Source organism: Sarcophilus harrisii, chromosome 3 (assembly GCF_902635505.1).
Source record: "Sarcophilus harrisii chromosome 3, mSarHar1.11, whole genome shotgun sequence".
Taxonomy (NCBI): domain Eukaryota; kingdom Metazoa; phylum Chordata; class Mammalia; order Dasyuromorphia; family Dasyuridae; genus Sarcophilus; species Sarcophilus harrisii.
The window spans coordinates 74,369,406-74,441,494 of NC_045428.1; the positions used below are offsets into that span (position 1 = coordinate 74,369,406).

The 72,089-nt window shown below is 35.7% G+C and overlaps 1 protein-coding gene and 1 pseudogene across 1 annotated transcript; both read left to right on the forward strand.

Moving 5' to 3' along the window:
• The first annotated feature begins 23,269 nt into the window (after positions 1-23,269).
• LOC111720057 (zymogen granule protein 16 homolog B-like) lies at positions 23,270-27,162 on the forward strand. The gene is made up of 3 exons (XM_031961161.1): positions 23,270-23,327; positions 26,232-26,343; positions 26,841-27,162. Exons 1-3 carry the CDS (start codon positions 23,270-23,272, stop codon positions 27,160-27,162), a joined length of 492 nt encoding a protein of 163 aa, XP_031817021.1.
• Positions 27,163-47,168: 20,006 nt separating this feature from the next.
• On the forward strand, positions 47,169-49,341 carry LOC100915331 (annotated as a pseudogene).
• Positions 49,342-72,089: the final 22,748 nt, after the last annotated feature.

Here is a 72,089-nt window from a genome sequence, read left to right on the forward strand (position 1 = left end):
ATCATATAGTACTGTTGAAGTATATAATGATCTTCTGGTCCTACTCATTTCATTCAGCATCAGTTCATGTAAGTCTTAAAGAGCTTTAATTTTTAAAAATTTGATAAACAGGAAGAATGCAAAAACTCTAGACATCAAGACTTTTTGTAGCCACATCATGTAATGCCTGAGAAACTGAGGCAGATAGAGATTAGAGAGTTATAATAATTAATTTATTGGAGAGTTTGATTAAGTGACTGGATCGGACTTTAGTCTCCAGGTATTCAGTATCGAATGTGGGGTCCCAGAGATTCTTTATAGGGTATAGTGATTAGGAAGAACCATGACAGGATGGGGGAGGCAGAGTGAGCACCAGACATTCTGATAATTTGGGAAGGTCTGGAGTCAAGATGTCTAAAATAGGTCTTTCTCCTTATCTGGATTAAACATTCACAGTTTATAACCTCAGAGAATCTAGCCCTAAATTATATCAGTATTAATGGTTAGGAGTGGGGAGGTTGTAACCAGGCAGAACAATTTAGGGAAATTGAGGTAGAACAATTAGGGAAACTGAGGTAAAATAATCAAAGGAAATTGTGGCATAACAATCAAAGAGTCCTGAGATACTAGCCAGAAATGGCAAATTAAAGAATCACTTGACTTTCAGTAGGATTGAGAGATTGTCAGATAGAACAAGTCAAAATACATTAGCAATTAAAGCAGTGAATTATTTGAAAAAGAGTCAAATTCACATATAAGAATATTTCATGAAGCAATCTAAATGAATATGAAACATTCAAGGAAAAACACAAAAAACTGGATTGAAGTCAAACAAAATTTATCCCTTTGCTACGTGTTAATGCAAATTCTTCCTGGCTCCATTTTTAATGCTTGGTAAGTATAATTATATTTTATTTCTAGAATTAATTATACATCATAAGTATTAATAATCATCTCACATGTGATGATTTTTTTCTTAAAAATCTATTTCAATTAAAATTCACTAAAGTCGGAAACTTACATGTTACTTTATTTAGAAAAAAATTTGGAGAGCACTAATAATGAGCTCATGATTGAGAGTCGCATTCTCTACAGTTAACTCCAGTGAAGATGAAGTTAAAATATCTCCTTATTTGCAAGTTGCATTATAAGATGAACTGTTATTGAGATATCAGAGAAGCTACAGGAAATCAAAGAGATTCTTGACAGAATTGTTGGATGCCTCCAGTCTACTATACATTACAGTATCAACCATCAAATTACTTGATCAACAAGTCTTTACTGAGTGACTATTATATGTTTGTCAGATTTCAACATATCATGGGGGATACAGAAGAATTTAAGAACTACGAGATCTAACTGTCATGAAGTTACATTCTATGTGAGGAGAAAAAAATTAATACACAAGTGAAAGAATTAGAGGAATCAAGAAGATGAAATAGAAAGAACCCTGGATTTACTATGAGAGAAATAGACAGAGCGAGAGAGACAGAGACAGGCAAAAAATAAAGACAGAAACTGAGACAGATGTGGGGGGATAGAGGGAAAAAAAAGAGAGAGAGGAAAATGAAAAATTAGATTAAAATGTTTGAAATGTAAAAGTCTGTTTTTTGCTTTATAGTTCAGAGAGGTATGAAAATTTAAAAATAAAAATGCACATGAGATTAAATTATATCTAGAAAAAGAATCATTCATTATAGAAAATAAGGATTAAAGAACAAATCAGTTCTAAAAAATAAAAAATAGACACCAGAACTTGGTGTTTCCAGGGCTACATTTAATTATTTGAAATATAATTAAACAAAGTTTTAAGAGACAATAAAAGTCTGATCACTAGTCAAAGTAATGAGAACCACTTTTTTTTTTTCAATAAAATGTCATTCACTCACTGAGGGGAAAAAAATCAGCCCTGGGTCTCATGCAAGTAAACAGCAATAATCAAAAGTCAAGGACATTAGAAAATTAATTCCTGGTTGTCATGCCAACATGACACTGCACATCACCCACTCCACCATCAATGCACATTTTAAAAAGGAGTACTGGCAACAGATGACTAAAAATGCTATTTTTAAAAACAAAATGATTACAATTATTATTGTTTTTGGTCAATATTCTTGGAAATATTTCAAGTCATGAATTGTAAATCATTAGAGCTAGGAGAGAATGCCACAGGCAAAACACAATTAATTCTGGAATGTAGTTTCTCTACTGGAAACTTAATACTACTTTCAGGAATAAATGGGAGAGGGGAATCATAAATCACATACTAATGTAAAGGTACTTTATTAGTCTCTTCTATTCTTTTTATGTACATAGCAATGTTGCCCCTTTGATTTGTGTGTATAAATGTATGTGTTGGGAAGTGGGAGTAGGGAAGGCACCTACAGGATCACGAGATTGTCAGATAGAAAAGTCAAAGAAAATGTAAACCATATATTAGCAATTAAAAGAGTGAATTATTTGGAAAAGGGTCAAACTCACATATAAGAATAGTCCATGAAGCAATCTAAATAAACAGAGTCAAGGGTGAGGAGGAAAAAAATGAGTTTCCCTCAGACTTTGCTCCTAGAATCTTTAGGACAAGGGTTCCCAGTGATCTTAAATATATATATACACTCCTGATTGGTTAGGAATCGGCTCACAAAACTGAGTGGGTGGAGCACTCTTAGAGATTGGAGGTAGCAGAAGCTGCCATTCTCAATGGAAATTCAATAAATAAGGCACTTATATTCTTTCTTCTCTTCTACCTCCTGAAGAAGAGATATGACAATCTTGATTTCCAGTCCTCAGCTTGTCTGCTATTTGGCAATTCTTGTTATGAGCTGTCAGTATTGCCCTTATCTATTGTTAGAATTCAGATATCTTTTTTGTCAATAAAATCAGTTTAATTATAAATGGATCTTAAACAAGTTTAGGTAGTTATATAAATATTTAATATTAAATTTTCTTTTTTAGAATTTTAAAATAGCAAGTATCTATTCTCTCTCTCTCTCTCTCTCTCTCTCTCTCTCTCTCTCTCTCTCTCTCCTACCTCTCTACTCCACTCCCACAGGGGGGAAAATTGAGAAATGAAACCTCTGTGAAAAATAGGCAAAATGCAGGGAAATAAATTCATGCTTTGGCCTTAGAGGTACAAATTTGCTCTTTAATCATTACTTTTCAGAATTAACTATTTTCTTTTTTTCTTTTTCTTTTTGCCTTTTTTTTAATCATAGCTTTTTATTTACAAGTTATAAGCATGGGTATTTTACAGCATTGACAATTGCCAAACCTTTTGTTCCAATTTTTTCCCTCCTTCCCCCCATCCCCTCCCCAAGATGGAAGGTTGACTAATACATGTTAAATATGTTAAAGTATAAGTTAAATACAATATAAGTATACATGACCTAACAGTTATTTTGCTGTACAAAAAAAAAATCGGAGTTTGAAATAGTGTGATGGAAATCAACAGTGCAGGAGGACAAAAATATAGGGATTGGGAATTCTATGTAATGGTTCATAGTCGTCTCCCAGAGTTCTTTCGCTGAGTTTAGCTGGTTCAATTCATTACTGCTCTATTGGAGCTGCTTTGATTCATCTCATTGTTGAAGAGGGCCACATCCATCAGAATTGATCATCATATAGTATTGTTGTTGAAGTATATGATGATCTCCTGGTCCTGCTCATTTCACTCAGCATCAGTTCATGTAAATCTCTCCAGGCCTTTCTGAAATCATCCTGTTGGTCATTTCTTACTAAACAATAATATTCCATAATATTCATATACCACAATTTATTCAGCCATTCTCCAATTGATGGGCATCCACTCAGTTTCCAGTTTCTGGCCACTACAAAGAGGGCTGCCGCAAACATTTGTGCACATACAGGTCCCTTTGCCTTCTTTAAGATCAATTTCTTTGGGATATAAGCCCAGTAGAAACACTGCTGGATCAAGGGGTATGCACAGTTTAATAACTTTTTGAGCATAGTTCCAAATTGTTCTCCAGAATGGCTGGATGTATTCACAATTCCACCAACAATGTATTAGTATCCCTGTTTTCCCACATCCCCTCCAACATTTTGCATTATCTTTCCCTGTCATTCTAGCCAATCTGACAAGTGTGTAGTGTTATCTCAGAGTTGTCTTAATTTGCATTTCTCTGATTAATAATGACTTGGAGCATCTTTTCATATGGCTAGAAATAGTTTCAATTTCTTCATCTGAGAATTGTCTGTTCATATCCTTTGATCATTTATCAATTGGAGAATGGCTTGATTTCTTATAAATTTGAGTCAATTCTCTATATATTTTGGAAATGAGGCCTTTATAAGAACCTTTGATTGTAAAAATGTTTTCCCAGTTTATTGTTTCCCTTCTAATCTTGTCTGCATTAGTTTTGTTTGTACAAAAGCTTTTCAATTTGATATAATCAAAATTGTCTATTTTGTGATCAATAATGATCTCTAGTTTTTCTTTGGTCATAAATTCCTTCCTCTTCCACAGGTCTGAGAGGTAAACTATCCTATGCTCTTCCAATTTATTTATAATCTCATTCTTTATGCCTAGGTCATGAATCCATTTTGACCTTATCTTGTTGTACGGTGTTAAGTGTGGGTCAATGCCTAGTCAGAATTAACTATTTTCAATACAGAACACCATCTCCTATGTTTGATGTTTTAATTTTCATTTCTTTCAGACTGGCCAAGAATATTCTCCAATATTTACAATGGTAAAGAGACAGGTCATGATATCATGGCTGCTATTGTTTGATCATTCCAGTTGTGTTTGATTCTTTGTAAACATATTTTGGAGTTTTCTTGGCAAAGATAGTGGAGTGGTTTGTCATTTCCTTCTCTAGCTCATTTAAAATTACACACACACACACACACACACACACATATATATATATATATATATATATATATATATATATATTTGAGGTAAACAAGGAAAGCTATACTAATATTCTAGAACCAGAAGGTAAAATAGAAATTGAAAGAATTCACTAATCACTTCCTGAGATTCCAAGATGAAAACTCTCAAGACTATTGTAGGAAAATTCTGGAACTCCAAGATCAAGGAGAAAATATTGTAAGCATCCAAAAAGAAACAATCAAGCATAGTGGAGCCACAATCAGGATAACCCAAGATTTAGCATTATATTAAAGGATCAGAGAGCATGTAATATGATAATTCAGAAAGCAACCATGATTACAACTAAGGTTACAACCATGAATCACCTACCCAACAAAAATAAATATAATCCCTCAATGAAATAAAAGATTTTTAAAGATCCATAATGAAAAGACCAGAGCTGAATAAAAAATCTGATTTTCAAATACAAGTCTTAAGAGAAACATATAGAGGTAATCAGGAAAGAGAAATCATAAGGGACTTAACAAGGTTTTTCTGTTTACATTCCTACATAGAAGGATGATACTTGTAACTGATGAGAACTTTCTCATTATTATGGCAGTTAGAAGGAGTATATATAGAGGATACAGGTATGAACTGAATATAAAGGGATAATACCTTTAAAAAATAAATTAAGTGGTGAAAGAAGAATATATTGGGAGAAAAGGAAAGGGAGAGATGGAGTGGTGTACATTATCTGCAATAAAAGAGTCAAGAAAAAGCTTTTACAATTGAGGGAAACAGGGGGAATTGAAGGGGAGTGAGTGAACCTTAGTCTCATCAAAGAGGAAATAATGTACACACTCAATATGAGTATAGAAATCTATCATACACTACAAGAAAGTGTCATGTTCTTGTTTGGTTTTTCTGGAGGTCTCTGGGGCAGCCTTCTTTTCAGTAGAGTAATCACCATGAGAATAGCCAGGTGTTAAAGTCCAAAAGTCTTTATTGTCTCCTTTACCTGGTGCTCAGCTAGCTTTCTCATGGCCTTCAGAGGGGACTTGGTTTCAGTGAAGAAAATGCACAACAGGACAGCCACCACAAGGCTGATGAAGATGGAAATGAATCTCTCTCTCCTTGGCTCTAAGAGCTTGAGCTCCTGCCTCTAGTCCTCTCGTCTTCTCTGGCTCTCATTTTGAGTCTGAGGGCTTTTGCTTCAGTCTCCAGGCACCACAAAGGTGGAGAATGGAATCAATCTGTCTCTGCCTCCTTTGGCTGAGTGTGTATTACCTTATATGCTCTACACTGAGTATAAACCAATCATTATATGACTAGGAAACCATTATTTGTTGTAAGATTAAATCAATCATACTGAACTTGGAGAACTATTAAGCACCATCCTAAACTAGATAACCATTGTTTCATCAATTCCACTGACTTAATATCTTATGAGAATCCTTGTTTCAGAGTTCTGACCTATAACAGGAAATTAGGAGGGGAAGGGGATAGAAGAACAGGTAGGGTGATAGAAGAGAGGGCACATTGAGGGAGGGTTGGTCAGAAACAAAACATTTTAAAGGAAGGATAGGATAAAAGGAAAGAGAGAATAGAATAAACTGGGGGGGCATATAGTTGGCGATAGTAATTATGAAATGAATTTTGAAGCAAGTTTCTCTGATGAAGGCATCATTTCTCAAATGTATAAAGAACTGAGTCAAATTTATTTTAAAAATTCCCCAACTGATAAATGATCAAAAGACATGATCTATGTCTAAAGGATAGTAAAATCTGGCATATCCTTTGACCTAATAATGCTGCTACTACTAGACATGAATACCAAAGGAGATTTTTTTTTAAAGGGAAAAACCTACATGTATAAAAATATTTATAGCAGCTCTTTTCTCAAGGCAAAAAATTGGAAATTGAGAGCTTGCCTATCAATTGGGGAATCATTGAATATATTATGGCATGGGATTATGAAATAATACTTTGTTATAAAGAAAGTGACTTATCCAGGGTCACACAGTTAGGAAATGTTAACTGCTGAGATCACATTTGAACTCAGGTCCTCCTGGCTTCAGGGCTGGTGCTCTATCTACTGTTCCACCTAGCTACCCAGAATATAATTATTCTATAAGAAATGATCAGGATGCTATCAGGAAAGCCTGGAAAATCCTCCATGACCTCAAGCAAATTGAAATGTACTCTGTGTATAGTAATAAAAAAGTGGTGCAATGATCAGCTGCAAATGAATTGCTATTCTCAACAATACAATGATCCAAGACTATTCTGAAGGACTTATGATGAAAAATGCTGTCCATATTCAAAGAACTGATTGTATTTATATATAAACTGAAACATACTTTTTAAATTTTCTTTTTAACTTGAAAATTATTTGCGAGGGGGAAGATCTATGTTTTCTTTTGGAACATGATTTTTATGGAAATGTTTTGCCCAACTTCATATGGGCCTTTTCAATGGTGGGGGGAATGTGGGGAGGAAGAGGGAGAATCTGGAATTCAAAATTTTAAAAGCAACATGTTGTTTTTCATATACCTGAGGGAAATTTAAAACATGTAAATGATATTATAAATTTATTTCCAAGAGGTACGAAAATGTAAAAAGGAAGGAATAACAAAAGTTTGGAAAGCTTTATCCACAGAATTATGAGATCCCTCAATAAGAAAGCTGTTTCTACTTCCTTGCTCAAAGGAAAGGACAGAAAACCCTGTCGTATAAAGTTTTCACCATTATTTTGAAAATCAAAACATTTCTACCTGAAAGTCTGGGCAGGCCAAAAATACACAATAAATACAGCATTATCTTTTTATATTACCCTGCAAAGTAGAGTGAACTGATTTGGGAGCAAAGGCTGTGGTTGTATCTGTGTTAGACCCCATTCTGTTCAGTTGAAGTAATGATCTACCCTGGAAAAGTTCATAGATCTGTTTATTCCTGTAAACTCACCAAAAAAAGAGCTTCTAGGATATACCAAGACAAAATAAGCACCTCATTTTCGAGAGGGTTCCATGTATGGACATGACTGGAATCATTCAGGAAACTGGCCAAGGATGAAAGTATCACTGGAGGAGGAGCATTAGTATCTTTGCATCTTTTTAAGGAGAAGTTCTTGTCCCTTGCTGCAAGGGCTTAATTTACTCTCCAGTTACCTGCTGAAAGACAGTCTCTCTGATTTCTACACCAGAACCATGGGGCTGATTTGTATTTAGTAGTCTTGAAACATTATTGGGGGTAAGCATAGTCTGAATAAGATTTTGCTTTCTCTTATAGCATTCTATTCCTTTTTCTCTTTCAGAAAGTCAAAATCCAAGTATTACTGAACCAGCAGAAGGCTTAAGTTTTGTCATTTCTAAAGAGGGGCAGCTAATCAGTGGAATCCAGATCCATATTGTAATGTCAGGTTACCTGAGTAGGTGAGTAGGTGTGAAGGAGCAAATTATCTCTTTTTTATGATCACACATGACATGATTTACACACACACACACACACACACACACTTAAATAAGTATTAAAGTCCTAAGTACCCTATTTAACATGGCAAGTCATGTTACTTTGATCCTGCTGTCTGTCATTAACACATACATAGATTGCACATATAAGGAGATGGTGATGTTAGACTTTGGAAAGACTGAATAGGGAGACCTACGACATTCAGTTCTGCTATTATTCTTCAATGGTCTGCATTGGGATGGAGAATATTCTGCTAAGGCTAGGGGTTGCCATCTACATGACATCCCTGGAATGATAATAGAAAGGTCTTTGCTACTGAGAAACCATGGGAGGTAGTGAATGTTCTCTCACTGAAATGGGAATTATGAACTTCGGTGACTTTTGTTAAAGAGTAAAGGATGATGGATTAGAACTAATTCTCATATTCTAATGTTTTTTTTCTTCTAGCATCCAAGTACAATATGAGAATAATTGGAGCACAGAAGATAGTAGTACCAATAGGTCTCTCCAGGAAATCACCTCGAATTCAGATGAGTCCATCATCCAAGTGGATAGGAGTTATGGCAATACGAGGTGCCTCCAGCCTATCACCTTCAAGACTAGTCAGTCTATTAAGTTAATATATAAAAAGTTCTTTTGAAAATGCCAATAAATAAGGTAAAGTATTGATTAAAAAAAGAAAAAGGAAAGTCAAATTACTAATACCAAAAAAATGAAAAAGATGAATTCAAAACAGATGAATAAAAGAAATTATTAGAAGCAATCCTGCCCAATTTAATGTCAAAAAGCCTCTATCTTGATGAAATGGATACATAGTTACAAAAGTATAAATGCCCAGATTAACAAAGGAAAAATAGATGCCTTCAATAACTCAAACTCAAAAAACAAAAAAATGGAATGAGCCATGAATAAGCTATGAAAAGAAAAAAGAAGACACTTAGGATAGATAAAAGTAAATCTATCAAAATTTTTTAAAAATTAATTCCAATGTTACATAATCTATTTGAAAAAAATCAGAAAGGAAAGGGTTCTAATTTTTTTCCCTGTGAATCAAATATGGGCTTGATATCTTAAAAAAGAAAGAGTGAAATCTATAGACCAACATTCCTAACGTATATTGATACAACCATTTTAAATAAAATATGAGCAAGGAGACTAAAGTAGTATATACATGACCAGGTTAAATTAATAACAGGAATGTCAAGGAAAATGAATATAGAACAAGTATTCATATAACAGATTACATTAATGAGCAATAAAAATCATTATATTGTTAATAAATGCAGAATAACTTTTTGACAAAATAAAGCATTCCTATTTTTTTAAAAAGAAAATATAGGAACAAACACAATATTCCTTAACACAGTGTTAACTACCTGAAACCAACATTATATGTATAGAGACTTTTCCAATAAGATCAATAATGAAGCAAATATGTCTATTATCTCCGTTACTATTTGACCTAGCGCTAAGAATACTAGCCTTAGCAATGAGAGAAAAAATTTGAAGGAATTATAGTAGCCAAAGAGGAAACAATATCACCACTTTTTGTAAATGACATGATAGTTTACCTAGAGATTCAACTAAGATTAAACTGAAACAATAACTGCACAAACTTAACATGGCATAAAAATAAACTTGTAGAAATTTATCAGCATTTCTCTATATTAGCCACAAAACCCCAGCAGGAAGAAATTAAAAGAGTAGTTCCTTCAAAATAAGTACAGAATGTATAAAATACATGGAAGTTTGCCACCCAAGAAACATTGAAGAACTAAATTAAAACAACTTAAAAAAACATTCTTTATACAAATACAGATATAAGTAGTTGTAGAAATATTAATCACTTCTGAGAAAGCTGAGTCAACAAAATAAATATGATTAGCCTACCTAAATTTATTTATTTAGTCTGAGGCATACTAATCAAAGTATGAAAGATTTATTTTATGCAGTTACAACAAAGTGCTATGAAATACATGTCAAAGATGGTTCTCAGAAAGGGATCAGGGCTGGGCTACAGGAAGAATATGATGTTAAAGAAAAAAAAAAAACACTGAATTTTTTTTAAAAAGAACTGTATGCATCTAACAATTTAATATTTGAAAATCACATCACATGTATTATTTCATTTCATCTTCATGATACCCCTGTAGCACAGTTGTTATTGATACTCATTTTATAAATGTGGTTGCTAAAACCAAGAAAAGTCATAGTTTGTTCATTGTTCCACAGCTCAGAAATGTTTAAAACGGGATTTGAACTGAAGTCTTCCTGATCCCAAGTTGAGTACTCTATCCACTACATTGTCTAGCTGCTGGTTCCTATGAATTTAAAGTTGTTTATTTTCTTACAATCTTGTTATCTTATAAACTAATCCCCTGGTTCTGCTCAGTTCATCCTGTTTCAGTTTTTATGAGTCTCCCCAGATTTCTATGAAACCATTCCTATAATCATTTTTACATGTAAAAAAATTCAATTATATACATATCATAATTCATTCAGCAATTCCTCAATTACTTTATTTCTACTTCTTTGCCACTATTTTAAAAAGCCATAATAAGTATTTCCCTCTTTCTTTGATCACACTGGAATATGTCTAGTATACACAATTTAGTAACTTTGGAGGCATCATTCCAAATTGATTTACAGAATTCGCAGGTTCATCCACATTATATTAATATGTCTGTTTTTACCATAGCTTCTCCAAAAACTGACATGTTACAAATTTGTCATCTTTGCCAATCTAATGGGTAGAAAATAGAACCTCAGAATTGCTTAAATTTGGACTCCTAATTTTTAGTGATTTGGAGATTTTTTTTTTCCTAATGGCTATATATAACTTAATTTCTTTCTTCGAAAATTGCTTGTTCATACCTTTGAACTATTTGTCCACTGGGTAAGTCTAATTTGTTATAATTTGAATCAATTGCTTACACATTATGGAATTAAGACTTGTATCTGAAAAAAAATTGAGAGAGAGAATGTTTAAGAAAGTTAGCCTGGGCCCCAGGCAAGGAAACCTGATTGTGAAAGAGATAATAAAGGATTTGGACTTTAACATCTGGCTATTCTCATGGTGATTACTGAGCTGGAAGTCTGCTCTAAGTGCTCCAGAAAATCAAATAAGAACACTACAGTTTGTTTGCATTTTGTTTTTTTTCCCAGGTTTTTTTTCTCCTTGATCCTATTTTTCTTGTGCAACAACACAACTGTATAAATATGTACGCATATATTGGATTTAACATATATTTTAACATATTTAACTTGTATTGAACTACCTGCCATCTCAGGGAGGAGGTGGGGGGAAGGAGAGAAAAATTTGGAACAGAAAGTTTTGCAAAGGTCAGTGTTGAAAAATTACCCATGCCTATGTTTTGTAAATAAAAAGCTTTAATAAAATTTAAATATATATATATATATATATAATTATCTTTTTAAAAACAAAAAACCTTTTCTTTGCCTATAGTGTGTATTGCAAGATTAAAACTAATTTCTGTAGGACTGATTTTTAGTTTTTCAGAATAATGAGTCTTCATCCTAACAACTAAGATTTCAGTATTTGTTAATGTATTGATAATTGACACAAGCCTCACCTTAACTATAACAGAGGAGCTCAGATAACTAGTGTACCTTAGTACTAATCTACAAGTCATTGATATAAGGGATACTATAGGAGGTAAATTCCCTTTTACTGACATTTGGGGTTCTGTGCTTCAGTCCTTGTTCTGTTTGGTGAAGGAAGGAAAACCTGTCTGAGAAGACACAGTTGCTATGGGTCTTAGACCCAGCTCTGGTCAGTAATTTGCAGACCCAGGGGAAAGAGTGGAGTTCCCTGTTGCTAAGGCACAGAGTTTGAACTCAGTCCTTCCCTTTTTTTGATGAAGGCAGGAAATCCTATTCACAAGATGCAGTTGCCAAGAGTTTTAGTCCTAATACTAGTCTATGGACATAAAGGGAAATGGATTCCTTATCAATGAAGCATAAAGCTCAGTGGCCTGCCCTTTGTTTTTTCCTCTTTTCTGGAGATTACTGAGGGTAATAGAGAGGTTGTCTATTTCATTCTCTGTGGATCTGTGACTATCAGAAAGATATCTTAGCTTTGGTGAATAGATCATGAGCTAAAGGAAAGTATTGATGCTTCAGGTTTCGTACCTCAAGGAAGGTTCATTGGATTCTAATAGTAAAGGATGTTTAATCAGTGATAATGAGAGACTTTATCATTACCAAAGGCTCCTCATGTTTGTGAGCAAGACCCAGAGCCCAGTGGTCCAAAACACAAAACCTATAGGAAGGAAAAGAAAAGAAGAGAAAGGAGGAAATCCTGGAGGGTAGGGTTCCTGCTCGAGTTAGGTAATGCCACTGGGAAGGAAAAACTAGTTTCTGAGTATCAGTTGAGGCTGGGACACAGCCATGCAGTTAAGGGACTGTCTGGTAGTAATTGTTTCACTGATTAGGTATTTGAGTGGAGCTTTTATAGTAATACACAGCTAAGGAAAGCCAGAGTGTGGGGAGCTGAGGGGATAGGGCAAAGTTCCACAATAAACCAAAACTGTCATAAATTATTATGAGTTACAAGATGGACCTATGTTTCAAAATAGAGTTTAAGAAACGTTAAAAGATAACATTCTACTGCAAAGAGCAGAACTTCATTGAGCTGGCCACATTGTTAAAATGCCAAATATACACTTGCCAAAAAAATTATTTTGTGAGCACAGGGCAAGTGCTCACAAGGTGATCAGAAAAAAACAAAACAAAGACACTCACAAGGTATCTCTTAAGAACTTTGTAATCAATTGTATCACATGGGAGACACTGATATAGGACTGCCCGGCATGACATACCCTCATCAGAGAAGGTGTGCTCTTTCAGCAAAGCAGAATTGAATTAGCTCAAAAGAAAGAGGAGATGCGCAAAATTTAAAAAGCTACCCCAAATGTCCATATGGACTATTTATGTTCTACCTGTGGCAGAAAATTCATGAGGGAATAATTTGCCTATTATTGCTACTAATTTTTCTTTAAAAGTTTGATAGAATTGTCCTTTTAATCCACCAGGACCACATTTTCCTTTTTTTTTTTCTTTCTCTTTTTGACATTTCCTTTACAGCTAGCTCTATTTATTTTCCTGAGATTTTGCTCTTTACACTAACTCCCCTGACCCCTCCCCACTGCCTAAAGGCTATGTGTGCTATATCTTATCCCTCTCCCTGGCTTCTTTTTTTTTTTTTTTTTAATTATAACTTTTTATTGACAGAACCCACGCCTGGGTAATTTTTTACAACATTATTCCTTGCACTAACTTCTATTCCGACTTTTCCCCTCCCTCCCTCCACCCCCTCCCTCAGATAGCAAGCAGCCCTATACATGTTAAATATGTCACAGTACATCCTAGATACAATATATGTGGGCAGAAGTTCTCTTGTTGCATAGGAAGAATTGGATTCAGAAGGTAAAAATAACCTGGGAAGAAAAACAAAAATGCAAACAGTTTACATTCATTTCCCAGTGTTCTTTCTTTCTTTGGGTGTAGCTGCTTCTGTTCATCATTGATCAATTGAAACTGCATTAGATCTTCTCTTAGTCGAAGAAATCCACTTCCATGAGAATACATCCTCACACAATTTCAATTTCATCATCTGAAAATTGTCTGTTCATATCCTTTGACCATTTATCAATTTTCCCGGAGCTTCTTTAATACATTTAAGGTGTTGGGGACATGTTTAGACTCTTTGCAAATGACTCCAACCTCTACCAATGCTGTTCCAATTATAGATACAGTTGTATTCCCTATTATGAATGTTATAAAAGTGGGTATACTCTGTCCCATTTAGTCACAACAATTGGTTTAGCTTTTTAAAAAATATTTACTTCAAAGGTATAATCACAAATATTCAAAATTACTTCCTTAACATGAGAGAATTAACCTCTTTCTATGCCCTTCAGTATCTGGAGAGGAGAAAGAGATTAAGTTGTTAGTTTAGCTCAGTTCCTATGGAGTACAGTCTCAAGTTCCAAGTCTACAACTCCTCTTGGCTTTGAGTCACAGGTACCCTGGCTTTTCAGAAGTTTTCTGCTGGCTTGGCTAGCTATAACATCTCAAATGGAATCCTGATATTCAGGTCACCATGGTCTGAACTTCTGGGTTAGGTGGGGATTACCTGTATCTATAATTGATAAGGACAAACAGAGCAGAACAGAAAGAGAAACACCTGAATTCATATGGCCTAGAGAAGGATGGGGAAAAATATTTCTCTTCCTTATTCAGTTCACAGTGCCCTGGATATGAACTGTGAATGATCCTAACAGGAAGGAGTGGAGAGAAAAGAAAATGATTGTCTAGTTTGACAATTTAAAAAAAAATAGCTTCTTTTGACTATTCTAGTAGCCACTTTGGAGAGAAATGCAGAGAAGCAGTTTGCTTTTATGTTACATGATTTGGATATGCCAAGTTTTCAAGGAGCCATTGTACATTTAGCCTTATTGAAATGTACTATCCTCAGCAAATAGACAGGAACATATTTTTTAAAGAATGCAGCCGTTTTCCCACATTCAAATAAGTTTTCTGTGGTCTCTGGAGAGGCCTAAACAATATCCATTCACTTGCTTCCCCCAGTGTCATACAGCAAAGGCTCAAAATAGTCATTGTTGTGTGGTATGGCAAACCCAATTCAAAAATATTCAGAGATATCTCAAAGTGAAGAAGAGAGGTTTAATTAGATCTGGTGAGAAACTGACAGTCCTCTCACAGAAATCACTAAGGAAGGAGGTCATTTTCACAAAGGTTTGTGAGATAATTTAAGTGGTCAGAGAGAGAAAAAAATTACAGTAACTATTCATTCACCCACCCACTCCTGCTAATCGTCCTAAAATCATTGGCAAACCCTACATTTATTCCTTTATTTTTCTCTGTAATATAAGTGGGCTGTTATGACACTAGGGTCTTGGTTATGCAAGACTTATTTCAAAAGACTTGTCTGGTCTGCTTCTAAGGTTAATAATTAATTGAGATAGTTTAAGGAAGCTTGGTTTATCTCAGACTTTTCTTAATCAACAAATAGAGATTAGCTAGTTTATAGACCTCTCCAATAGCTCCAGGCCATTAAATAGTTAGATTCTTCTCTAAGCAGTTAAGTAAAGGTTTAGGAGATTATTTCAGATATTTCTGCTAGAAGAGTAAGTCTTTTGTTCTTCTTCCCAGAGTCTTAATGAGTAACAGATTTTTGGAATTGGGTTTGCTTTTATCAAGTGATTATTCTGAGAAGTCCTCAGTTTCCCTTTTCACTCATTGTTACATCATCATATAGAATCCTGCATATGTAGACAAAAGTCATTACTATCCCCCAGCAAAAAGTTTGGAGATCTCACAAAATAATGAGCATTTTGCAAAGTTTACCAAATATCTCTGCTAGCTTAGCTTTAGCATTAAAGGAATTTTCTCACTCCACAAGCAAAAGAAATCGTAAAGAAGGTAAAGAAAACTGATTTCAGTCTTGGACAGTAACTGGTTATAGTGAGCTCTCCAAACAACATGGAGTTATCCACTTAGGGATGTGGGACATCAGACTGCTTCTCTAAGAGAAAACCAGCTTTCAGGGGAAACTTTTCCTTGATTCCCTCTCTGTGTAAGGTCAATTTAGATCTAGGGGAAAAAATGACCCTTTCTACACAAGATACGCTATATTCTATTTTGCTCTTTAAAAATAGTATTTTATTTTATCCCAATTACATGTAAAAAACTTTAACATTCATTTAAGTGTTTTTCCCCAAATTCTCTTTTATTATTTTTCTCCATTCCCATACAGGATAAACAATTTGACATAGATTATACATATGCAAACATCCAAAACATATTTCCATATTAGTCATGTTGTGAAAGAAAACACAGACACCACCAAAACAATTAAATGAAAAAAGGCAATCTGTATTCAGACTTTCCTTTTTTTTCTAGAGGTGAAGAGAATTTTTTTAATCATGAATACTTTGGAACTGGATCACTGTATTGCTGAGCATAGCTAAATCATTCACACCTGATCATCTTACAGTATTGCTATTATTGTATACCCTGTTCTAGTTCTGTTTTATAAGTATTTTCAGGTTTTTCTGAAATCATTCCTTTTCATTTCTTATAGGACAATAGTATCCTATTACAATCATATAACAACTTGTTCAGCTATTTCCCAATTGAGGGCCATTCCCTAAATATCCCATTCTTTGTCACCACAGAAAGAGCTGCCATAAATATTTCCTATAAGTAAGTCCTCCCCACCCCCATCTTTTAAAAATCTTTTTGAGATACATACCTAGTACTGATATTGCTGGATTCGAGAGTTTGAACACAATTATAGCTCATTGGACACAGTTACAAATAGCACTCCAGAATGGTTGGGTCAGCTCACAACTCCACCAATAGAGCATTAGGCACACCCATATTCTCTAGGAGTCTGTCTGTGCCATTGGTGATCCCTATAGAGGTTCCTTTCTTCTGAACCCTTACTTCAAAGAGTACCCAAAATCCCATCCTGGATCCTCTCTACCAATATTCCAGGGTTATCCTTTATATGGTGTTGCCAAGTCAAGTTATTACTGAATTCTCATCTACAAATCTGGTCCCATTTTGTTTTTGAACTTGCTATATTTCATCATATTTCATTAGTCCTAGGGATATAACTTTGACAAAATAAAGATGATTCACCACAGAAACAGTCAACTGTAGTTTGTTACTGAATATTGTATTTTACTTTTAGCATAGAAAAAAAAACAATATTTAAAATAATAAAGCATACCACATGCTTATGTACCCAAGGGGTTTTCTAGAAACAGGGATCCCCCAATTAATACACAGGCCACTACAAATCTATGAGTTTTAGAAAGGACACAGTTTAATACCTTGAGCATCCCTAGGCTATTTCTCCCTTGAGTGGTCACCGAAGTATAGGAAAAAAAAAAAAACCAACAGATTGCAATCAATGTTTCACCTCTGCCATTCTGTAAGACAAATCATGGATAATGATGTATTGATTGAATTTAGGTTCTTGGCTCCTCCTAACTTACTAGGGTATATACCTATGCTAGTTCTACTTGGTCAATACTCTGATAATGGAATAAACTTAAATACTTGCTGGTCATCTAGAAATTATCAAAATATTTTCTTAGCTTTAGCACAAGAATGGAATTCAGTAACTATATGCATCAAGGATAGTTAATTTATAAGTTAATTCAGCTGAGTGAGACTTTCTTGCTTCTGTATTCCTATGGTCACTTACTAGTTAAACATAAGAGAGAGTATTTGAAGATCCTCCTACTTGTTGTATATTCAGATCATCAGACCTGAGATCAATAGCCTGAATCCTCACTCCCATGGACCAATGAAATCCCAAAGTTGACTACAATATCTTTAAAGAGAAAAAATAGCTTAATTTACATAGATGTGGGAGGAGAAAGTTGTTGAGGACCACTTAGGTGTGGAACCCAGAGAGCCTGTGAAAAGGTCAGAGGGGACTGCATCATGAAGGGGTTCCCTAAAGCCCACCACCACCACATCTATGAAACACAGCACACTAGAGAGACTAAAGAAATGTTTTGTTATTGCAGTCTTTATCTTACTCTTTGGAGTAGAGCTAACAGGCCCAAGAAAAGACCAATATAACTCAAAGAGTCAGAAATATCTGTCTGAAGATCATAAAACAAATTTACTGATGGAGATGTTGCTTGAGAAAGAATATGTGCTTTTCTTTAAACAATAATAACCTTGTTGCACTTAGAAAACATATATTCTGTGTAGAGATGAAATAAATCAAAAGTAGAAGTAAGAGGTTAAGAGATTTTTCACTGCAACTGCCCCTTAGTCTCCATGTATCATTATCGTCTTCTCACATGACATGATCTATTCTACTAGTCAGAATTAGATCCCAGCAGTCACTAGCAGGTGGCTCCCTTGACAAGTGGCACCCAACTTGGAGCACAAGACACAAGAAAGAAGAAACAAGGCAACAGCAGCACTCAAAAGCTGTTCTTGACAATCCTTCGCACAAGTGGCTCTTTGGTAACCCTTCACAGGCAAAGAAAGACCTGGTAAGACATTTTTCAATCACGGAAATTAAAATGGGCCAAAGTTCCATCAAGGAGTCAAGCCAGGAGACTTATGAAATATGAATAAGTAAAACTGATAGAGGAACAAGAGTCTATTAAGATTCTTTTAATTTATCCACCTATATCTAAGGAAAAGATATATGCCTTATCTAGTAATACTAATTATAAGTATTAAAAAATGTGGCCTCCATTACCACCAAAGGCTCTTATGTGCCAACAGCTGAAAGAATTAATGTCTCCACTAGAAAGGGAACTTATGAAAGCAAAAGAGAAGGATGATATGTGTTATGATTTAGGAATTGTCACCTGTCCAGTCACAGAAAGATCTGACTCCAATAACCCAGGACAAGAGGGACAAATATATGAATCTTTTGATGTGGGCATTCTTAGAAAATTAAAAATAGCCTACTCTGCACTCTTATTTCTCCATTTGTCAAAATGATATTAAAGCAAATTGCATATGAGATACTGACTATTAATGATTGGAAAATATTAGCAAAGATTTGTTTAGAACTAGGCAATTATATGATGTGGTCCACAGAACACACTGATAAATTAAAAGACCAATTGATAATTAATGACAGAAACCCACAAGGATACCAATACACATTTGAGATATTGGCAGGGACAGGAATGTACCACACTAATGCTGAGCAGATAAAATATCTTATTGAGGTTTATCAGCAAATAGCTTCTTGTACCTTAAGCACTTGGATGAAAATTCCAAGGAAGGAAAGTCTGAGAGGTTTCATTCACAAAAATCACAGGATCCACGTGAATTATTTTCTGATTTTCTCTGAAGTCTTAATAAAGCCCTGGCCAGATCAATTGGTAATGAGAGAGTAGTAGAAGTACTCCTCAAACAGTTGGCTGGAGAAAATTGTAATGTAGATTGTTAAAAAAAAAAAAATGCTTTGGCTGGTTTGAATAAGGTCTATCTTAGAGCAAGCTTTACAAGAAGAGCTAAAAACAGTTAAATTTGCATAATTTGGAAGTAAGCCCAGAGAAAGTACAAAAATACTCTCCTTTTCAGTACTTAGGCTTTCAGGTTACAAAGACTACAAAAATTGCAGTTCTGAAAAGATAGATTAAAAACTTTAAATGATTTTCAAAAGTTTATGGGTGACATACAATGACATACAACCCTAAAACTAGGATTTTCTAATACACAATTGGCTCTTTTATGTGATATTTAGATAGGAGATTCAGATTTAAACTCTCCATGCCAATTTACTCAGTCAGCTATGAAAACACTACAAACAAACAGTTGAACAAAGCATTGAAAAGATTCAAACAGGTCACATCGACCCAGAGAAAGGATTAAATATTATAGTGTTGGATACTCCTGAATATTCTACTTTGATATTACATCAAGAAAAAACTATGGTAGAATGGATGACACCTCTGATGCAATTTAACTCTTCATTAACCCCATATGTTATTGTGATAGCCAGATTATTATTCAAGACTGTCAAAAGGATCGTTATTTCCACTGAATATTCTGTAATTTCAATATATATTCCTTTTTCTATAGGACTCTAAAATGATTTATCTCAGACATCATTAGAATAGCAGTTATTGTTACAATTTCCTTTGTCTTATTTTCATGGCTCTCCTTTTAATGCAAAATTGTATTCTACATGGGCCTGGATGATACCCTGAATAATTACTGGCAAGCCTATTCCACAGGATCTTAATGTTTTTATTGATGCTACTAAACATAATAAAGCAGCTTATTTTTGTCCTTCCCTCAGTCAAAAACATGTGTGATACTCCTTTTAAGTCTACATAACAGAATGAATTATTTGCTGTCTTAGAGGTTTGAAAAACTTGGCTAATGGACATTGGAATTTACTTTCTGATAATGCATATGCTATTTTTGCTTTAAAGCATTTACAGGAAGCACATATTAAATTTCAACCAACTCCTATATTCCAATTATTTGTTGAAGTACAGATACAATTAAGAACACAGCATGGCAAAATATTTCCTTATCATATACCATCTTTTGGGACCCAGAAGTATGTGCATGTGTCAGTGGACACATACTCTAGTTTTACTTCTGCTAGCACTAGTAAATCTGAGGGAGTTCAGGCTGTCATAAATCATCTTTGTGCTGCTGTACAACTCATGGGCTTTCTAGTAATGTTAAAAACTGATAATGCTCCCACCTATATTTCAACCCTATTCGAAGCTTTTTTGTACAGAGATGCATATTTCACATGTTACTGGCATTCCTTATAATCCACAAGATCAAGGAATTATGGAACGCCAATATAGAGACATTAAACACTTCTACAAAAACAAAAAATGAGTAATATAGGACGGGACTCACTATCTTGACAGCTATCTTATTTTATCTTCACCATTAATTTTCTGACATTTGATGACTACGGTTTAAGCCCTGCAAACAAATTTTATCCCCTCCTTTCAGGGTTTCCTGAGGCACTATCTCCATTATGTCCTGTGATAAAATCTATTAGGGCCACGTGGTGAGTACCTTGTACCAATATCTAGCATAGACTGTCACACATACTAACTCAGGGAAGAAAGTTTGTTTTTATTTCAACAGGTGATGGAGAAGAAAAATGAATTCCAACCATACACATACACATCATCGGGGAGAAAGCAAACATCCCACAAAATTCAACAGCTGCTACAGTGTCTCATCCTACAAACTCACTAGCATTCTTACCAAAGACAGGACAGCCCAGAAGTAAGCAGAAAAGAAAAGGCCTAAGACCTTTGGGACTCTGACAGTGCTGTTTACATTCTTTAACATGCAAACTCAAATAACAGTCCCTGCACAATATTGGATTTACTTTCTTTTTACACCGTGGACATGACTGTGACTTGGGAGGACAAACTTACTGATTTAACTACAAATAGTACCATGCTGTTAGGAGGAAAAATAAATTCTATGGGAAACTTAAATCTGACAGCTTTTAACTTTACAGGTATTGCTAATCATGTTCTTATATGCTTTGATAAAAATATAATTGACATCTGATGTCTTAAATTAGTATCACATGAAGAATGTTGCAAAAAACTATATATTCTCTATCATATAATAATTGAATCCTTTATGCAGTATAACATCTGTTTTTATTATACTTTGGACCAACTCTTACTGTGCTTGTGTAGGTTATTGAAAGTGTCCCTTAGCATGTCAGCCAAATTAGCACCCAACTTCATTTAGCCTCTCTAAACAAAACAGGGACTTGTTGAGGACCATGCTTAAGTGTGGAACCCAGAGAGCCCATAACAAGGTCAGAGTGGACTGCACTCTGGGGATGGGGTGGTTCTCTAAAGCCCACCACCACCATATCTATGAAACGCAGCACAACAGAGAGACTAAAGGAATGTTTTGTTAGTATGATCTTTCTCTTACTCTTTGAAGTAGAGCTAAGAGGCAAGGAAAGATCAACATAACCCAAAGAATCAGAAATATCTGTCTGAAGGTCAGAAAACAAATTTACTGAGGGAGATGTTGCTTGAGAAAGAATGTACGCTTTTCTTTAAACAATAATAACCTTGTTGTATTTAGAAAATATATATTCTGTGTAGAGATGAAATAAATCAGAGGTAGAGGTAAGAAGTTAAGATATTTTTCATGGCAACTGCCTCTCAGTCTCCACATATCATCATTGTCCTCTCACATGACACGATCTATTCTGCTGGTCAGAATTAGATCCCAGCAGTCACTAGCAAGTGGCTCCCATGATAGGAAGTGATTAGAACATTTCACCAATTACTGCATGTGCTGAAGTTCCTAATGATCGGTGATTTTCTATCTGATGTCCTATGACTGGGAGCTGCTAATTGCTTCTGATCATAGCTAACACATCATTTGAACAGAAGAGGAAATGGACTCAGTGGCAGGCCTTGGCAAGAAGTCTCACCATTCTACCATCGCCCCTCTGTTAGTCTTTTAGTTTAAGTTTCTAGATGCCCTGAACTTTTCAGAATCTTACATATGTTCAACCTGAGACATGAAGCCATTGTTCCACTCAAACTGTTTAAAAATAAGTTTTATTAATACATTTTGGTTTCATTTTTTAACATAATTTCACGTCATGCCATCTCATCAACAATATATGGCACTCACTCAAACCTTGTAAAAGAGGAAAACAGTTAAATAGAATCAACTAATACAGCAATTGAGTCAAAGAGCATATGGTTTTTCCCTGTAAACTTCTAGCTCTCTACCAAAGGATTGATTTCCTTAATGTTTTATCTCTCCAAGACTGTAGCACAATACTACACGCATAAGAGGCCTTTCATAAAGAATGTTCCCTGAAAACTAGTGGTCCCTGAAGGTTCAAAGGGAGTCATGTAGGATGTCTGTGGACCAATGTGATAGCAGTCACTACTGTTTGTTGAGGCTTCAAGGCAAGGAAAATAAATATTGTCAACCCATGTTCACTGGCAAGAGAAGAGTCTGGGTAATCCCTTTCTGATCATCAACATTGTCCTGGGATTTGGGGTGGCCTAAGACCATAGCTAGAAATTTGGACAAGAGGTGGATCCTGGAAGGTGGGATCAAGGCCTCAATAGTATCTGAATCAACACTGAAAAAGTATAAAATGCCAAGCTGAGGATGGCATACTCACAGAACAGGCACCCACAATCAAGACACCACCTGCCCAAGTAAGTAAAAGATATCAGAATTGATAGATCCAGAGCAACATTTAAGGTCAGCTTCTAGTCTGTGTTTAACCAAATCATGGATACACTTTAGGTATCCATAAGGATACCTCTTCGGTTCTTATTCTTCTCAGAACCCTTTGGGATTCACTAATTCTTGGCCTTTTTTTTTTTTGGTAAAATGATTGGGGGGTGGTTCCCTAATCTACTCACATCACACACCAACTACTTGGCTTTTTCTTTCCTTTAGATGCTACTGCTCTTCCTGACACTTGTCCTCCTTGGAGGCTCAGCCAATGGATCCCAGGGTAAGTCCTCTGCCACCTATCTCTACCTTTGACCTGATTGTTCTGCTTGAACTTCCCGAATAAGAATTAGGCATCAGAAGAGCAGCTAAATGGCACAGTGAATGGCACAGTCAGGAGGACCTGAGTTCAAATCTGGTCTCAGACACTTAACACTTTCTAGCTGTGTGACTCTGGGCAAGTCACTTAACCCCAATTGCCTCAGAAAGAAAAAATAATTAGGCATGGTCCTAGGACTGGCAGCAGATCTAATTGCAGCCTAGGTTCTTTCTTTATTCTCAGGCTCCAACTATCTCACAGGATACTTTGTGTCTTTCTTGGAGAAAAAAATAGTAAGAGAATAGTAAGAGTCATTTCATTGATTAAATGAAGTAAGGATATTCTACATATAAAAGGGAAGACTCAGGAAAGGACCACTATTTTCAAGCATCAAGTTTTAGGAGCAGTTGGCCTTCAAAAATCCTGAAAAAATAATTTACCAATTGCATAATTTTATAAACTAGCTAATTCCCTCTGAATATTACATATTTAATTTTCAGAGTTTTTGGCACTCAAGATCCATGGCTCTGTTGTTCACCTATTTCTCTGTAATGTATACCATCCTGAGCTTTAGGTCTTGCTTAACTGAGCCAATTTCCTCGTGCCATAGCCCATTTTCTTAAACCTGGTCCAAGGAGACTTATTGTCTCACTCCAGGACTTCTTTTCACCATTCTACAACTTTCTACATGCTCCCTAATTATCCTTTCTGTTTGTTTCTCTCATGCTATACAATATTAAACTAGATAATTGGCTCTGGCATCTGCCCCTTCCCTTCTTCACCTTCCTTCCATACACTTCAGACTAGCCAAGGTCATTTTCTCGTATTTACAAGGGATAAAAGAGACCAGTCAAGACAGCATAAAAAGAAGAAACAGATACAATCAGCACCTCTACAATCTGTTCCACAAACCCTAGAAAACACACCAGATTTTGGCCTTAGATAGAAGTTTTTAAAAATCCCCCAGTCATTCATTTTTCCACTACAAGCTAGAATATGGAGACAGAAAGCCTGTGGACACTGAGGACTGTCCAGTCCTTTTGTTTTTTTTACAAGTAAAGCCTCAGAGAAAAACATATCTTGAGTACAAGTTCCACCAGGATTCCAAGGAGAAATAAATAATTTTTTAAAAAATGTTTTTAAAATTATGTTATAAATATATGTTCAAGGTTTAAGAGAATATAAAAAGTAAAGAATAACAAAGGTTTGGAAAGTGTCATCCACAGAAGTATGTTGTTAGAATGCTAGTGATAACTCACTGGAATTGGTAGAAACAATGCTTGAGTTTACACCTTTGAGAATTCACACATTGGCTCACACATTGGAGTTCACAAGTATGGGAGATACACAAAACTTTGTAATTTTGTGAATTTACACTTCCCATAATCCCACTCTCAGAGGAGGAGTCAACCTTTGGGTTCACACCTTTAGGAGATCAGATATAAGAAGCTCTTAGAGTTTCAGTCAGTCAGTGGAGGAGATTGAGTCAGGAGATGAGCTAGAGGCAGAAGCTGGAAGAGCCAAAAGATAAGCTACAAGAACTCTGGGAACCAAGGAGGGAGAGAGGCCTCTAAGAAAGCTAATGGGGCCCAAGGAAAGAGATAAGACTTAAAAGGAGAAAATAAACGTTTAGATTTTATCAACTGGCTGCATTTGAAGTGATTATTGATCTGAATTGAAACTAAGTCTGCCTCCAGAAAACCTCCCCAAGAAACCTGCTCCCAGAGAACCATTATATTATACAAAGGAAGAGAACACCACATTCTAAAATGTCTCTTTCCTTGGGCCTGGTTAGCTTTCTTAGAGGCCTATCTCCATTTTTGGTTTCAAGAGCTCTTGCAGCTTGTCTTTTAGCTCTTCCAGCTTCTGCCTCTAGCTCAACTCTGACTTGTGGCTTCTCAATCTCTAACTGATGCTCCCCTCTCAATCTTTTCAACTGAACTGTCCTGACCGAGCTCAGCTGTTTTTATGCTCTCTCAAAGGTTGATTCCACCTCAAAGAGTGGGATTATGGGAGGTGTGAATTTGGATATCTCATACTGAACCCTGAACTCTCCCAAACGTGTGAACTAGTGTGTGAGCTAATGTGTGAGCTCTCAAAGGTGTTAACTTAAGCATTATTTCTATCAATACTAGTGACTTAACACCTTGTAAGGATTTGCTCTGATGTGTGAACCAATAAGCACTTGTATTAATTCCATTGAGTTAACACTAGGGTTCTAACAGTATGTGATCAGATAAGAGAGCTATCTCTACTTCCTTGCTCAAAGGAAAAAGGGGACAGAAAGAGCTGTCACATAAACTTTTCACCATTATTTTGAAAATCAAAACATTTCCACCTGAACGTCTGGTCAACCAAAAATACACAGCAGATACAGCTTTTCTTTTGTATTATCCTGAAAAATGAGGTAGGCTGGTTTGGGAGTGAAGGCTGTGGATGTATCTGTAATTAGACCCCATTCTGTTCAGTTGAAGTAATGATCCACCCTGAAAAAGTTCAAAGATCTGTCTAATCCTGCAGATTCACCAGGGTAAAGTAATCAGCTCATTTCAGAGAATGTTGGAAGAATCATTTCCATATTTGAACATGAATGGAATCATTCAGGAAACTGGTCAAAGGATGAAAGTATCACTAGAGGAGGAGTGTTAGCATCTTTGCATCTTGTTAGGGAGAAGTTCTTGTCCCCTGCTGCAAGGGCTTAACTTAACTCTCCAGTTACTTGCTGACAGACAGCCCCTCTGATCTCTATACCAGAACCATGGGGCTGATTTGTATTTAGTAGACTTGAAACATTATTGGGAGTAAGGATAGTCTGGATAAGATTTTGCTTATTACTCTTATAGCATTCTAGTCCTTTTTCTCTTTCAGAAAATCAAAACTCAACTAAACCAGCAGAAGGCTTCAATTTTGTTATTTCTAAAAAGGGGCAGATAATCAGTGGAATCAGGATCCAGATTGGAATATCAGGTTACCTGAGTAGGTGAGTAGGTCTGAAGAAGCAAATTGTTGGGTCCTAAGTGCCCTATTTAACATGGCAAGTCATGTTACTTTGATCCTGCTGTCTCTCATTAAAACACACATATGATTGCACATATGGGGGAATGGTGATGTAAATCTTTGGAAAGGCTGAACAGGGAGACCTACTACATTCAATTCTGCTATTATTCTTCAATGGTCTGACCTGGGATGGAGAATGTTTTACCAAAGCTAAGGATTGCAATCTATATGATATGACTGGAAGGATAATAGAAAAACCTCTGCTACTCAGAAACCACGGGAGGTGGTAAATGGCCCCTCACTGGAAGTTTTCAAGCACAGACTAGTTGACCGCTTGTAGGGATGTGTTGTAAGTGAGAATTGTAAACTTTGACAATTTTTGTTAAAGGGTAAGGAATTAGAACTAATTCTCATAGTCTAATGTTTTTTCTTCTAGCTTCCAAGTACACTATGGGAATGATGGAGCCCAATATATGGTAGTATCAATGGATCGCTCCAGGAAGTCACCCGGAATACAAATGAGTCCATTATCCAAGTGGAAGGCAGCAATGATAATACAAAGTGCCTTATGCATATCACTTTCAGGACTAACCAAGGCAGGAAATTTGAGTTTGGCAAAATTGGTTCAAATCAGTTCAAAGCTTTCCCCACAATGGAAGGGAAGGTACTGACCTCTATCTTTGGACGGTATGAGTCAACATGCATATTATACCTTGAATTTGATTGGGTATATCCTGAGAAACCAGAGGAACAAAACCCAAAACTCCCCACAAAGACAACCAGTAAAAAAGTTTCTGGCTAAAAGCAACCCTAGTCATTTACTATTTCCCTAAACGCCCAAACCATAGGATGAAAGAGATGGTAGTGATAATTCAAAATATTTAAACCCTGTTCATAGATTTGATACCTTATATGATCTAGTACCTGGCCATAATGGTTACCTTTCAACCTACCCTATATAATTGCAATCATGATTTCCAAAATTCTTTAGGCTCTGCATACAGCCATGATTTTCATAATTTCTAAGTAAAAGAAATCAAGGAATATATTGCACTAGTTTAACAGACAAGGAAGAAGGAGTTGGAGGGAGGAGGTTGTGAAATGACTTTGATTTGGCTCATATCACTCATAGTAAGCCTCAGGACCGTGGATCACAAAGGAGCTGAATATACAAGAGGTGATTTAGGGCTATGATTGGGGGAAAGGGTCATAAAGTATATGATTTCTGGGAAAAGGGAAAATTTTCTGGAACAAAAAAGTATCACATTTTAACTTTCTTAATAAAGTTTCCACAAAATCATAGTGTAATCTTTGGATGATTTTGTTAAAGAGAAAGATATCTGGCAAGAATCAGACTTTTTAACCAAGGGGGGAAAGATTTTGAAATAGTATGGACATGGTGATCCTTTATTATAAAGTGAAAAGATTTTGGAGACCAAGGGCTGGCAGAAGACTGAATAAAACAGTGACCTAAAGTGTTATCCAAGAATCTTTTCTTCCTTTCATAAGGACCTATACTAATCCATAAGATCCTACTGGACCATATTTGTTTAGATGTTCTGAGTCTAAGAAGCCTACTTGCTACTTTCAAAAATATTTCTCCTCACACTTAAAATGTTTATAAACATGAACATGGATTGCTATGTGTCTTCAGGAAGACCTGAATGTACCAGCAATTTTCTTGCCACAAGGGGATGTTTGGGACACAGAGACTATGAGATGTCTTCCCTAGTCTGCAGATGTCCAGTTTTTGTTCTCTATGCTACAGGTCATCCTGTCATCTTCTCACTTCCTCCTTGTAACTCTCCATTTAGCATTTGTTATCTCATTTGTTCCTGTCTTCTTTCTACTTCCAGCTCTTCTTAGGATCAGGGGAATAACTGTCTTTCTTTCTTCTCAACCCCTGAAGGTTTTCTCTTCTTCTTTCTAGAGATTCCATCATCCTGTAGTCATTTCAGGGAAAATTGCTTTTCCTCCTTGTCCCTGGGACTCACACCGGCTATTCTACAAGTGGTTTCAGATTCCAAGTACTAGTTCTGGCTCTTGGAGAAGGTTTTTGAGTATTTCAAAGAGATAATATAATTTGTTCAGCTGGAGAATTGACTGGATAAATGGGACAAGGATTTAAGAATAATCTGTTTAGAAGGTTTTCAGTGGCTCTGCATCAGGGAGAGGGTTAATGCTATAGGAGTAGGGGCAGCCAGAGTAGCAAATGAAGTATACTTCATCTGAGGATTTATCACAAAGGCTGAGCAGTTGTATCCTTCCTTGATCTCTGCTCTGCCTCTCCATTTTGCTCAATGATTGATCATTGTCTGGAGAATGGCATTGCTTTCTTAATCACTTCATTGTGCCTTTAGATTTTGCTTACTCATTGTGTGTATTATAGATAATGAAAATTCATTTTAATTAAGTTATGAGTTCTTGCTAAAAAGATTGGCAATTTGGGTATTCAGGAATTAACCAGCTGGGAAGACAAATTTTCTATCTGGCAACGTGAGGTTGCATGGACACCTAAAGTGCTTTTTAAATTTTATTAATAATTCATACAAATATATCATATAAATATATCCTTCCTAAAGGATAGAACTGAAATATGATCTGTGCATTGTTTTACACGTGGAATAAGGAGGATAACCATATGAGCAGCATAATCAGAAATGTGGGGGAAAGGGTACCCAGCATAAGTACTGTCATCTTTGACACCTGCAAAGATTCACATTGTTCTAGAAATGAGGCACAATAGAAAATGGGAATTTTCAGAGTATGCTCTAGAAAGCAGAAGTCTCTATGGAAGAGGCCAGAATGAATTTTTGATTACATAAGGAATAGAGACTGAAAAGATTATAGATAAATATAGTGGTCTTTAACCAGAAAAAAAAAAGAAGACATAAAGAGATGGTGAATAATGAAGAGGATGAGAGAAACCCTCTGTCAAAAAAGGGGTGCAAACTCCTTAAATTGAAAAAATATGATCACGATTAGTTCAAGGCAAGAAAGGAGAATCTACTTAACTGGGAAGAACAAAGGAGTAAGATAACAGGAGGAGAAAAAAAAAAGAGAAAAAGGAGCAGCTAGGTGGTGCAATGATTAGAGCACCAGCCTATAAGTCAGGAAGATCTGAGTTCAAATCTAGTCTCAGACACTTAACACTTCCTGGCTGTGTGACCCTGGGCTGATCACTTAACCCCAATTGCCTCAGGGAAAAAGAAGAAGAAATTAAAAAACAGTTAATAAATAAAACCTCAACAGGAATAGCAATATTGTGGAGGAGAGAGAGCTGGTGTCCATGATTTTTTGAATCTACATCTCTCATTATCTCCTGGGGTTTGAGCCCAGAGACCCCATTGAGTTGTAGTATGGTCTCAGACAATGACCTCAAAATGATTCGTTCTATATTCAGAGTCCTTCTTGATGTGAATAGCATTTTTCTTCAAGTCCTTTCTACTTACCTTGGATCATTGTGTTGCTGAGAAGAGTTGAATCATAGTTTATCATCATACAATGTTACTGACATTGTATGTACTGTGTACAATGTTTTCTTGGTTCTGCTCATATTACTTTGCTTCAGTTTCTACAATTCTTTCCAGATTTTCCTGAAATCTGTCTATTCATCATTTCTTACTGCACAATAGTATTCCATTACATTCATATGCCACAGTTTATTCAGTCACTCCCTAATTTATGGGTATGACAATATTTTGTCACTATGAAAAAGACTGTTATAAATATTTTGCACATGAAGGTCCTTTTCCCTTTTTTATGATCTCTCTGGGATATAGACATAATATTGTTATTGATGCGGATTGCGATCCCTTTAAAAATTGATTTATTTCTGATTCCCAACCCCTCCTAGCTGATGCATTATCAATCCAGGAAGCTACGACCTTTGATTCACAAATCCTGGTCAAAAGCATCCCTTTGAATTCCAATAGAAGATCCAGGCCTGTCCCAGTCCCCATCCGGATCTGAGCCAACTTGGGCCCTCCCAGCCCCCATTCTAATGATCTGCTCAGGTTTCCCAACCCCCACCAAACAAATTCTAGCTCCCACTGGAACCCAGAAAGGGGCCAACTTGGGACTCCACCCAAAGGCCCCTCTAGCTGAATCTCTTATTATAAAAGAATCAAGCTGAAGCCCTCTCTTTGCAGAGGGTTGAAACTCACTGGCACCATGCCTAGCACCCCAAGGACCCTCTGTCCACTGGAACCCTGTTTCCAGTGCCCTTCTCTCTCTACCTTTACCTATTTCCTTAATTAGACTTTAACCTTACTTCCAAATCCCATAATAAACCTCTTTTATCAGTCTAGATTTTCAGGCCTGTAAATTCCTTTACAGGGGACTTTTGTGCTGTTACTAGACCTCATTTAACTCCGTATCCTTGTGCCGAATCCAAAGGGGTTGTAGGGGAGCTCTATTTGACTCCCTGTACCCCAAACCTGCCACTAGACCTCAATTAAACCCTAATTTCATTTAGGTACCCCATATCTAGACTTCATAATTATTGCTAGGTCAAAGGGTATACACAATTTTATAACCCTTTGGGCGTAGTTCCAAATTGTTCTTTTGAATGATTGTATTTATTCATAATTTCACCAGCTATACAATAGTGTACCAATTTTCCACGTCCTCACAAACATTTATTATTTCCTTTTTTGTCATTTTAGCCAATCTGATAGTTATGAAGTGGTACCCTAGAGACATTTTAATTTACATTTCTCTAACCAAATATGATTCAGAGTATACATAGCTTGATATCTTCATCTGAAAACTATATGCTTATATCCGTTGACCTTTTATCAGTTGGGAAATGACTTGTATTCTTATAAATTTGACTCAGTTCTCTATATATTTGAGAAATTAGGCCTTTGTCAGAGGTACTTGATGTAAAGATTAGTTTCCTAATATTCTGCTTTCATTTAAATCTTGGTTGCATTGGTTTTGTTAGTACAAAAGCCTTTTAACTTAACATAATTTAAATTATATATTTTGCATTTTGTAAAGCTCTCTATCTCTTGTTTGGCCATGAGTTCTCCTCTCCAAAGATCTGACAGATTGATAATTCCCTGATCTTCTAATTTGCTTACAATGTCATCCTTTATGTCTAAATCATACACTTATTTTTTGATATTATCTTGGTACATGGTGTGAGGTGTTGGGTCTATATCTAGTTTACGTCTTATTGTTTTCTAGTTTTTCTAGCAGTTTTTATCAAATAGTGAGTTCTTATACCTAAAGTTTGGATTTGAGAATTTATCAAATAATGGGTTACTATGATCATTAGCTACTTTGTCTTGTGTACCAAATTTATTCCACTGATCCATAACTCTATTTCCTAGCCAGTAACATATAATTTTGATGATTACTACTTTGTAATAGAATTTGATATCTGATATTGTTAGGTCACTTTCTTTTGTAATTTTTTTCATTAGTTCCCTTGATATTCTTGACCTTTTGTTCTTCTAGATAAATTTTGCTGTTACTTTTTTCTAGCTCTATTGGATGATTTTTTTGGGGGGTAGTTTGATTAGCATGGCACTGACTAAATAAATAATTTTAGGCAGAATTGTCAGTTTTATTATATTGACTTGGCGTAGCTATGAGCAATTAATATTTCCCTAATTGTTTAGGTCTGACTTTTTTGTGTGAAAAGTGTTTCGTAATTGTGTTTCTGAGTTTGTCTTGGTGTGTAGACTCCTAAGTATTTTATATTGTTTAGTTATTTTTAAAGGAATTTCTTTTTCTATTTCTTGTTTCTGGGTTTTATTGGTCATATTAAGAAATGTTGATGGTTTATATGGTATATTTTTCATGTAGCAATCTTGCTAAAGTTGTTAATTTTTTCAACTAGTTTTTTAGTTGGTTCTCTAGGATTCTCTAATGTCAGAGTCTATCTCCAGTGAATACTGAAAGTATGAATCTGAAATGAATATCCAAGGCCAGGTGAAGGATATGCTTTGCAATTTCCATTCATTAATCTGAAAGCTAGGATATATACTCTTTAAGATAGTGTTATATTAACACTAGCTACCTTCAGGTGACTATATACAAACAAAGTATGCATAAACCATACTTTGACATTTCAATATCTGCCTTAACTATCAATACCAAGGTACTTATAAAAACAGAATTGTAAATAGCATAGTTATGATGCTCATCAATACCAACAGAATTGTAAATAGTTGTGATATTTATCATTATCAAGGTATTTATTGTAATAGAGTTGTAACTTGCAGAATTTAACATGCCAATATATTTACCAAGACAATCATAAATAGCATAATTGTGATTCCTTATTCCTGTCACATGCATTCTTCATCAAGGTTTTCCTAAATTTGTCTCTAGTATGTCTTTCTCTGCAGTGAATAGGAATGGATGCTGCATTTTGTCAAAAGCTTTTTCAGCATCTATTAAGATAATCATATGATTTCTGTTGGTTTTTATTATTGATTTGGTCAGTTATGTTGACAGCTTTTGTAATATTGAACCAGTCCTGTATTACTGATATAAATCCCATACATAATGGGATAGTTATAGTGTATAATCCTTGTGATAAAATGCTGTAATCTCTGTGCTAGTACTTTGTAAAAAAAAAAAAAAAATGCATCAATATTCATTAGGGAATGAAGTCTCTTTTTTTCTTTTAGCTTTTCCCAGGTTAGGTATTGATGCAATATTATTTTGTGGTCCCCTTGTTATGCCTCAATTTCCCTGCATTAGTTCTCCTGAATTATAATATTTCAGTTACCCTGAGTTAGTATTATGGGCCTAATCTCCCCTCTTTCCACTAGGACTGAGAGAATTGGACCTCAGGATTCTAGTTGCTCTACATTCCAAAGAATCATAAACTCCAGATATCTTATCTCAAAATACCTAGAGGACTTCTTATCTTTATAAGATCATCATGTGTCTAGCATCTTCACTTATTAAATTTTATTATCTTTCCTTCTTACCCCCAACCTGTCAAAATTGAATTCGTGGATGTTTCCTAAAGTTCCCACTCACAAATGCTCTGCCCTCCACCTCTGCCTTTGTTTCTCTGATTGCTAAAGCCCTTTATGAGTTCCTGGAATCCCTCACTCATTGTTGGATACTTTGAGAGAAGAGTCTGATTCAGCTGACTAGTCCAAGCTCTCAATTAATAAACTATTAAAACCTCTAATCTCTATCTTGCCTCAGTTTCTCCAGCATTACACCCTGATTTTAGGGGAAGAGTTCTATTCTGGCAGAGAGTCAGGGAATCCTGAGTCTTTTGGTTTTGGAGTCTGCCTCAGGAAACTCCCACACCCAATCTATCTGATTCTGAATACACTATTTCTTAGTTCATTGCTCACTGATGATCTGGTCAATGATGATCAAATTTTAAAGATCACCCCTCAACCTGAGACTACTTACTACCTTGCCCTACCCTTGAACCATAGAATTAGCATATATATGGTAGAAGGTGGGTAAAAGTATGTCCTTTGCTTCTCTTTCTTTACTGAATTTCCTTACAATTCAGTCTGTTTTATAATGGCGTTACCATTGTTTTCAATAATCTTTGCTCCTTGACTGGGAGATGAGTTCAAGCCAGCAAATTCTTTTGAGACACCCTGTGACACTGGTCTGGGACCCCAAACTTTTAGGCTTCCCTTTCCCAACCTCAACAGGATGAATACCATATTTGTATCATAAAAGAAGCTTCATAGAACTCCTTTTTTTGCTTATTTTCCTCAATAGTTTATATAACATTGGAATTTATTGTTCTTTAATGTTTGGTATCATTAACTTGTGAATTCATCTGACTGTGGGGATTTTGTCATAGGGAGTTCATTAATGGCTTGTTCAATGTCTTTTTCTCAGATGGGATTATTTAGGCTTTTTATTTCCTGATTTGTTAATCTAGGTTATTTATATGTGGGATGCAAAGATCCTAATTCAAACTGACTGCTCAAAAGCATGGTATACAAATAGAAAGTTTCTTTATAGAAGCAGGACAGTCCCTTTACCAGAAAGTCTGGAGCAGAGGAAGCCAAGTTTACAGAAGTAAGGATCATAGTTATATAGTCAAGGTTTACAGAAATTATTTACCCAGCGATCTCTTGTTAATCCTTTTAAAATCACTGGCAAACTCCATCTTTATTCCTTATTTATCTTTGGAATACAGATGGACTTTTTTGTGGTACAAAGGTCTTGGTTAAGCAATAAATATTTCAAAATGTTATTAAGAAAAAGGGGTCTATTTGCTCCAAAGGTTAGTAATTATTAATTAAGCAAGAGGGGTTAAAAGTTTCTAAATAGTAACTAAGGGGATCTGGTCTATTTTAGGCTTTTCTCAATCAATCAGAGAGGGAAAGGCTAGATATCTCTTGTCCATTAAACAAATAGTCAGTTTTTTTCTCTAAGCAATTGAGTAAAGGTCAAGGGGATGTCTCTTAAATGTTTTCTGCTGGAAGAGCAAGTCTTTGCTCTTCTTCCAGAGCCTAATGATTAAACAGAGCCTCAGTGCTGAGTCTTGAATTACCCAAGGTTATTATTCTGAGAAGTACTCAGTTTCCTATTTCACTCATTTATATTTTCATAAATATTCATTGATTTTGCTCAGATTGTCAGATTTAGTGGCATATAATTTGCTAAAAATTTCCTAATGATTGCTTTATCCTAATGATTTTCTTTGTTGGTAGTGATTTCACTTTTCTCATTTTTGATATTGGAGATTTGGTTTTCTTTATTTTTATAAAACCAAATTAACCAATGATTTATCTATTTTATTGGGTTCTCCCCCCCCAATAAAACTAGCTCCTAGATTTATTTATTAGTTCAAGAAGATTTTTACTTTAATCTTATTAAAGTATTTGGTTTTCAGGATTTCAGATTTTCTGTTCACTTGGGACTTTTTCCTACTTTTTTTTTTAGTTACATGCCTAGTTCATTGATCTGTTTTTTCCATTTTGTTGGTGTAAGAATTTAGAGAAAGAAATTTTCCCTTCAGTACTGTTTTGGCTGCATTCCATACATTTTGGCATGTCATCTCATTGTTGTCACTCTCTTTAATGAAACTACCAATTGTTTCTATGATTTGTTATTTGACCCACTTTAGGATGAGATTATTTAGTTTTCAATTAATTTCGAAGTTATTTTTCTACTGCCCTTTGTTGAATGTAATTTTTATTGCATTATGAGCTGAAAAAATATACTTAATATTTCTGCCTTTTTTTGTATTTGATGTTGAGGTTTTATGCCCTGTGACATGATCTATTTTTGTTTAGGTGTCATATGCTATTGAGAAAAATATATATTACTTTCTGTTTCCATTCTGTTTTTGCTATTTACCTTCTTAATTTCTTTCCTACTTATTTTTTATTGGATTTACCAAATTCTGAGAGCAGAAAGTTGATGAGGTTAGAGAACAACAAAAGGAAGACATCTTTGTGCTAGAAGGAAAGATCCACTGGATTAGGTGTAAGAGAAGGAACTATGGTCCAGAAAAACTGACTCAGTTTGACAAGACCTAAAGCCCGGAACTGGTTGCTTTTAGAGAGAGAAAAGGGATATATGGAACCATCAGGTCCAAAGCCTGAGAACCTTAAAAATCCAACTTGTTGTAAAAAGGAAATTGTATGACTGATATGATTTGGCCATTGGTGAGTTATATTTTCATGATTTTGAACAAACAGCTCACCCTGCAGAACTAGGGAATATTCTCCCTCAAAGAAGGTGATAATTAAGTTTTCTTTATTGCTTCCTTTCAGTTTACCAGGCAGGAAGTTCTTCCTTCTGTTTGACCTCTCAGTTCTTTACCAATGATGGGATTATTCCAGTAGAATGAGTAGGAATATTTAAGGTACCACTCCACCTATCCTCAATTCATCTTGCATTCTCCAGATTCACAATTCTCCTTGATCTTGTTTTCCTCAGTATCAACTAAGCAGCTGAACTACTGGATAACTCATTCTAACCAAGTTTCACTTCTCCTTTATGTTCAGATCGAATTTTCTTCCATAAAGAACAAGGAGAAGACAAGATGAGAAATGATTCAAAATAAGGGACTGTTCTTCCCATGCATTTTCCAGGAGATTCCAGTGTTTTTCACAATTGTTGGGGAATTCCATCAGTCTGACTCCTGTAACCAAGCTTAGAAGTCAAAGGTTATGTGCCCTCTATCTTTAAGAGCAGCCAAGTAACTATTGAAGGAGGCATCTGGCCATAAGGGCTGTGGATCCAAGTCTCAAAACTCAAATATCCGCTCTTTCCTAGGTCAGTTTTGTCTTCTCCACATGCCTCTGAGTTGCTATGGGAGGCCAATCCTCCTAAACTCAGGCGCCTTATCAATTTCTCTTGAGCTTCCTATTGGCAGAATTAGTTGAAGATCTCATTCTGAAAAATAGGAAGAGATTTGTTCATGTTATCTTAGGATCAAAGAATCACAGAATCTCAGAGTTATGAAGGATTCCATGGAACCCAACCCCAACCCCAGAAGAAATCACCTCTATAACTTCTTGACAAGTTATAAAGTCTTCTTTTGAACCTCCAGTGATGAAGTGTTCCCTACCATTTCATGGTTATACAACTGTGATTGTTGGGAAGTTCCCTCATGTTTATATCAAAACTGCCTTCTTGCATCTTTTACCCTTCACTTAATTCTGCTTCCCTAAGTTCCATAGAAAAAATTTGTTCTCTCTCACATCAATAAAATGATAGTCAGTGATGGTTCTTTAAATACTTGGATGATCCTGGCTGAATTAAGCCATCTCTTTTCAGTTTTAGTTTTATTTTTTTAATATAGCTTTTTATTTACAAGTTATATGCATGGGTAATTTTACAGCATTGACAATTGCCAAACCTTTTGTTCCAATTTTTCCCCTCCTTTCCCCCATCCTCTCCCCCAGATGGCAGGTTGACCAATACATGTTAAATATGTTAAAGTATAAATTAAATACAATATAAGTATGCATGCCCAAACACTTATAGCCATCTCTTTTCTATGAGAAATACTATTACTAGTGTTAAGTATTGATATAGTTCTAGGCACTCTCACAACACTCTTACCTCCCTCTCCTGAAGTAAGAAAAAAAAAATCTCGTAGAGGTGGCTAGAGCCTGGGAAGAGAAAATTGAGCTTCATTTGAATCTGCTTCCAGTCCCAGAATGCTTGTCCCTAATTCAAAACTAAACCTTACTCTGGGAGTCAGAACAGAACAGCAAGGTCATCAGCAATAAAAGTGGAAGTCTTGCATTGGACTCCATTGGCTGAGCCTCCAAGGAGAGTAAGAGTCAGGAACAATAACAGCATTTGGAGGGAGGAAGGAGTTCAAGGAATTAGTGAATGTCTGGGAGGGAGTGGGATATAGGTATAGTATATTCTGTGCCTCTGGGGAATGGATGTGTCCTCCTCTCCTCTACCTTTCTTCTAACTCTTCTTAACTCTACTTCCTCCTCTTCCTCTATTTCTCTATTTTACACCCTTGCCCCCCCCCCCCATAAGACAGAGCCTTAGTGAACTCCAGGGATTTCTGAAAGGGGAAATAGGAGACACAACTTTGTGTGAGATAAAGAACCAATGTGCAAAAACCCAACTCTCTCCTCTTCATCTCCTAATATTTGAGCCCAGAAATACTGTAATGCCAGAGAAACTGAGGCAAGATAGAGATTAGAGAGTTTTAATATTTTATTTATTGGAGAGCTTAATTGATTGACTGGATCAGACTCTCATCTCAAAGTATACAGCGTTGAATGTGAGACTCCAGGGTTTTTTTAATAGGACCACAATAAGAAGAAAAACAAAGACAGAAGCCAAAGAGTGGGAATTTTCAGAGATGGACCATAAATTCGGTTCTGATAGGTTGAGGGTGAGAACTATGAATTCTTACTAATTGGGAGGTAAAGAGGGGTCCTGTCTAGAGACAGGATGTCTGAAGAAATAGAGGTAAAGATGTCAATTAGGTATCTGAGATAGAACATCTGGAGTCTTATCTTTTGCAGTGTTTAGAGTGGCTAGTACAGCCCTAATGGACAGAAAAAAGGGGGGTTGCATATTAACTCAGGGAAATTGAGATATTATAATTCAGGGAAACTAATGCAGGAAAACTAAGGTAGAACAGTTCAAGAAACTGTGACATAATAGTGCCACTAACTTTTAGTATGTCCTCAGAAACTGACTTTAGTCTATAAACTCTTGCATCACTTAGTTACTTTGGGGTTTTGTTGTTGTTGTTGTTTTAGTTTTTAATTAATTTATTTATTTTAATACACATTGCTTCGTGAATCATGTTGGAAGAGAAAAATCTGAACAAAAGGGAAAAACCATAGGAGAGAAAGAACACAGAAAAAAGAAGTGAACACAGCATGTGTTGATTTACATTCAGTCTCCATAGTTCTTTTTCTGGATGCAGTTAGCATCTTTTGTCCAAAGTCTATTAGAATTACTTTGGTCACTCAGTTACTTTGACAGGTGGTTTTGAGAACCTCCTCTATGACTGTGGCATTTTCAGTTTGGTGTGTTATATGTTGACTCAGGTGCTTCAAGAAGCCTTTTTCCCCAGCCACAAGACCCAGCTTCTTGTTCAAGTTCATCATTGAGTTTCTCTCTAGACCTAAGCCCAAGATAATGGTAGTCATTCAGGTAGGAATTACCCAGACTGTTCCTTCCCCAGCCATTCATGATGTACAGTGTTGTCCTTGCCCTGAAGCCTAGACCAAAAGATGCGACCCAAATTGGCCTGATCCTTTTACTTGTGACACTGGCCCCCAGGACCATTCTGAGGAGTCCCTTGGCTCCCTTAAGGCCTTTGGGGATTGCTGGCCTTAAGGGAAAAACTCTAGAGTTTAAGGTCTGACCATTTTCATTCTTTAGCTTGAAGACAGAAAATAGGCCTGAATGCTCTCCCAAGGTACCTGAGGCCACTTTCCACAGACCAGGTTCCTGATATGCACATCCAGGAACTTGTGACTCTTTCCCTCACAAACAGTGCCACCCCTATATCTCCAAGCTAATTTCCTCACTGTCCTCCAGGCATGAGATATCTTGAATTCTGGGACAGTCTGGCTTAGAGCAAGAATGAGCCTTACTTCTTGAATACATGGAGAGTGGCTCCCTCTCCCTCTGTCTTTCCATTTGTTCAATCCAAGTTCCAATAATTATTTTGATATTTTGTTGAAGACCATAGGTATTCTCTGTTTATTAAACAAATGGTAGCTAGGTTTTTAGCTCATTCCCAAGCTTTCATCCAGGTTTAGTTTTAGCTTGAAAGCAACAGGGAAAAACAAATAAAACCTTGGCCATTGTGGTGGAGCTATCATAAGTGATAAGTGGCCCCTATTGTGAGGGCAGGATGTTTTCTTTCTACATACTTCTAATGATTTTCCCTTGCAATATTACTTGAGGATCTGTATCTTGTTTTTTTTTTTTTTTTACATAAATAAGTTCTAGAGAAAGTACCATTTTTCTTGAAAGTGTATGATACACATAAAAAAGAAGGGTAAGAGGGAGGGGTGGTGTCATTGGGCATTCACTTAGCCTGACAGCATCAGAATATCTAAAATAATATAGTAAATACTTTTTATGTATGTAGTCTTGTGCCATGGGAGGGTAGAATTAAAACATCCAAATGAATTGTCTTCTCAGTAGAGAGGTCAAATTGTATAAGAGATGATACATTTAATGTGTATACATTTAATCACAGCTGTTTAATTGTTTAATTAATTAAGTTTTTAATCAGTTGTTTTTGCTTAACTGTTTTAAAATTTAATGTTTAATATTTTATTCATTTTTGTTACATTTCGAGTTTTGATTTATTTTCCTCCCCCTTGTAACTACACATTAGAGAAGGACAACATTTGATACATAGAGAGAGAGAGAGAAAGAAAGAAATGTATACATACATAAATATCTAATTTTTTTGCCATCACAAAAACAGTTGCTATAAATATCTTAGAACATATGGTTCTTTTTTTCCCCTTGGTCATCTTGGAAAAGAGACCTAATAGTGGTATTGCTGGATCAAAGGGTATATACAGTTTTAATACTTTGAGGACATAATTCCATAAATCCAAAATGGTTAGATCACAGTTCCACCAATTTTGCCACATCTCTTCTAACATTTCTCATTTCCCCCTTCTATTCCTAAAATGATAGTTCTCTAAAGCCATCTTAATAGGTGTGAGGCAGTACCTCAAAGTTGTGTTAATTTGTGTTTCTCTTCACAAGAATGATTTAGAACATTCTATCTTCAAAAGCAAACATTTTACATTTCAATTTTTTTTATCTAACATTTTGACTTAGTCTCTCTCTCCCTCTCTCTCTCTCTCTCTCTCTCTCTCTCTCTCTCTCTCTCTCTCTCTCACACACACACACACACAAATACTGAGCAGAAGACAGGCAAATACTTAAATGTCAGAAAACTTCCAAACAATGTAATTTCAATATACATAGCCTATAAATCTCCCATATGTTCTCAACTATAATTAATTTTTCCCCCTACCTACCTGGTCACTTTAAAATACTTACTATGGTTCAAGAATAGGAATTTTATTTCTTTGGGAGTAGAGTAATAATAAGACTTTGAACTTTGCTCTCCAGATTATCTAATGTTTCAAATGAGAAGGGCAGAGAGAGAATGATTTTGTTTTCATTTGAGAAGTTTTCATTTACATTTCTCTATAAGAAAGTCTATAAATTTTTAAAAAGAGTATTCAACTGTGTATATGAGTGGAACCAAAGATCCTGGTTTACCTCTTTCCATTAATTTTAGATGAGTCACTAAATCTCTCTCCTTTTGGGTCCCCATTTGTACAAAGCATAACTGGAGCTCCCTTCTGCTCCTAAGTGATTTTCTAGTAAACAAGCCAATGCATTTAGATAGTAAATTGTGTCTTACTGCTGAAAATGAGTTTTATTCAACTTTCTAAACATTGAGGAAAAGGATTCCCTTCTAAAACTAAAAGAATGAAGGACTGTAGGGAATAATGGGGTTTCACATGAAAAAATTCCCTCTACTAATGCAGGTCAGTACCTTCTCCAAAACTTAAAATGTGATTAGGTTGCCTAGAACAGTGGTTCTTAAAGCATAGTCCAAAAAATCCTGGGGGGTCTCTGAAAGGTCTATAAATTCCAAATTAGTTTTTATTCCTAATATGATAAGAATCAATAAATATAACCCACATAAACAAAAACTCTTTGGACAGATCCTCAATATACATATGTATACATATATGTGTGTGTGTGTGTGTGTTTTGCTGAGGCAATTGATCAAAATTTTGATCTCAAAAGTTTGAGAACCACTGATCCAGAAGAACAAATTAAGTGATTTACCAGGAAAATTCATCAGGAAAAAAAAATGTATCATAATGCCAGAGAAACTGAGGCAAGAGAGAGATTAGGTTTTTAATATTTTAATAGTGGAGAATTTGGACTAGCCAAAACTAGGCAGCTGAATGGGACTCTTGTCTCAAAGCATCCAACAGCGAGCAAATAATTTCAGAGACTTTTATAGGGCTCCAGCTATCAGAGAAACAAAAGCAAGGGGGGGAGGGGCAGAACAGTGGAGAACCATAATTTCAGGAAAGGATTATAATTCAATTCTGATAGGTTAGGGGTCAAGAAAGAAGTCGGGGGCAGGAGACAGGAGTCTGAGACAGGAGATAGTGAGCAATAATACCCAAGCACTTGACATGTCATCTGGAGTTTTGTGACTCACTGGAATGTGAAAGTGACCAGAACTTAATGGGGAAGGGGGGGGGGGGGGTGGCCATAATATTTTATTCAGGGTATAGCATAATAATTTAGGGAAACTGAGTTATTACAATTCAGGGAAACTGAGATACTATAATTTAGGAAAACTGAGGCAGGGAAACTGAGGTATTACAGTAGGTTTTAAAGGCACAACTTGAATACCAAGTCTTTCTTGGCTTCTAACCTTCTAGTCACTTCATCAAACTGACTCTCTTGTAATGCCGGAGAAACTGAGGCAAGATAGACATTAGGGAGTTTTTAATATTTTACTAATGGAGAGCTTGTTTGGGGGCAAAACAGGATCCATGTTGACCTCAGTCAGCTGGATTGGACTCTTGTCTCAAAGCATTCATCAGGAAACAAGGGATTCCAGAGACCCTTATAAGTCTCCAGCAATCAGGGAAATAAAGGAAAAGGTGGGGGTAGAGCTTCCAGGAATGGAGCATAAATTCAGTTCTGACAGGTTGGGGGTAAAGATCATAAATTCGGATAAATTGGGAGGACCAGGAACCAAAATGTCTGAGAGAGAATATATGCCCATCTATCTTGAGATAAACCATCTGCATTTTATGACTCTTTGGAATGCTAGTGCTCAGGACTCCCAGCCCTAATTATCTCAGTCCTATTGGTCAGGAAGGAGGGCAGACACCAGGGAAACTGAGGCAAAGCAATTCATGGAAACTGGGGCAGAACAATACAGGGAAACTGAGGCAAAATACTCTGAGTGTAAAATGTGGCATATTTAGTCAGATACCACTGATACACATTAAGTTTGCTAAGGAACTCGACATCACTTCATTTTAATCTTTGTTGTTTAATCAGTTGTCTCTCTGAACAGGAGAGGAAGAAGAAAGAGATTCAGAAATGAAGGTGATATAAGAATAAATGTCAATAAAATAATAAATATAAATAATAGAATATTTTTATATAAAAGATTCATTAGTGCAAAATAAAATATAGAGCTGGATAGCCTACAAAAGAGACAAAGACTAGCTTAAGATACAACCTTCACAACTCCAGAGATTGCTTGTAAATTGCTTTCTTCTTGGCTTGTCCCCAATTTTTTCTTTTTAACTTATAAATGCAATATATGTATTTTTCCTTGATGATAATGATGACTGATACTTGGAAATTACTTTAAGGTTTCCAAAACACTTTAAATGTATGTCACGATCCCCATGCCAAGACCATCCCTCTCTTTTTATTCTTTTTATTCTCTCTTTATTCCTCTCTTTTTGCTATTAGGAGACATCCTGTTTTCCAGAACTAAGGTCCAGCAATCAAGCAAACTATAGCTCAGCATAACAACAATCCTTTGTATTAATTCTCTAAATAAAATCTGCACAGCAAAATATCAGAATTATTTCACACCAACCACAGATGGTCCGCAAACTTGAACAAGGAATCATGTTGCAATCATGAAGATCTGGTGTGAATCAAACTTGTCACATTGTTACTGTTATCCTACATTGTCAGGGCTACAGCACAGTGTATATCCACTACTGTATCTATCTAGGTTTAGACTCACTACATTCACAGCAAACCCCAGCGTGTGTATCTCATTTCCCTCCTCCAATGGAATGAAAAAAATCTTTTTGTTTATAAACTCTGTTAGCTCTTTGGTTTTGTTTTATTCTTCACTTAACAGTTGGAGAATTACCTCTATGAGCTTTTTGGTATTTTTCAGAATTAACAATAGTTGCACAGTTCTGTAACTCTTTAGTCATTTAGTTTCAGAATCTGACAGCATTATTTCTTTTACACTTGTGACAGCCCTGTGTCACTTATAGGTATCATTACCTATGGACACTTATAGGTATCATTATCTCCATTCCATCAATGAGCACTGAGAGTCAGAAAAGCAAGTAAAAAGTGTCAGAGGCAGAATTCCAACCCAAGACTTGGGAGTCCAATGTGATTTATTTGTTATTATTATTATTATTATTAAGCATATCTTCCACTTTGCCATAATTTAAGAGTTCAGCCTTTCTTCCTTATCCCATTTTCTCCCAGTTGTGAATCCTAACAGAAGGCAAAGTTAATGTCCATGATTGAAGAAACAAAAAGAATGGAAACTTATCTTCTCAAAAGGCAGAAGATACATTTTTAATCCCTGGTCACCTTATTATGTGGATCTCAGAAAGTGGATGGAAGGGGAAGTGGGGGAAGACGAAAAAATATATATAATTACATTTTTTACTTAGTACCTATATAATGCCATTTAAAATTCAGAGTTTCATGAGGGGAAATGCAGTAAAGGAAACAATAGTGACAGAGAGAGAATAGTACAAAGCAACTCCAAAAGTTTCTTTAAAAAGTAGACAAAATGACCTTCTAAGGCTGGAATAGGCAGGCTCTAAGGTCCCTTAAAGCTTTAAATCTTATGATCCCAAAGACTAATAATATATATTCATTTTCATTAAATGTCCAAATAGTCTTTATATTTTTCCTTTCTTTTTTTAAATTTTCCACATCTACAAAATTAAAAGTTAGGCTTAATTCCCCAGAAAATTCAGAACAGATTTGGGGAAATGGGGTTTTGTATGTTTTTTACAAAGGAGTTGGGAAGAAAAAGAATGGATCTTCTATCCTTTTTTTCCTCAAGATTGCTGTTTAGTTGTTTTTGTTTGTTTGTTTGTTTGTTTGTTTGCTTTTTGTCATGCCCAACTCTTCAGGGCAACATTTAGTGTTTTCTTAGTAAAAATTCTGGAGTGATTTGTCATCTCCTTCTCCAGCATTTTAAAGATGAGGAAACAGACAAGCAGGATTAAGTGATTTGTCCAGGATCACAAAGCTAGTAAGTGTCTGAGACCAGATTTTAATCAGGAAGATATATGTGTTTTCCTGACTCCAGATCTGGAACTCTATGCACTGTACCACCTAGCTGTCCCATAATTACTACTCTCCTTGATTTGAAAGAGAAAACTAAGCTAAGGATTCTTTAAAGTTTATTTTATGGGGTCTTTTTTAAGTTGAAGAGCTCAGTTTTTTGCTCTGTCTAAATCTTAAGTAATATAGATTGTCTCAGAGAATAGGATTGAGATAATGAACAAATATAATTACAATAATTGTCATGTTAGCTGGATGATAGCCTCATGAGACACCTAGAGAAAGGCCAAAGCATAGCCCACGTTCCTTTCATAGCTGAAATTAACTGAGTAAATTTTAAGTTTCACTGGTTTCCAGACTATATGAGACTACACTTTGGCTTCCCTCACAAAAAGAAGCTTCAAATCACATCTAGGATCATAATCTGAATGGCAGGCAATACTTGGTATATGTGATACCAACCTGCAGTCAGAAAATAAAGGATTCCATCAAATGTACTTAAGGAGAGCAAATCAAAAGTCCTCTGTGGTCAATGAGAACATAATTAAGTCTTCCCAGCTATTTGCAAGCCCTCAAATCATGGGTGGCTCTTTTCTTAGACAATATCAGTATGCTGGAGATAGTGCTGGGTGGTAATATTTTTCAAATAGTCTGTAAAATTGGGTCAGCATTTTCTGAGTTTATTCAACAGAGTCTACCAGACCAGAAACACTGATTGACAATTAAGATCTAACACTAATGTTCCATCAACAGCAAAGAATTCAAGAAATAAGACCTCTAAAGGTGGAATTGATGAAAAAGATCTTAGGTCCTTGTGGGAAATCATCAGTTTGTCATTTTGGTTGCTTTGACAATAAGATGAATTTTGCTCACTGTTAATTAGAATACAATCTGTGAAGACATTATTAATACCAAACAAATGCTTCAGAAAATCAGAAGCACAAGATAAAAAAACAATCAAAATAATTGTCCATGGCCTGTCTGATCTTTCAGCTATGGTCAAAATAAACTTAATTAATATGAGAAGTATTTTTTTTTATTTTATAGGCTAAACTGTTCCATGGTCAAAAACTGCCTGTGGTAATGAAACTAGATTAATAAGTTATTTCTTATCCTATGTGAAGGGCTGTTAGACTAGTCTCCCAGGAGCAGAAAATGCCTTTCATTCTTCAAGAGTAGAGAATGCTATAGAAAAAAAACATACTGAAAGCTTATACATGTATTGATTTTCTGAGTAATCCATTCATTAGAGCTAAACTTTTGCAAAGAACTTTTCTTTTTGAGATTAAGTTCACTGCCAGAAAATACTAAGCATTTTACTTCCTTTTCCAACCTGCAGCCCAATATAAACTGCTTAAACCAAGAGTTTTTATCCCTTTTTGGTGATATTTGTGGGGAAGTCCATGGACCCCTTCTCTGAATAATATTTCTAAATACATTCAACAAAATATATTGATTATAAAGGAAATAAATTATAATTAGATACCATTATTAAAATACTTTTTAGGAAACCAAGTCCTTCATGTATGTTATCACTCAAAAAGAATACTAAGACCTCCTGAGCAGTCCTGAACAAAGGTTTATTACCCACACATTCCTTTGAGTTTTCGAGAAGAATCGTTTTTGCATCCAGATTTTTTTTCCAATAACGGGGTAACAGATCGATTCAATAAATATTTAGTGCCATCTATGTTTAAAACATTGCCCTAGGCACCAGGGATACTAATACGTTAGCTAGTAAGATGATCCTACACCTTGAAAAGGATCAGGTACTACACAGGTACACAGGTACCTCACTAAGCAAGACTATTAGGGAAGTATAAAATGACTTATGGTTCTCAGCAAGTGGGAGAGCTTCTATTTGTTCAGTCTTCTTAGCATATTGGTTTCCTTATACTTAAACAACTGGGTCAGCTCCACAGCCCCACTTACTGGCAAAACCCTTCTCACTATCTAACTTGTTACTTTTTAGTGATCCCAAGTCATATGAAGATAGAAACAAGTTCCCCACAGAAACAGACAAAATATCTTTAACCATATACAATAGTTTACTATATACATCAAATAAAAACAGGAATATGATACATAATAAAATGTCTACTAGGATTCTATATAAGCATAGCTTCTCTTAGAATTAGGAAGCCATTAGACAAATAACGAGTAAAAATTCTCACCACACAAAAGAATTGTAGGGTTTGTTTAGTCTCCCTCCTAATTGTAAGATTAGGCTGTTGGTGATAGAGGAGATCAAGCTGCAGTACTTCTCAGGCAATGATTTCCAGAAATACCCATTGCCTTAGGAAGGGTAAACTTGTCAAGTCAGTCATTAATGGACCAGTCACAGGTACTAGGCACACAGATACCTGCCCATATGTATCTAAAGCGAATTCTGTAGAAGAAGCTCCCATGGCTCTAGTCAAGTCTGCCAATCAGGCCCACTGCCATCCTGTTCCCACGATAGTAGACTATCTCTTCAACAGTGGCACTTGTTACATTCCAGATGATGGACTTATGGCTCAGAAATTCTTCAACTCTCCTCATCCTTCCAAGGTTATACAGACTTCACAACAGGACAACTAGACCTAACTTTAGCACTTACCAAGAAGATAACCCTGAAGACCCCAGTTCTTTCATCCCTAGTGGACACAGTCACTGAGTCTGGGTTGGCCATTGCCATTGCACTGACAGGAGATATTGGCTTTATCCATCACACCTGTATCCCAGAATTCCAGGTCAATTAAGTGTGCAAGATGAAGAAATATGAGCAGAACTTAATCACTGATCCTGTAATCATAAGCTCAAAGACTGAGCCAGAGATGCATGAAGCCAAGGCAATGCACGTCTTGTGTAGAATTCTAATCAGAGACAACAGCAAGATGGACAGCCACTTAGTAAACTTCATCTCCCTTTGTGGCATTGACTTTCTCAGGAGGAGAAACATGACCATTTCCTGGGCAAGATCAGAACCAGGAGGGGGAGTCTAGTAATGGCTCCCACAGGAGTCACACTAAAGGAAGTAAGTCAAATCTTGCAGCAGACCAAGAAAGGAAAGCTATCCACTGTGAATGAGGATGATAACCTAGTAGCCATCATTGCTAGCATAAGAATTGGGATGATCCCCTTAGCATCCATAGACATCAAGAAGAAGCTTTTGTGCAGGAGCAATCATAGGCTCCCATGGGGACGACAAGTATGAAATTGACTTGCTGGCCCAAGCCAGTGTCAATGTAGTCATGTTGGACTCTTCCTAAGAAGACTCCATGTTCCACATTAACATGATAAAGTACATCTAGGAGAAATACAACAACTGGTGGCAATGTGGTGACAGCTGCATAGGCACAAAACCTGGTTTGTGATGACCAAGTTAGCACCCTGGGTACTTTAGAATCAGCAGGAGTCAGGATCAGCAAAAGTCCTTGATCTTTATTCTTTGTGGAGGTGAACGGAATGGTGATACAAAGTGAGAGTAATCAGACACGAATCTGCCAGGAATGACTCTGGTTTTCTCATTCCACCCACCAAATCCTCCACCCAATCTCCTATACAACAGATCAAGCCTGCAGCATAGTGGGCAGGGCCATTCTTTCTCCAAGCATATACTGATAGAGTATTGTCCAATTGGTAATTGGCCTTAAGTGCTCTGACCTCAGTGCATCTGCTCAGAGTTTTCAGCCCATTACACTGGTTGATCCTGAAGTGGATGCTATGAAGGCTGGCATGAATGACTTGCTGGCCCAGGCTAGTGTCAATGTAGTTATGTTGGACTCTTCCTAAGGAAACTCCATTTTCCAAATTAACACTATCAAGTACATCAAGGAGAAATACAAAAACCTCCAGGTTATGGGTGGCAATGTGGTGACAGCTGCATAGACACAAAACTTGGTTGATGCTGGAGTGGATGTCAAGGACATGGATAGCAATTCCATCTATATGACACAGGAAATATTGGCATCTAAGTGGTCTCAGGCAACAACTGTATAGATGGTCTAAAAATATGCATGATGCTTTGGTGTCCCTGCCATTGTTAATCACATCACCAAAGCTCTTGTCCTTGGAGCTTACATATGATTGTGGGCTCTATGATGATAGCCACCACAGAGGTCCCAAATAAGTACTTCTTCTCTGATGGGATGTGGCTGAAGGGATGGGCTCCCACAACACCACGGACAAGAATTTCCATAACCAGAATTATTACTTCAGTGAAGCAGATAAAAATTAAAATGGTTCAAGGAATGTCTGGAGCAGGACAAAAGGTCCATTCACATGTTTGTTTCCTACTTGATTGCTGGTATCAAGCACTCCTGCCAAAATATTGATGCCAAGAGACTACCTCAAGCCAGAGGCATAATGTATTCAGAGGAATTGAAATTTAAGAGGGTCGTTATCTGCTCAGGTAGAAGGTGGTGTCCATGGACTCCATTCATATGAGAAGCAGCTCTTCTGAGAAATGACCTTGTTTGTTTTTACTGCCTCTCACCTCTCCCTCTCTAGGTTTTTCAATAAAAAGCTGGATATAAAAAAAGGAGTGTGGTATCATTTGGAGATTTTATTACTGTTTCCTTTTCATTAGATTTTCTTGCAGCAGAATTGTGCTTTCTTATGGGTCACACAGAGGGAGGAAAGAGATTTTTAAAAAATCAATGGAAGATAAGATATAGGTTATCCCTAAACTATATTTGGAAATTTCCCTGAAGTAAACACCAAGTGGAGGCAAAATAATAAGATAAACTTTTAATAAGCTTATAATAATATTATATAGGAGTGATTCTTTTATATCTTTAAAACCCTAGTCAGGAGTTCTTCACCTGGGGTCCATGAACTTTTTAAAAAATCAATTTTGATAAGTGCATTTCCTTATAACTGGCTTTGTATATAGCCCTATATGTGTTTTATGCATTTAAAAATAATATTCTGGAAAAGGTCAGATCAGGTAAGGCATGGTGATGCCTACCTTTAATCCCTGCTACTAGAGAAGGCTAAAACTGATGGATCAGTCAATCAATAAACATTTAAGAGGTGGCTGATATGTGTCAGTCTCTGTGCTAATCATTGAAAATACCTAATAAGATAAAAGATGGTCCCTGCCCTGGAGAAACTAATGAGGCAGACAACATGCAAATTAACATATACAAACAAGCTATATACAAGATAAATTGGAATTAATCAACAGAGGAAAGGAAATAGAATTAAAAGAGATTTGAAAAGTCTTCTCCCAAAAGGTGACGCTTTAGCTAAGACTTGAAGGAAGCAAATTAAGGAAAGGAAGTTCTGAACTGCAGCATTCACATTGATCACCAGCAAGAATGGAAGTGAAAGGAGAGAGCTTCTGGATGAGAGATAAACTGATCCAGGAAGGTCAAAGCTTCCATGTTGATAAGTAATGAGGTCAATAAAAAAGTGGAGGAGGAGCTCTATAGTCTTTACTAGACTGCTAAAGAAGTCCATGATACATGCAAAAAATAATAAAGTGATGTGGGTTGTTATCCCTTTAAGAATTGATTTATTCCTTTCTGATTCCCAACCCCTCCTAGTTGGTACATTATCAGTCCAGGAAGCTAGGACCTTTGATTCCCAAATTCACAAAAGCATCCCTTTGAATTCCAATAGAGATCCAGGCCTGCCCCAGCTCCCATCAGATCTGAGCCAACTTGGGCTCTCCCAACTCCCATTCTAATGATCTGCTCAGGTTTCCCAATCCCTATCAAGCAAACTCTAGCCCCCACTGAAATCCAGTGAAGAGCCAACTTGGGACTCCACCCAAAGGCCCCTCTAGCTGAATCTCTCATTATAAAAGAGTCAAGCTGGAGTCCTCTCTTTGCAGAGGTTCCAAACATGCCAGCTTACATCTGGCATGCTAGGGATCTTCTTCCACTGGAACCCTGTTTCCAGTGCCCCCCTCTCTTTAACCTTACTTCCAAACCCCATAATAAACCTCTTTTATCAATCTGGGTTTTCGGGCCTGTAAATTCCTTTACAGGGGACTCATGCACCACTACTAGACTTCATTTAACTCTCCACTCTTGCGCTGAATCCAAAGGGGTTGCAGGGGAGCTCTATTTGACTCCCTGTACCCCAAACCAGCCATTAGACCTCAATTAAACCCTAATTTCATTTAGGTACCCCATATTTTGACCTCATCAAAAGGACTCCTGTTCCAGACCAAACCTAAAGAAATCTAGTTCAAGATATGCTGGCAGATTATTAAATGAAGTTAAAACAAGTTCCTAAATTATGTAATGTCACAGAGTTAATCTTTTATCTATGAATTTTCAAAATTTCTCCTATAAGATAGATAAAAATTTTTTCCTACTGTACTTACCTATCTTTATTGAAGATGCATGACTGAAACCTTCATTTCACTTTGGAACTCCAAATAAATTTCTTTCCAAGTCCCTGGGCATTAGTTTCCCTATCTATAAAAATGAGAAAGTGAAACTAAGTAACTTTTAAAGTTCCTTCCATCAAGCTTCTCAGAATTAATTTGACTAATGTTAGGATCTCCAATATCAAAATTCTGACAGCCACTACTTTATAAAGATCTATTGAAATAGTAGTCCCAAGAAGGAATAAGAAGTCATTGTCCCTAATGACTATTTGGGTTTCCACTGAACAATTTGATTTTTTCTGGAGAGTTGTTCAGTCATTTTTAGTTATGTCTGACTTTTTGTTTATCATTTATTTTTCCAGTTCATTTTACAGATGAAGAAACTGAGGCAAACAGAGTTAAATTACTTGCCTAGAGTCACATGGCTAGTTAGTGTCTGAGGTCATATTTGAACTCAGGAAGATGAGCCCAGCACTCTTCTCAACTATGCCACCTAGCTGCCATTGAAGGTGTACAAAAACAAAAAACTTTAGAGGGCAGAAAGATAGGATTGTGAAAGAGAAAATCTCAGTTAGTTAGTCTTTTGTATAGGACACATGTATTATTATCACACTAAGCAAGAAGCTAAAGGAAAGCAAACTTGTTGGAATTCCTGCTTATTCCTCAAATCAGAAACAGAAAATTCAAGGCAGGCTTTGAATTAAACCCTTCTTTCAAATAGCCCCCAGAAAGACATAACTTAGATGATGATGCCCACTTTAATTCTTTCAACTTTTTATTCCAACCTTTAAGCTGGGATTGCACAGGATCAGAAAGCAGTAACTTAAGGCAGCTAGCTTTTCTCAAATAAATAAATCAATTTTGAGTCAATTAATACTTCATTTTAGACTCTCCTGCAAAAAAAAAAAATGTTAATGGATCTTAGAAATGGGACATTTATGATAGTTAATAATGAACATTGTTTTCTTTTTCCTTTCTTTTACTAGTTATATATACCTAAATTAGAAAGTATCAAGCTATAAGGTCAAATAAATATTGCCTCAACTTTGTTTCATCTTGCTGCCTTCATCAACCAAGATATCTCAATGGGTTATCTCCAGGTCATTGGGGTGCATGGCCATTTTAGTCTTGAAAAAATAACCAGCAATGCTACTTTATCTCAGTGATTAAAAGTAATATCTGCTTCCTTTATCAAGATCAATTTCTCTCTCTCTCTCTCTCTCTCTCTTTTTTAAACAAAAACAGTATAGCATCTTTTTTTAAGTTATATAACTAGAAATAGTTGAAAGGTTACATAAATGAATATTCATTGTTTGGAAACTTGTTAATTAATAAAACAGAAGGCAAAATACAAGAAGAGGGACCCCAAGAACAAAGGCAGAGGAGAAAGAGAGACAGGGAGGGCAACAGAGTGGAGAGGGAGAGAGGGAAGGAGGGGGAGAAGAGAGAAACAGAGAGACGGACAGAGAGACAGAGAGACTGAGAGCACATACCATAATAGATAGGGAACCTTGATTTGACTTCCACCAATGACTGCTTGCTACTTGCTAGTGTGATCCCTAGAAAGTCAAATGACATATCAAACATCAACCTAAGATTATAAATTTTAGAGAAGATACCCATCTTCACTGGTTGAGAAATATTCTCCTAAGAAGTTTCCTAAACAGACGAAATGGTAGGTCAGGGCTAAAAACTGGAAACTGAATGGATGTCCATCAGTTGGAGAATGGCTGAATAAATTGTGGTATATGAATATTATGGAATATTACTGTTCTGTAAGAAATGACCAACAGGATAATTTCAGAAAGGCCTGGAGAGACTTACACGAACTGATGCTGAGTGAAATGAGCAGGACCAGGAGATCATTATATACTTCAACAACAATACTATATGATGACCAGTTCTGACGGACCAGGCCATCCTCAGCAACGAGATCAACCAAATCATTTCTAATGGAGCAGTAATGAACTGAACCAGCTATGCCCAGAAAAAGAACTCTGGGAGATGACTAAAAACCATTACATTGAATTCCCAATCCCTATATTTATGCACACCTGCATTTTTGATTTCCTTCACAAGCTAATTGTACAATATTTCAGAGTCTGATTCTTTTGTACAGCAAAATAACGTTTTGGTCATGTATACTTATTGTGTATCTAATTTATATTTTAAATATTTAACATTTACTGGGTTCCTGCCATCTAGGGAGGGGGGGGGGTAAGAGGTAAAATTGGAACAAGAGGTTTGGCAATTGTTAAGTAAAGTTCCATATAATCCCTTAAAAAAAGGTAAAATAAAAAGAGAGAGAGAGAGAAAAAAAAAGATGAATGGGAAATAGAGTAGAATAAAATGTAAAAATAGAAAGAGTTCCTTTTCAAGAAGAAAGTCAAGGTCAGAATTATAAATGAACTCATATATTTCATATATTCATATGTTCATATATTTCACAACTGAAAAGAATCAATACTATATTACATTCTTAATTTCCTTTAGGAATCATTGAACAAAGGCCCTGTCATTTCATCATGTTAATGATATAGTCATGTGTTTTAATTAACACTTATAATCTCATTAATAATATTCAAGGTTCCTTTTCAATGGTTCTCATTTGACTAACTTGAAAAGCTAGGACACTGCTTGAGACTTTGGCAAAACTGTGAAGTTGACAAAATTTGTCTTTGGAAATTCATGCCATCGATCATTAGTGATCTTGACCCCCAAACTAATTTCCCAGGGCTTTTCACTGCAATACATGTTCTTTAAGAAAGAACTCCGAAGCTACCTTCCCATGCAACCTCTAACTGTAAAGAAGTTTGTTTGGGTTTGTTTGTTTGAGGCAAGATAGAGATTAGAGAGTTTTAAATATTTTATTTGAAGGGAAGAGATTTACTGGGACCAAATGAATCCGTGGTTTGGTCCTAGGGCTGAATGAGACTATAGTCTCCAAGAACCAGCAAACAATATGAGTTCTCAATGATATATATAGAGAGAGATATATAGAGAGAGAGAAAGAGACAGAAAGAAAGAGAGAGAGAGAGAGAGAGAAAGGCCCTGGAATATGATATTCCGAAAGGCACAAGAACTTGGGATGCAGCCAAGAATAAACTACCCAGCTAAGCTGAGCATTTTCTTCCAGGGAAGAAGATGGACATTTAATAAACAAAAATTCCTTTGTTTCTGAAGCCAGAACTAAACAAAAATTTGTCTCCAACCATAAACTCAAGAGATGCAGAAAAGGTAAAAATAATCTTGAGAATTGTATTTGTTGTGGATAACAAAAAGAAAATTAAAATTTGATGGATTGATATAAAAAAAAGGGGTAATATGGAAAAAGGGAGGATAGAATAAGGTGGGGAAGGAGGGGATAAAAAGGGGCCCAAATCCCCAAAAGGGCGGAAACATTTTGAGGGAATTTAGAGGGGGAGGAACATTGTGGGAATCTTTACCTCATGAGTTGGCTCAAAGAAAAAATTGACATTTGTTTTAGAAAAATTCTCTCGCCTCATTAAAACGGGGGGAGAGGAAAAGGAAAAGAAAAAGAGTAATAAAGGGGGAAGGGGAAAGACCGGGGGAGGAGGGATTATAAAAGGGTAACATATGATACAAGAGTAAAGTTTAAAAGGGGAAAGAGGGTTGGGGGAGGCAAGTAAGATAATCTGGGGTTTTAGGATGGGGTTGGAATTTCTTTAAATGTGAATGGGAAAACTCCCCAAAAGGGGAGGAGATGAACTGATCAAAGTCGGAACCCTTATGTTGTTTACAAGAAAATATTTCAAGCAGGGGAAAATAGAGGAAAAGGGTAAAAGGCTGACAAAATTTATTATGCTTCAGGGGTCAAAAGAGGGTCGCCATCCTTTCCAGATCAAGCAAAAGAAAAAATTGATCTAATTAAAAGAGATAAGGAAGGGAACTAACCTCTAAATGAAAACAACGAAGCTATATCAATATTAAAATATTGCACCCAAGTGGTATGGATCCAACTTCCAAAGGAGGTTAAGAGGGTTGCAAGAAGAAATGAAACAAAACTGAATAGTGGAATCTCAACCTTTGCATTCAGAATTGACAAATCAAACCACAAAACAAATAAGAAAGAAATTAAAAAGTAAAAGAATATTAGAAAATTAGGTATTTGGATCTTTGGAGAAAATTGAATGGAAAGAAAGGAATATCTTTCTTCTCAGCAGTTCATGGAACCTATTCAAAAATTGACCATATATTGGACAAAAGACCTAAATTAAATGCAAAAAGGAAAGAAAAAAATGCTTTTTTTTCGATCAATGTAAAAAACTACATTCAACAAAAAGTTAGGGGGAAATAGATCAAAAAAGTAATTGAAAAAAAATCATCTTAAAGAATGATTGGGTAAAGAAATTATAGATACAATTAATTTCACTAAGATAATGACAATGATGAGACATCAAAATTTGTGGGATGCAGCCAAAGGGTAAAAGAGGGAATTTTATATCCTGAGGCTTACTTGAATAAAAACAGAAAAGAAAAATTAATGAATTGCCAACTAAAAAACTAAAAAGACCAAATTAAAACCCCAATCAAATACTAAATTGGAAATTCAAAATTAAAAGGGAGAAATTAAAAAATTGAAAGTAAAAAACATTGAACTAATTAAAAAACTAAGAGTTGGTTCTATGAAAAAAAATAAATAGATAAAGTTTGGTAAACGTTAGAAAAAGGGGAGAGGAAAATGAAATTAGTAGTCTTAAAATGAAAAGGAGAACTTTCCCCTGAAGAGGGAAATTAGAAAATAATAAGGAGTTTTTTCTCCCTTTTAATAAATTTGATAACCAAGGAATGGATGACACCAAAAATATAGACTTCCCAGACAACAGAGGAGGAAAAATTGCTTGAATATCCCATTTAAAAAAAAAGAAAAGAACGGCAATTAAACAACCCCTAAAAAAATCCCCAGGACCAAATGGTTTAATGGAATTTTCCAAACATTTTAAAAAAATTGGCCCCAATGCTATATAAATTTTTGATAAAATGGGAAGGAGTCCACCAAAATTCCTTCTATGACACAGAATGGTACTGATACCTAAAACCAGGAGGTAAAAACAGAAAAAATTAAGACCAATTCCTAATAATTTGATGCTAAAATCTTAAAAAGATATTAAAAAGACCGAAAACATTTCCAAGATAATAATTATGATCAAGTAGGATTTATACCAGGAAGAGGGCTGGTTCAATATTAGGAAAACTATCAATATAATTCCAGTTAAAACCAAATTAACAATAGAAAGAAAAGCATTTGATAAAATCCAACATCCACCCTATTAAAAACACTTGAGAGATAGGAATAAAATGGACTTTCCCAAAAAATCAGCAGCACATTTAAAACCACGTAACATCAATGAATGGAGACAAACTGCAACCTTCCAAAAGATCTGGAGTGAAACAAGGTTGCCCACATCACCGTTATTTAATATTTTATTAAAAGCTTTTGCAAAAGAGTGGGAAAAGAGATTAAAGAATAAGAATAGGGAATGAGGAAACCAAATTATCACTCTTTGCCATGACTGATGGTATCTTAGAGAACCCCAGAGTTTCTATAAAAAGTTATTAGAAATAATCCCAACTTTTGCAAAGTTGTTTTTATAAAATGAACCCACATAAGTCATCAGATTCTATATACTAAAAAAAAAAGCGAGTTACAAAAGAAATTCCATTTAAAAACACTGAAATATAAAATATTTAGGAATCATCTCAAGGAAAATCAGAAACTTTATGAGCAAAATTACAGACCACTTTTCACACAAATTAAGTCTGATCTAACCAATTGAAAATATTAAATGCTTTGGATAGGGGACAAATAATAAAGATGACAATATTACCTAAACTAATCTTTTTTAGCGCTATACCAGCAGAGTCCCAAAAAATATTTTAATGACCTAGAAAAAATAACAACAAAGTTCATATGGAAAAAAAAAGGTCAAAATTTCAAGGGGAATTAATGAAAAAAAAATCAAATGAAGGTGGCTTAGTGTCAGATCTAAAATTTATTATAACAGCAGTTACCAAACTATTTGACTAAGGAAAGATTGTTGATCAGTGGAAAGATTAGGTTCAAGGGATAAACAGTCAACAAAATAGCAACCTAGTCTTTGACAAACCCAAAGATCTCAGCTTTGGGATAAGAACTTACTGTTTGATAAAAATTGTAAAAATTGGAAACTAATATGGCAGAAACTAGGTTATCCATTAAACCCACCAAAAAATTAAAATGGGTTCTGACCTGGGATAAAGAACGAAATTATTAATAAATTAGAGGAACCGGATAGTTTACCCTCAGACCTGTGGAAGGGGAAGATCTTTATGACCAAAAGCAGAACTAGAGATCATTTTGATCAAAAAATAGAAAATTTTAATTATAAAACTGAAAAGTTTTTGACAAACTAAACTAATGCAGACAAGATTAGAAGGAAAATAAACTGGGGAAAATATTTTTTACAGTCAAAGGTTCTGATAAAGGCCTCATTTAAAATATATAGAGTAACCTAATTTAAAAATCGCCATTCTCCAATTGAAAATGGTCGGAAGGAACAACAATTTTAGATGAAGAAATTGAAACTATTTCAGTCATATGGTCTCCGTCATTATTAATCGAGAAATGAAATTAAGAAACCTAAGGTACCTAACACCTGTCAGATTCTAAGATGACAGGGAAAAATAATGAATTGTTGAGGATGCGGGAAAACTGGGACATTGATGCATTGTTGGTGGAGTTGTGCAACCAACCATTTTGGAAGTAGTTTGGAACATGTAAAAGTTATCAAACTGTGCCCCTTTGATCCAGCAGTGTTACTACGGGATTATATCCCAAAAGATTATAAGAAGGGAAAGGACCGTATTGCACGAATGTTTGTGGCAGCCCTTTTGTAGTGGCTAAAACTGAAACGAATGGATGTCCACGTTGGATAATGGCGAATAAAGTGGTATATGAATATTATGGTATTACTGTTCTGGAAATGACCAACAGGATGATTTCAGAAAGGCCTGGGGACTTACACTAACTATGCGGAGGAAATGGAGGACCGGGATCTTATATCCCAACAAAATACTCTATGATGACCAGTTCTGCGGACCAGGCCATCCTCAGCAACGAGATCAACCAAATCATTTTAATGGAGGTAATAACTAAAGCATGAGAAAAAAACTCTGGGAAGACTAAAACCATTACATTGAATTTTCCCCAATCCCTATATTTATAACCGATTTTGATTTCCTTCACAAGCTAATTGTACAATATTTCAGTCTGATTCTTTTTGTACAAAAGAACGTTTTGGTCATGTATACTTATTTGATCTAATTTTATTTTAATATATTTTAACATCTACTGGTCATCCGCCATCTAGGGAGGGGTGGGGGGAAAAGGTGAAAAAATTGGAACAAGAGGTTTGGCAATTGTTAATGCTGTAAAGTTACCCATGCATATATCCTGTAAATAAAAGGCTATTAAAAAAAAGAGAGAGAGATAGGTGCCAAAAAAAAAAAAAAAAAAGAGAGAGAGAGAGAGCGAGAGAGAGAGATTCTCAAAGAGCTTAGTGGACAGGTGAAACTTATGAATTGATAGGCATAATCATAACTGAGATTTAAGATACCTTAAAGTTTATAAAAAACTTTGCATGCATTATCTTCCAACAACCCTAGGGAGCAAGGTAAGGGTAATTATTCTCGGGTTCATGCCCGAATGAGCCCTAACCAAGGAGTGTTAAAAGAACATTTCCTGGAAATAAACAATGAATAAAATTAGCCTTCCAAAAACATTACAATTTAAGAGGGAAGAAAATAATAAAAAAATATTTATAGGAACAAAAGGGGGAACCTTAAGGAAAATTAGAACAAAATCATAAAAGGGGAGAAGCAGAAGTATAAAAATATAGGATTTGGGGATTTGGGGAAAATAAGTTGAAAAATTTGGAAAAAAAAAATAAAAGAGGAAATGTGAGACTGAAACCTAAACGATTAAAAGATTTTTTTTATTGGGATTAGCAAATATTTTTAAAATTTTTGAAAATAATTTTAAAAATGGAATAGGAAAACTGAAACCAAACTGATTAATTATTTTTTTTCTATCTTTTAATTTAAAAATTTTGTTTTTACCAACACTTTTAAAAATTGTTTTTTCTCCACCTAACTGTCCTCAAAGCCTTTACTCACCATGAATGGAAGGATTCATTTTTGATGTTTACACAAGCTGTATCTTCAAAATAAATGTGTATATTAGCAAAATCATTCTGTGCAAACTCTACTCACTTTATTTAACTTGCTTTCTTTCTCCCACTTATTTCCTGCTCTGGGAAGACAGAAATTAAGTCAACTATAGGGAACTAAGTAGCTTTGTGCTAGATTGTGATTTAATTTGAAAATAAAAGCATTGTTACAACTCTTTCCACTGAGGCAAATGGAGTTAAGTGACTTGCCGAGGGTCACACTACTAGAAAGTGTTAAGTATCTGAGGTCAGATTTAAACTCAGGTCCTCCTGAATTCAGGGCTAGTGCTCTATCCAGTTGCCCCTGTGACAACTCTTAAAACACTAATAGGGAACCTCTGGATTCATTTCACTTCTTGATCTGAACTCCTGTAACCCCAAGAAAAGGTTAACAGCAGGTTCAATAAAGTTCCCATTGACTTTTTGCAAATGAGGAAAGCAGGAGTAAGATGATTTGCCTCATTTTCCCAAGCAAACAGGAATTCTTGCTTCTGGGGAAGGTCCATCTTGCTATGTCCTCAAATCTATTCCATTAAAGATAATCTTAGTTTCATATCCCTATTATTCTCCATGATGCTATTATGCTACTTTGGAGATATAAGAGACCAATTGCCTGAAATTTAATGAAAATGATCTTCTCTTCATGAAGGAGTCAGGTAGCAGTATAATTCTGTGCTGTGGCAGGTATTTTTTTTTTCAGCCCATTGACCTTTCTGAGGAATCATTTTCATTATAACAGAGAACAAGGAAGCTTAATGCCATACAAGTAGCACTCCGGGTAAGATGTCCTAATATAGCTTCCTATGACCTCTGAATCCAAATAGAATTGGTGCCATGTTCTGCTACTGGAAATGTTTGGCTCCCTCTAAAGCATGATTGATTTATGCTAGCCTGGATGAATGGCTGAAAATGATCCCCTGAGAGCTGACCTAGCTATAATTGTCCCTCACTGGGATGTTAGGAGAAGATATCTGGTAACTTTCCTATTCAAAGCAAAGCATTTTCAGTTGAATAGGACATTTTCTAAAAGTACATTTAGTTTAAAATACCTTTATATCTCAATACCTGTATGTAAATGCCCTTACCTTTTCCAACAGTTTCTCTACCAAGTATTAGTTCCTGCTTATATCTATATAATTAAGTTTATTCATGCCCTCCAACAAAATATTGAGCTTCCAAATAAAAAGGCTTCATTTTGGAAACTGTTGGGATTCCTGTAAAACTATTTGAATTACTCTATCCTTCAAGCATGTTTATATAACCTTTTGGACCATTATTATAGTCATCAATTAAAAGTGTTAATGTTTAATTGATGACCATAATGATTGTTGAATGGATTTAGGACTTGCAAAAAGTCCAAGAATTAGTGAGCAGATTTGAGAATTTTACTCAAAAAATGGGAAAAACTTTAAAAAGTTAAGATCCAAATTTTTGATTGCTTCACTTAAAGAAATAGTAGCAGTAAGGGACAATTAGGATATTTCACTGCTTTTTAGGAGTTTCAGAGGATGATGCGGCTGATATGATCAGTCCCTTCTCCCAGAAAAGAATTAGGGTAAATGTAGATAAGTCAGTTAATTTAATTGATAAAAATCTTTGAGGGCAAATTGCAAAGATATTCTATCAACTTCTAACTTTATGTTTCTGACTTATTTGGGTTTGATGTATCTCTGAAGCCCGATGTCCAATTCAGAATAAAACTATGCAGCCGCTAAAATCAATGGATCCCAAGAACTGCACTTCATCTGAATTGTCCTCCTTCTGAAATTTCAACTTTATTTCCCCAGGGATTGAATATTTGGGAGTGAAGAAGATATTTTCTTACATTAGAATGTCCAGATAGTTTGCATATAACAAGTGACAGGCAAATGCCATTGCATGTATATTTTTCAATAAACCTTACAATTATCTCAAAATGATAATGATTTTGTGTATGTTCCTTGATATCCTGAACTGGACTACCATGAGGGACCACTGCAACAATAGCATGCATTTCTTCATTTATACAACCCAAACCATAACTCCAGATCTTCCAACACTCAATGCAAAAAATTTGCACTATTATCAAACTATCTTTCCATTTTGAGTCATATCATAGAGATATCTCTAAAGCTTTATTGACCTCAGATAAAATTAAAAATACATTAATGATGAGATTTTATATAACAGAATTTGGTAATCAAAACCAGTGCTAGAGATGGAGAGTTTATTTTTATCTGTGTGGGATGAAAAAACTAGAAAAAAAAATAAAAATATTTCCCTGTCCCCAAAATATATCCTCACTGAGCCTGACTAAATTTCATTGTATTGGGTCATTTCCTTATGTTAAAGAACTAAAGACTACTGTAAAAACAAATATTTCCTGAAGGGATTTTCTCAATGAGTTCCTGGTGCCAAGAACTCTAAAGAGTTTCAGCTCTTTCAGCTAAAGCTGAAATGTTTCTCAAATTCTCTTTAGTGTAAAGCAAGTCTCCGACAGAATAGAACAAAGAACAGGTAAATCTGGAGAAAATATAATGGTTTAGAAGAGTTTGGAACATAGGGCAATGCCAGGGAGTGGCATTTTCATACTAGGCATAGCCCAGTGAGGAGTTCCAAGGAAATGAAACAACAATATGAAACTTTGGATATTTAGAGACAAGGGCAGAAAAGGGTTTGAATAAAAACTACTGCTCTCTTCCTGTATATAGTTAGAACTGATTTGATTTGAAATAAAATGAAATTAACTTCTTCTCTGATTTTGCTAGAGCCAGTTTTAGTTTTAATAAACTCAGCACCTCTTTGTCAGTACTAGCCATATTAGTTTCATGGCTCTGCACAGCCCACTCCTAGTCCCCTCTGCTTAGAACAATTACCATTATAGTTATTCAAACTGAAATTCAACTGAGAAACTTCCCTTCCCACTTACAAAGCCATGCATAGAAGCATAAATATGATCAAATATTCCCTTTCAGATTGAAACTGAGATAAATGATCACTCCTAAAGAAAAAAAATTCCAACTGACAGGTATAGAATTTCACAGTTGCAAGAGTGTTTGCAGTATCTTACAAAAGTCATGGTTCACTCTTCCTATTAAAATGACAGCAGTATCCAGAAAGTTACGATAGGTAGCTAAAACATTTTTCTTGTGTGGATGGAAACTTGTATTGAGTAAAATGTGCTAGAAATAAGCACTAGTTTAAAAGAAATAACTTTTAAAATATTATTCAAAGAATATAAAAAGTAAGCAAATAGAGATATCACTCTCTTTACCATTCTCCTATTTTATTAACGTCCTTCCTACTATCCCCCACTTCCTATCCAGATTTCTGCCTTTGTCTTCTTTGATAAAGTCTTGCTCTAAGTCAAGGTTAGTCTTCTTCATGTCATGGATCTTTTTGGCAGGTTGGTGAAATCTAGAAACCTTTTCTTGAAATATTTATAAATACATAAATTAAAATACACCAATTACAAAGGAGAGCCATTATTGATTTATTATTATCAATTTCTCTTTTAATTCATGGTTAAAATTCCCTGGTCCAGTGTATATAACTTTATGGAGGATTGTTGTCCACAAAACCTCTCTCAGATTCTACTTAAGTCAGTCCTGGCAGGCTATGGGAGTCATTCTGGATAAAAAGGAAAAAAGAAAATTTCTTGAATGAGGCTGAATTTTGAAGAGATTTTGAATGTTATCTCTTACAGAAATAGAGAGGAAAGGAGGTTTCTAGACATAATAGTCACTTGGATAAAGGAAGATATTTCCCTATTCAGTTATAGACTCTTGGAAACAAAGGGCTTAAGCATGTTGCTCTGGAACTGGAAAAATATGAAGGAACAATTAACAACATAAAGAAGCAAAAATCTGAAATGTAACTTTCACTGTTACTATGAATTATTCTGAATACACATGCCCAGTGGAAATGCAAATTCATTTTCCTTTCTGGAAAAATTCAAAATTGTATTTGACTGGAAGGCTCTATCAGTCCCTAAGGTAAAGATAAAACTAGTTTGGATGCCAGAAGGTTGTATCTATAATATCCCCAGTTGTTTGACTTGTGAAGAAGATCCAAACCAGTAAATTAGTACTATAATACTAGATACTGAAATGGACCTTGAGGAGGAAACTGAAACTTGTAGAGGGCTGAAACTCTGAAAAGGTGTTCTTGAATCTGATATAGTAAAGCACGTAAGGCTAATTACCTATTTGATGTGAGATAATGGTTCTATACACATATATTTAGAGGAGATGGTGATGTGATGGCTCTCCTCACCATTGGTGCTGGCTAAATGTGTGGCAGTGAGGTAATTGTAGGCAAGGATTTGAGGGCTGAGGGAGAGAGGTCAAAAATCCCCCGGACAAAGCATGAGGAGGAGAGAGACTTCAGGCTCTGGACTCAGGAGTCCAGGATTCATCTTTGGCGAGCCGTGTGGCATCTTGCCTGCCTCCTTCCCTTCTCCTCCTAAACACCAAGGACTTTGACTGATCCTTACTCTGACTGATCCTGAGGCCCTACAGAGAGCTAGACATTATAGCTCTCTGTTATTCTGGACATTATAAATGCCCTTTAGAAAGAAAAGGAAGATGTTGGTTCTTAGTTCTTTTTTTTTTAACTTTTACCTAAATTCTACATTTGCATGGCTTTGCATTTTCTGAGATTTAAAATAAAAGCTGTCATAAACCTGAAATGTGGTTGCTCACCTTGAGTCTTTGCACAAGAGGTAGAGTCCTTTTGTCTACATCTACAGAAACTTAGATATGAGTTCTATCCAAATGTTCTAGAAGAAATTCTGGGTGGGTAAGAAAAAAAAACCAAAGAAATGATTTTTGCTTTAGGTTTAGCCCCATGTCATCAGTTCTGTTATTAGCCACCACCCTGATTCCTCACAGTTCAAACATCCATGAAATTTTTCTGACTCAGTCACTCCACACAAGGTCCTTAGTCCTTAGTCCCAGCTGAGTCTGGACAATGAAATCCCTTCATTACTCCCCATCTCATATTTAGCCTTTTTTTAGACTGGAAATTAGCATAGGCAATTCTTGCTTTTGTCTTATTAACACCTATCTTAGTCTGACTCTAAATGACTGGTCAGTACTAGGTCTCTGGCCAAGCCTAGTTGGTCCTTATTTGGACCCAGATTGACTCAGAATAGATGTAAATAGTAATTGTTTCTGTTTTAGCCAAAAACACTGAGGATTTTCCCTCCCAAATTGGATTCTTTGGGGTTTTTTGTGACTAGGGAAGAAGCCATTCTTTTGCCTCAGTTCTTAACTAGTCTTAATCTTTGAATGGGCAGGTGCATTAGATCCAAAATAGATCCAAAAATCTAAGTTCTACTACTGCATTCACTGCCATCTCCACTCACCCTGATCGCTATCTTGCCACTGGACCCAGATGTCTCTGAAGAAAAAGTGATACTGGTAACTTTGCACAGTCCACCATCACTCAAATTCACCATACTTTATGCCATGACAGAACTTCCCTCATTTCAGGATCCTCTTCAAATGAAGGACAAAAAACAATACCCTTCCAGGACTGAGTGCCAAACTATGCCATTGCCTAGGAAAGTATGATAGGAACAGGAAACACAATGAGATGATAGAACAACATCTCTGAGGTCTTTACAATATCCCTGAGGTCTTTACAACAGCTACTCTTAGGCTTGTTGGAATGAAAAGCTTCCAAAATCTTAAAAGTTCTAGATACATTTAACAATTATAAAGAATTTTAATACAAATTATGATTGTTAATAATGTAAATCATGACAGTATTCACATTCATTCAATACTTTAATATTTACAAAACGCTTTTCTCCCAATACCGTTATGAGGTGGGCACCTCAATGAGGCCAATACATTCCCATTACAGAATTGAGAAAAATGAGTGACAAACTGGTTAAGTCATTGGCCCAAAGTCAATTCTAATAAATGGTAATGCCAGAATTTGACTTCAATCCTACTGTCTCAAAATCTCAGAGCTAATATGCCAGGATGGCTCAATGCACAACATATCAGGATATGGTCCCAGAAATTGTATTCCACAAGAGAATAATAATCAGGTGCATATAAAAGGCACTTTACTAAATACTAGAAATTTTTTAAATAGCAAATAAAATCAAGAATATTAAACCACTTTGAGTAATTGTAATCATCTACTGTTTTTCTCATCCTGTTGTGACTCACCAGATATAAGAATGAAAATGCAAGTTGAAAATTACAGGGTGAGAAGGTAATCAGAGTCTATTTAGACCCCAGGCATTCAGCTCAAAAACTGTGGTAAATTCTAGTTGTTTATGTTCTAATGAGAATAGTCCCCTTCCACATACAATATTCAGGAGGCATTGCACTGAGTTCTGTAGTTTAGGCAGGTTTCCTACTAGAAAAAAATGAAGGACAGAAGAAATCTGGATAATTCAAGATAAACTCAATTAATGAGAAATGAAAGTTGTTCTGAGTAATGATATGAAAATTCCAATGCATTGTAAAGACCAGAGTGACAGTTTTCCTCTCATGAGGTAGAATTATCCTGAGTTACAAAGCAAGTATGACTTAGGAGGAATTTCCTATCATGGGCTGGATCTCTGGGCAAGCCAACTAGAATCTAGGACCTCCCCATTTTAGAGCTGCAAAGAATCTTAAAATGAGAGATTGTTTTTAAAAGAAATGTTTAGCAGACTCTGGAATTTAGTTAGCCCTAAATAAATATTTATTCCTGGGGCAGCTAGGTGGAACAGTGGATAGAACACTGGTTCTGGGGTCAAGAGGATCTGAGTTCAAATTTGGCCTCAGAAACTTACTTCATGACTCTAGTTAAGTCACTTAACTCTAAATATGTCTATTTCTTCCTTTCCTGCCCCCCCCCCTCTCTCGGTATCTAATCCAACACCTTCATTTTACAGATGAGGAAATAGACTGATAGGTGCAGTCTTTTGCTCAAGATGGTTTGGTCTAGGCAAAAAGAGGACTAGAATTCAAGTCTTTTTGATATATGGTATTGTGTAATTCTAGTGGTAAGGTGGAGGCAAAAAGGAAGAGCAAACAATTTCCTGATGCTTCAGTACTGCCCTAGTGACAATAACAATAACACACTAACATATTGCTTGCTTTTATTTTATATTAATGTGAATTATTATTACAGTACTTTTCCAAGAGGCAATACTTTGGATAGAAGACTGGCCTTGGTGTCTGAAAGACTTGATCTGAAACTCTACTTCTACTGCTTGTTGGCTGTGTGACTATAAGTACGTGTCACAAGAAACTTTCTAAGTGGTTAGAAATACAAATCTGCATCAATAGAGGGAAATCCCACATTTAGAAGTCTACAGGCTGTTGAAATCACAGGAGTGTTCTAAGTGCATTCATCTTAAAGCTTACAAAGTACTTTCCTCACTAATAATAAAAATGATAGTGATAATAATAATAATAATAATAAGTCAGAATCCATTATACCTAAAGAACCATACCACACAGAAACATTAACTCAAATAACTGGCTAAGTCATCCATTCATCTATTACTTATGCTATATTTACTTTTTTTATTTTTGCAGATACTGTGCTAAGTGCCAGGAAGAGAGATAAACAGTTAGGTTACTGCCCTTATGAAGCTTAGAAATCATTCTTCTCAATTAACAAATAAGGACCTGTGATCTGCTTCCTTGAGAAGGTTAAATATACATGTTACAATCAAGAATCTTTGGAAGCAGAGACTTCTTTGAATGAAGGGAAAGAAAGTATCATGGATACAGTTACACATGGATACAGTTGGTACACAGTTGCTGTGTACCAACACCAACACTCAACTTAAGAGAGTAGAGGCCAAAGATTCTCCAAGAGAATGAATTTGGAGTCCTCTTTCCCACGTCCTAATGTCATTGGTAGAAACAGAAATTACTCCACTGTATTTCGCTAGGTGTTGTCTGGCCAGCTGAAAATATTTTCAGCCCTCTATCACCACATAGGCCATAGGTAATTGGAGACAGTCAGTGTAGAGGCAAGCACAGGGCACTGCTAACCCCACCCTTGAAGTTGAGGACTGGCATAGTACTCCCTTCTTGTGGTAGAGAGACTTGCTTCACAAGTGACCCTGCTGGAATCTCTTCCTACTTCTGACTTCCTAGCCCTACCAAGAGCCCTTTTCAAGGATTGCAATAGAAAGGGATGATTTAACCTCATGCTCTTCAAGACTAGTGTCCCTCCTCACCACATGAAGTTCCTGGCCATCATTAGTATGAATCTTCCCATTCCCCACGAAGGTTACTATTTTCTTAATTCTTAGGATTCAGAGCCACTCCGATTTTATCACTCAGTTGAGATCATTTTCATTAACTGTCAGTGATTTCAATTTTCAAATCCCTTTTTACCAAAATCATTTTTTTCAGTCCTCACCTTTCTTAACTTCTGCAATGTTTGACACTTGTTGACTCTCCTCTTGAATTTCCACTGAGTTTTCATAGTAGTACTTGTTCTTGATTTTCCTCCAGTCTTTCTGGTTATTCCTCAGTCTCCTTTGCAGATTATCATCCTTCCATCCCCAAATGAACATTAGGCTCTGTCCTGGGACCTTTTCTCTCTCTTTCCTGGGACCCTCTCTCTCTCTTTCTCTCTCTTTCTCTCTCTCTCTCTCTCTCTCTCTCTCTCTCTCTCTCTGTACATATATACATACACACATGTATATATGTATACCCTCTCTCCTTGATAACGTCTGCTCTCTTGGGAAAAGTTATAACTTCTATGCTAATGGCTTCTATATTTATATGTCCTGTCCGTATTTCTCTACTGAATCCTAATCTCATCACACCATTTCCCAGTGGATGTCGCCTAGGCACCTCAAACTCAATATGGCCCATAGAGACCTTATTATCTTTAACCCTGAACTTACCTTTATTCCTAACTTTCTGATTTCTGTCAACATTCCTATCACTCAGCCAGTGAATCATTTTTGCAACCTCATCCTTGATTCTTGCCTCTTTCTCATTACTTTTATAGAATCTCACCATTTCTATTTCCAAGACAGTGTTCACCTTCATTGTTTTTTTTCTTCATTCATACCACAACTATCCTTGTTTAGGTCCTTGTGTCTTATTGTATGGACTGTCAAGACCCTTTTAATTAATATCCCTGCCACTAGTCTGAACTCAGAACATACTCTTCAAAGCTGCTGAATTGATATCCTTAGAGCATAAATTTGACCATTACCTTTCTTTTTCAAAAGACTCCTATGACAGAGCACTTAGGGTGTGCAATGGATAGAGCACCAGCTCTAGAGTCTGGAGGACCTGAGTTCAAATGGGACCTCAGACATTAAATAGTCATGTGACCTTGGACAAGTCTCTCTACCTTGGTTACCTCTTCTCTACCCTGTCATCCTCCCTCCCCCCAAAAAAGCCTCTAAAGCTCCCACTTTTGGGATCAATTACAAACTCTTATTGACACTTACAACCCTTCACCATCTTATTCTAGCCTAGCTTTTCAGGTTTAGCATACTTTACCACTCTTCACTCACTCAATTTTCCAGTCAAATTATTCTACTTAATCTAATTAGTTCATCGCTCACAATATGACATCTCCCACCTCTCACACTTTCTTCATATGGGCCATCTTCCTTTCTTGGAGTGCACACCTCTTTACCTCTATTCCTCATATCCTTTCAGAGATCAATACAGATGTCACATTTATGTGAAACATTTTTCCCTGTCCCTCAGCTACTAGTTCTCCCTCTGAATACTTTTATTTGCTTTGCATTTATTTTTTTATTTGCTTGTTTATTTATACATTGTATCCTCACTCTATTTTTATTACTTGAGAACCAGGATTCTGTTTTTATCTTGTTTTATTTTTCCTTTTATTTAGTAGGAGATTAATAAAAGTTGATAGTTTTCAATAGAGAGATATAATCATAGCTTTACAAAAAATTGGAAGGTGTTCTGAGTAAATCCTTCTGTGCTCAATGAAATTATCCAAATCCAATAAAAATACAACAAAAACAAAATGCTAATTCTTTTTTGGTACATTCCTTCCTTGCCTTATTCCAAAACTTTTTTTGGTTTTACTTGGAGACTATTTTGAATTCTTAAAGGATGAGAGTCCTACCTTCTGGTGATTCTTAGATAGAAATTGCCAAATAAAACAAAAATTAAAGGCTTTTGCAGGAAGCACAGTAAGGACAAGTGGTGCTAATTCTTCAAGTACTGAATAACTCCACTTGTTACAAGAAGGACCTACCCCATACTGAAGCAAAATGAACTATCCTAAAGTATGGACACTTCATCCCAATTTCTAATGCCAGAAAAATTATGTCATTGCCAGAAAATGCCTTTGAGTAGAAAGAATTGATAGTGATGGTACTAACATGTGCTCCAAATCAAACTACCATCCACATAGATGGATTCCAACCTTTCCACAGGTTTGATTTTCCAAAGCCTCATGATTTCCATGATGAGGGAAATCTGTTCAACTATAAATGAACAAATATTAACATAAGAGACCACTTAATGATTTCTCAGAGTGCAATATAGAATACTTGGGATAGCTGCACTAGCAGCTGGTAGACAGAGTACACCATCTGGCACAAATGATTTACAGTTAAGCTTTTGTAGCTGATGTTTGCCTAGCTTATTCACATTCTTAAATACTAATTAAGGATAGGAAAGACAGGCTGTGCAGAATAAAAATATTCAGATGGGCAAAGGAGGGTATAAAATGTGGCTTTGGAAATATTTTGTGAAACCAAGAGGGGCTAGTGGATAATACTTTTGGAATACCTTTGAGTTTGTTTGGAACTATGATATGCTACTTAGTACAGATACAAGTCTAGATTTTGTCCAAAAGAACCTAATATTATGCAGGCAAAATTTGACATTTTTTTCAGATACTGCATTTTTTTTTTTACAGATTGAAAGTGTATGGCAACCCTAGATCATGTAAGTCTATTATTTTTGCACATTTTTACAATTTTAAAAATATTTCAAGTTTTTTCATTATTATTCTACATTGGTCTGTTATCAATGGTCTTTGATGTTGCTACTATAATTATTTGGGGGCACCCAATTCCCAAATGAAATGGCAATCTTAATCAATAAATGTTGTGTGTTCTGCTCCATCAACCAGTCATTTTTTCCTTCTTCTCTTCAGGTCCAAAACACAACAATATTGAAATTAGGCTTATTAGTAACCTACAATGGTTTCTAAATATTCAAGTTAAAAGTCAATAAATGTAACAAAGTTATATTGTTGTCTAATTATAAGAAGTTGTCACAATCACTCCAGCCTTCAACAACCACATCCTGATCAGTCAGCTGCTATCAACATGGAGATAAGACCCTCTACCAGCAAAAAAACGATGACTCCTTGAAGGATCAGATGATGATTAACATTTTTAGTAATAAAGTATTTTAATTTAAATTAATAACTTAAAGAATATTTAATTTGTGAATAAAGATAATATTAATTGATATGAACTATATTTTATTACTGAAAGTATTTTATTTAAATTAAGGTATGTACATTTTTTGGATATAATACTATTGCATACTTTAATAGATTGAAATATAGAGTAAACATAATTTTTATATGTAACGGGATACCAAAAAAATTGTGTAACTCATTTTATGGCAATATTCACTCTGTTTGGTACTCTGGAACTGAATCCTCAATATCTCCAAGCATGTATAAGGGAATCAGAAGAGGGGTAGGAAAGCAGGGAGAGCCACTTAACTATGAAGATCATTTCTTTTAATTAAATTTTGTCAAATATTCACAAGGTCTTGGAAACCTATCTGAAAGTTTTGCTTGAAAACTCTAGAATTAAAATTTAAATTACAAATTAGATCATCTTGCAGCTACATATTAGAAAAACTCCATTTCTGGATTCCCAGAATATTTAGCAAAAGAGTTTTGCTAAGTATAGGAAGCTCTCATATACACAAGCTATGAAAGACTATTTTTAGTGTTACTGTTTCTATCTGACCACTGATCTTTAACTGATGATTTTCAACAGGAAGGACCCTCCAAGAGAATCAAGGATACACTGGTGGAAAGATATGGGAAAGGAGTATGTGATACAGACATCTAGACTTGCTCTCTTTAATTTTGATCTGACTCTATGAAACACAAATGGTTAATTGGGCCTCTGTGTCACTATAAAATTATTCTGTCCTCTTTCTTGTACTCTAAGCCCTTGAAAAATAATTTTGAGATTATTGTATTTCTACACAGTCAAACATTTAACACCCAAAGCCTTATCATTAGTGTATTAGTGTAAAAAAAAAAATAAGTAATTATTTGAACTTACATTCCTACCTTCTGAAGGCTCTCTTCAACCTTAAATAAGTTTGATTTTCCTAGAAAATTTCTCAGCATTTAAAATGAGTTGAGAATATGGTGTGAATAAAGGAGTAAAGTAAGAAGCCCTTATTCTACTGCCCACACCACCCTTTATTCACTGAGAACTTATTGAATCTCAGCTTCCTCAGTTGTAAATGAAGGTAATGGACCTCACTTTTCCTACAGTTGCAGAATTCTGCTTATTTAACCATGAGAGCAGGGTGGGAAAGGATTAGTAAATACCTCTCAATCAACCAGTATTTTTAAAAGTATTTATTCTATGATAGGCACTGTGTTCTCTTTGAGGATAGAAAAAAAAAAAACAAAAAACAAAAC

Bases quoted from the DNA above. Each gene is read 5' to 3' on its own strand.
- LOC111720057 (XM_031961161.1), top strand. From the start codon at position 23,270: ATGCTACTGCTCTTCCTGACACTTGTCCTCCTTGGAGGCTCAGCCAAT. The intron at 23,328-26,231 runs GTAAGTCCTCTG...TTTCTCTTTCAG, and splicing joins CTCAGCCAATGGATCCCAGG to AAAATCAAAACTCAACTAAA. The intron at 26,344-26,840 runs GTGAGTAGGTCT...AATATATGGTAG, and splicing joins ATATCAGGTTACCTGAGTAG to TATCAATGGATCGCTCCAGG.